General features: G+C 38.1%; 1 protein-coding gene and 1 long non-coding RNA gene across 3 annotated transcripts in view; both read left to right on the top strand.

Moving 5' to 3' along the window:
• Positions 1-19590, top strand: part of LOC121639597 (N-acetyllactosaminide alpha-1,3-galactosyltransferase-like) — a 137019-nt gene extending 117429 nt beyond the window's left edge. Inside the window, exons 1-6 of one of the 2 annotated variants that reach the window (XM_041984913.1) lie at positions 8601-8690; positions 10075-10156; positions 13176-13259; positions 13414-13509; positions 18385-18522; positions 18790-19590. In XM_041984913.1, coding sequence (XP_041840847.1) covers positions 13180-13259; positions 13414-13509; positions 18385-18522; positions 18790-19474 — 999 coding nt within the window. In that variant the 5' untranslated portion in view covers positions 8601-8690; positions 10075-10156; positions 13176-13179 and the 3' untranslated portion in view covers positions 19475-19590. Of the gene's footprint in view, positions 1-8600; positions 8691-10074; positions 10157-13175; positions 13260-13413; positions 13510-18384; positions 18523-18789 lie in introns of those variants that run through there. The other variant, XM_041984923.1, reaches the window with a different exon arrangement.
• A 10301-nt stretch (positions 19591-29891) lies between these two features.
• LOC121642224 lies at positions 29892-50181 on the top strand. The gene is made up of 4 exons (XR_006010859.1): positions 29892-30022; positions 44089-44093; positions 48291-48295; positions 50172-50181. It is a non-coding gene; the product is annotated as an uncharacterized LOC121642224 (long non-coding RNA).
• The last annotated feature ends 21908 nt before the right edge of the window (positions 50182-72089 follow it).

Below are 72089 nucleotides of genomic sequence, written 5' to 3'. Positions count from 1 at the left end.
TCTAAAACCGCGGAAGAGGCGGGGATCCTGGCAGTGAAGCTCGTTCCGGATTGACATTTCCGCTCTCTAAGTGGGGAGGAAGTACTTCCGCTCTCTAGGAGGGGGCGGGGCTTCCGGTTAAGGAGGGACTTCGGGTGATGACGTGGCAGCTTCTGATTGGACGATACCACCTGTCAAATCAGTTTGACAAAAGATGGTGCCTATCTCTCTCTGACTAGAATTCACTTGGTTGATCTGCATCAGACTTTGTTTAATAATCCACACCTCCCCAAACACATAGAACTTTCCGAGCAAACAAAGCCACCCACGGAAGCCCAAGTGTTTTGACTCACTAGCTGTTAATGCAATTGGTGTCAGTGTTCTAACATTTCATCCTACTCGTCAAGATGTGCTTCATATGCCTTTTGCATACTGACAAGGTTGAGGACACGCTCATGAATCCATGCTACCTTGTGTTTCCATCAATTTTTAAATTAAACTGACCACTTTTATAGGGAACTACACCTGCACCAACTGTGCAACACAACTATGTATCAACTATTGCATCCTGCATGGTCAGATGCAGGCAAAGTGTGATGAGTAATAAACACGAGTCATATGATGAGCTTCTGCAGCAGCATTTTTGCTTAAAAAACAAGCAACAGAACTTGTGTTTTGTTTTAAAAAAGTCTGCCCTGACCTCTTCAGTATCCTTATGCAAACACAGATTAAATCTTTGTTGTGTTTTTGTTGTTGTTGTTGTTGTTTTTCAGGTAAAATTGAAGATTTGAAAATAGAAAATGACTACAAAATAACTTAAACAAGTCTTTAAACATGTAATAACGGCATTATGGACTGTGCACGCAGTACACTGGCAAGGGCATTCAATACATTTGTTAAGAAAAGAAGACCTACCTGTCCAGCACAGGGGCAAAGACATCACTGTTAATCATTAGAAGAAATACGAAGAGGCTTGCTAACAAGGCTTTTGTGAGTCTCTTTGGCCACATGTTCAAATTTTCTTGAAGAAAGTTTTGATTGTAGAACAAATCAAGATACTTTCTCAGCACTTCACCCAAAGAGACAGTTAATAAACGGGAACCTGTTGCTGTTTTGATTTAAAAACCTTTACTGGAATCTTTATCCATCCCTTCATCTATCCATTGGTTAAACTCTGCTTTCCATACAAGAAGTTCAACATCTCAAGTGTCAGTTCCTGTCATGTAATCCTACACCGTATGAGCTAATACTTCCTGTGTATCACTTCTCACTTATCCTTACTTAGCTGGCTGGTTTCATGGTGGTGCTTTACATGGAACTGTATGTTGGTGTGGTGAAGGAAATATTGTCTAGCACATATCACCTGGTTTTGTTTATTTAAATTCAAGCAATATTAACTCTTTATAAGAGAAACTATAAATGTTTCTTGTTTTAAGATAAAAAAAGAAGTTAAAAATTTAATAATAGTCTAATTGTAGTACAAAGAATGTAATGTTTCAAGATCAAACTGATGTGAGACTGCTAAGCAAAACAAAACACTATTCAGTGAAAATGCAAACCGGTGAGTGTGGTGGAATGTCTTTTTTACCTTTTGGTTAAGATGTTTTTAATATTTTTATGTATAGCACGTTGAATTGTCTTGTACATGCAATGTGCTATACAAATAAACTTTCCCTGCCTTGCCTTAAGGTGCAGCCAGTCTGGTGTACGTGTCTGAAGTCAGAGAACAAAAGGAGACCAGACTGAGCAGCAATAAATACTGTATTCTGGCTTGTCCTTCATGACTTTTGCTTACCATGACATTGATCAACTTAGTTGTGGCAAATATTTATGCAATTAAAAAAGAAACCACTCTAACATCTATCCATGAACAAATACAGAGATGAGGTTAGTATCATATAGTAAGCAAAATATATCAGTCTCTCCTCAATCAGACCCATGTCACTATCACATGAAGTTGAAGAATAAAACATGATATTTATGATATTCTAATTTCATGAGGAGCACCTGTAAACCCTGTCTACAACCAGCCAACTACTGTATGAGAGAAGGCCCTGCCAAAAACAATACTTTTGGGTAAATATATGATGGTGTGAACCATGAACCGTTAGTTTCTCCTTGTCAGCTGAACGATAACTGCAGCGACTAATGACTGTGGCCAGTTGTTGATGGCCAGTTCACATGTCTGTCTTCCACAGGTGGAAAGTGGTAACAGGTTTAAGCTCTATTTCTGGAGACATTGCCTGGTGCTTGTTGCAATTTTGCAGTTTTGGTGCTTAGAGGATTCATACTCTGGTGCAGACTCTGGTCCACTTGAAAACAAGTATCTCAGTTCACTTGCAAGTAGGGATGGTGAAACCAAGGCCTCATGAATTATCGAGTTAACTTTGACCCAAATGCATGAAAATGGCTCACTGTGTTGAATCATTTGACCAGGTCTGCTGGCTGTGGGCGTCTGATGCATCAGAATGACAGCATTGACATGACATCCTCACTTCACGTCTATTATCCCTGTCTCATCTCTTAATAAGTGTTCAATAAAGGATACAATTTCTGCCATGAGTGAAAATTTATTTTCTGTCATTCATATAAACAATAAAGAGTGATTATTAGGTAACATTAGTTTAGGTAACAGAATTATGGTGCAATTTAAAGCATACCAATCTTTTATGACGGTATAAGATATTCACAGCGGGAATGGGAACATTTGGGGGAAGGGATGCTTGTACAACAGGGTTAGTGATTGTGTTACTGATTTTATATAGTTGTATCAAAATATATTATGAGAAAAATGCTTTGGCAACTTTGTAATGTGTCATAGATTTTGTTTTAAAAAAAAGAAGAAAGTATTTTCTCAATAATGTTAGACTTCAGTCTGCTCCACTTCTGGCACACTACCTCTCCAGCTTTGGAGAGGTTGCACTTGAAAGAAAGACAAGAATTAAATAGTAAATAACCAAGTTTAAAATCATTAAAATTCTCTGCTGATGGTAACCAGAAACCAGCTTAGCTGCCTAAGGTCACGCAGGTTGAGGTGTGCCTCTGCAGCTGCAGACCGAGACATTTCCTCTGATGCTTCTGGAAGAAGTTTATGATTAACTTTTGTTAGAAAGACCGCTCCTGTGCGGTCGCCAACGAGAACATTCTAGATGGTGAGCGGATCATATCCTGCAGCGAACCAGAGACTTGTGTGCGTGGCTGAACAAAGTAAGCTATACAGTTCAACCGTGGAATATTCAGCTTATGGCAATTAATATTAGTTACTGTTGTTCAAACCATATATGGTGTTCAAACTGTAGTCGGGAATGGTTACATTAATTGACGTTGCCGTTTTGCATTTTTACCTTCCTATTCCTTACATTGTTCTGTGTAAATAATACTGTCTGTTCTACGTGCACCTTAGTTTACCCCTGTATCACGCCGACAGGTAGTTGTATTATTTCTTAGTTCAAGTATGTTTGAGTTTGGTGCGTCTTTGCACCTGAAAGAGACGTAGGACTTTATTGGTTACTTTTTCTGCTTGTACAAATGGGAGATTGCTCTGCGCCACGTCTTAAGAGGCGTTATTCACTGCAGCCGCTAGATGGCAGACTAATGCCCACCTGGAAACATGTTTACTCGTATTTAGCCACAGGATCAGAGTTCAGCATGTAAATTTGTATTGTAATTAATGTAAATATTACTTTTATTTGTATTACAGAACCACACACACTCACAGTCATAGAAGGACAACGTGGCTGTAATTAGTATTTGTGCCCGTTGTGTTGCTGTGCTGTACCAAACCTGAATGAGAAGTAAATCTTGGACTGGATGAACCTGTATGAATCGCCTCTCCTTGTGTTCTGACCGACACCCCAGGGACACGCCCACAACATACCCTTTTCCATCCAGTCCACCTTATACCTTAGCTATTTTACAAGTGGTCCTTCGAGCCGGATCAGGTGTTGCACCCTGGATCACAGAGTAATCCAAAGACATGCAATTCAATCCATCCCTACCAGCAGCTGGTAGGCCACAACGTCAGATTCACCTACCTGTCTACCTCCAAGATTATGACCTGAGTCATGCCTTCCAGCCATTCGAGCCCTACACAGCACAGCACACATGGGGTACTGAAGAGAGGTCACCGCACCCATTAGAGACGGGAGTTCAGACGGAGACACAGTCTTCATCAAGGGCAGAAAGCCCTATAAGTCAGAATGGAGCAGATCCCATGGAAGCCTTAGTGACATCCTTAGAGGGGAGCCTGTATCAAGCGAGCAAGCCGAACCTGGAACCCAGAAATCACAGTCCGGGTCCTCCTAATCCCCTCCCTCAGTCTTCCCCCTATCAACGACCATGAGAACAAAACCCACAACAGCCAACTTCTGAACCAGTCTCCGGGTACGGGTATCAATCACCAACACACCCTGTCCACTTCACAACCAGATCTGGTTCAAGGCCCCACTACTCTACCTCCCAAAGTGCCCCTAGTCACACTCCACAATATCCTACACAGCCAGACTTCAACTACTCATCACAGATGAACCAGGTGGCAAGTCATCAACCTTATTCACCTAAGACCATACCTGACATGACCCCTTATGAAGATCCAAGTAGGAATCTGGGGCTATATCACCTATTAGGGAGGAAGATGAGTGAGCTGCAGATTATGAGAGAAAGGGTTGCTTCCCCAACTCCAATTAAGCCACAATCAGCCATGCTTCATCAGGCACCAAAAAGGCCAACATATGAAGCCCTTACTAGGACATTTACTGATGTGCCTTACCAGTACCCGCCACCTCCTGACCTACATTACAATAAGTCCCCTTATGCCTGGCATCCACAACCTGAGGTGACAGACTCCAGACCACTCCCTGCTTCTTCATCCCAGTCAGCCTCCCAACCACATCCTCACCCACTCCAGATGCCATATTACAGAGCTATAGGACTACCTGCTACATATTCAGCAGCCCAAGGACAAGTCTACAGGGGTTCCAAACCAACAAAACTAGACTTTATTACTAAAGATCCCAGGGAATTTACTCGTCTGAAGATCGCCCTTGACAACTTGTTACCTCCTGATACCACTGAACTATTCAGGTATCAAATCCTCATGGACCACCTGAAACTTGAGGAGGCTCACCTGATAGCGGATTCATTTCTGAACTCTCCATTTCCTTACTCCAATACGATGGCTGCCTTGAACGAGAAATATGGACAACCCCATAAGCTTGCTCTCAAGAAGATAGCCGACGTGATGGATTCAGCAGATATCAAGAGGGGGGATACAGAGGCATTTGAGAGATTCGCCTTGCACATACAATCCCTAATTGGTATGCTCAACACTCTGGGTCCGAAGGGTGAAGCAGAGTTAAGATGTGGGTCACATGTAGAATGTCTCTTGAGCAAGTTACCAGCTGAGATGAGGTCAGAGTTCCGACGTCAGAGTGGTCGCTGTCCTGGAACTGCATATACCCTCACAGATTTGTCTGGATGACTCCAGTTTAAAACATGGTGTCAGGGCTCTGAGACCCAAACCAGGAGCAAGGGGCAGAGACAGGGACAGAAACCAGACCATAAACGAGAGGTAAAGTCAGCTCGCTCAACCACCACACTTCATGGAGTTAATGAAGAATCATCGAACAAAGTGACACATTCACCTGCGACCGATCCAGTTCAGTCTCCGAAGGAGAAAGTCACATCAAGAACTTTCTGACCTTACTGTAACAAGGATGATCATTACCTCAGTCAGTGTACCACCTTCAAAGCCTTCAGCAAAGATCAGATGACTGACTGCATCAAGACCAATCGTCGTTGCTGGGGGTGCGCGTGCACACACCAGGGCTATGCAGTTCACCCTGAAGAAACCAAGCAGCATCTGCAAAGGAAAGCATCTCCAGAGCTTACACGAGATCAACTCCAGGAATAGCGTTAAGAAGGATTCACCACAGCTGAGTTCAACCACGGAAACTTTGTACCTAGACCAGGTTAGTGACTGTAAACAAGTTCTTCTGAAGGTAATCAGAGTCCTGATTTGCCACCAAGGAAAGACTCTCGACACCTATGCGGAACTGGATGACGGGTCGGAGCGAACCATCCTGCTAGCCTCCGCTGTGCTGAGGTTGGGCTTACAAGGCACAGATGAGAGTTTAGCACTGAGAACCATTCGTCAGGATGTCCAAATTATTAGTGGATCCTCCATCTCTTTCCAGTTGTCTCCTGCAAGTCAGCCGCAAAAGACATTTCAGATCAAAGAAGCCTTCACTGCTGAACGATTTGGACTGGCTGATCATTCTTAACCCACCACGATCCTGAGCAGGCATAAGCATCTCAAAGACCTGCCCTTACAACCTTTCAAACATGCATCTCCACTATTGCTCATTGGCGCAGACCACTCCCACTTGATCACCCCAATCGCACCTGTGCGTCGGGGATCACCAAACAGACCTGCAGCCATTAAAACTCGACTTGGATGGGTGCTGCAGGGACCTGCTCCAGGTATATACCTATATACCTTAACTATTTTACAACTTTAAAGTCTGCTTTTTGCAAGGCTATTTAAAAAACAACTATATTAAGGAAAATAAAGCCTACCTATGATGAAGGCACTGCCCGCTCCGTTCTCACCCTCTCATATGCTGAGCTTGTTCAGCAGTTACCCATGGCAACGGCGTCTCACACAGATATTTGTTTCCCAAAATCTCCAAAAGCTAAATGTGATCCAATTTAAGCTAATTCTGATGGGATGCTTTCCCTACATTTGTTTTCAGGATGTAACGTCGCACTCACACAATCGCTAACAAAATCTCCTTCTCTCAAAAAGCCACTGTCTCCTAAGCGTTTGGAACCCCTTTTACATCACTGAGAGATTCCTCCAAGTGTGAAACCAAACAGAACATCCAGTAAATAAAAGAGAGGAAGTGATGTACTATAGCACAACATGTTGCATACTTGCTGCTTTTCCTGCTGCTCACACTGGACAGATTGTTGTGAAAACCATATTAGGTTTGAACACCAAAGTAAAAACAGAAACTCCAAGACTGCATGAATTTATTTTTGATTAATTGTTTACTTGCAGCGAATGAGCAGTTTTCAGTCCTGGCCAATCGATTTGATGGAATTTCTTCTTTTTTCTTCTTTGTCAGTGGTCATTTTGGGGAATAGTGTCCTTAACTAGCAGCTGTTGTAGTTGTGTGATATTCAGGTGGTTTGATCCGCTTTAGTGGTTCAGTGTGAAAGCAAACTAAACCATAGAAACATTTTTCAGAATTCCCCACCCAACTGAACCGAGTCCCCTGAGTTATTCTGGCGTGGATGTGCCATAATACTTTATTACTTCACAACGAAATCATCTTTAGGTCATCATAATTGTCAAGTAAAGCTGTTGCAGTGGACAGAAATTACCCTCCATATTAAATTCTCATTGCAGTGGAGCTAAAAAAAAGCCTCTGATAAAACACACTTTGTTGTTTGATCACTGTGTTATGTAGAAGGTGTGAAGTTTTGTCCTTTATATTGAGCTGGCAACATTTACTTTAACATTATGCAATGCTTTTTTTCTATTTTTTTTTCCCCCTTCAAATTATTTATAACAAATATAAATATGGTTGTAGCTGTTGTTTCCTTCTCAAATTTGAACAAATGCAGCTTTCCCTCAGCTGGAGAAACATTTCTTTTGTGACATGTTGACACTAAAAACATGATGACCACCATAGTGTCTTCCACCTTACACTGAGCAGTGAAGGTGGGTGTTCCTTTCTTCTGGTGAACGTACACAAACAAAAGTGTTTATGTTTAATCAGCATTAAGGTTCTTCTAATAAGATTTTATTTGTTATGACCTTATTCATCATTTTTTATGGCCTTAATGTTGAATTTTCCCCTCCCTGTTTCATTTGATTAATTCCAAAATGATGGTAATTTGTCATTAACATTACAGTTTTGAGGGTCTGGTGTATTCAGTTATTCAGATCTTTACAATCCAGGACTTACAAGGAATCCATTTATACAAAATAAGTCATGATTGTTCACTGGTAAAGGGATCAAACATTTATATAAAGTTTAATAGTTTTTACTATGAGGTTCATCATATTTTTAATGATTGGAGGTAACTTGGATGAATTAATCTGTGCCATTCCGAAATAATTCTAACAAGCTGCTATCAGCACAAACTGTTAGTTCAGGTGTGCTGCTCACCTCACTTGTCATAGAAATTTATAAAAAGTTGCATCTTCCCCTCTATTAAATTTCCCTTTCACTCTACAGTATCCACTTGTCACTTCTTTATGGAAAGACATGGCTCTGTGAAGCTGCTCTGTGTGTGTGTATAAGAAGCCTAATTTAGTTGAACTGACCGGCGCAGGTGTGGAGTAAACCATTTTGTCAAATTTAGGAGGGGTGATGTGGCACAGAGCATTCATCATTACTGTTAATGGAAAATGATGTGTCTCAACCCGTTCATTCAGCTAATCTGACGAATATTATGACCTTAAAATAACTAGAAATTTGAAAGGGAAACACATACATGTACACACACAAAAAACCTTTTCATTCCAGGATTGTCAAGGTCCCCCACCCTGTGGTGGCTCTGCAGGTACCATTTACCTTCCCAATCCGACATAACTGGTGAGCTCTCCAGGTGATACACAAGCTAAGGAGAGGTTTCTAAATCCAGTTCGTCACTGGACTTGTTAATGAGGCTTGCAGGTATCTGAGAAAAGCTCCTCACCGGTAAGTCCATCCATTAAGATCTGCCACTGGAATCGGTGGCATTTTGTTTTGATAAACAGATGTTTTGGTTTGTTTTGGTTTTTTAATATATATAAATGTTTATATATATATATATATATATATATATATATATATATATATATATATATATATATATATATAATTTTACTTTATTTCCGTACATACCAGCTGCTTCCCAACCACTCCATGAAAAGGAAAAATAAAGTGTGGGAAGGGAAGACACTTTACAAGGGAAATACATCAAGATAAGGATAAAGCGTTGCTTCTTGTCATATGTTTTATTCGGAGAATACAAAGCAGATTAGAAACGTCCATGTTTTGACTGAAATAACGACAGATAGTACAATTATCTTTGCTCTTGAGCTGAATTAATCAGCTTCATGCGGAATTTTTCAGCTGACGCAGATAAAACGGCATCTGTTTATATCGTCTGACTTTTTTTTTTTTTACTTAAACTTACCATGCTGTATAACTACTTTTATATAACGTGAAAACTAGGCTATGTATGTTGCAACAACGTGAAAATGTGTTATGATAATAAGAATAAAACATGAAGAAAATAACAATCAGTTAATAACATTGCGTTATAAGTTCCCGTTTTTCTTCTACTTGGGTGGCACCGATACGCTCCATAGTGACGCTGATCGTGTAATAGGTAGATTCCGAGTTTAATTTACCTTAAAACCAACTATTTTGATTAACGAAAGGAATAAAACAGGCTTAACATTTATGATTAGGACCCAAATCTTGTCTTTACAATAAGTGATGATAAAATCATGCAAACATATTTATGTCAAATCACTTCAGTTAGATTTTCTTTTTTCCTCATTTGGTGCTTGATGCCAATTGTCTCCATTTTGTATTTTTTTCCGTCCAGGAAGAGCACATATCAGTTTATTTCTGAAGAGTCCTGTAGATGCCATTAGGAGACTGAATGGTGAAACTGTGAATTTATAAAAGGGGTTTGACCACGTCTTAATTTCACTTTACCTTAAAATGAATTAGTTTCACTTGGCTATTAAGGTTCTTTTTAATGTTATGAACTACAACAATCTCTTTTTAAATAGGATATCCTGGTATTGTCATGTTCAAAACAACTTGCATGAAATTATTTTTTATTACAAGCTGTTTTAGCTAAGAGTGCAATATTGCGTTTCAAAAGTCTATACCACTGTAAAGCAAGCACACATTTTCAACGTTGCTGCAAAATTACCTAAGCTAATAAGTGTGTGTGTGTGTGTGTGTGTGTGTGTGTGTGTGTGTGTGTGTGTGTATGTGTGTGTGCCTACATCAGAAGTAGTTTTTCAGTCAGTTGACAACACCTTGGTTTGCATGTAAAATGACTTCTTTTGTTTCATTGCAGATCTGCCAGCCAGCTACTCTGACTGCTTCACAATTTGGCTGCTCAACCACGTGTTTCAGCAAGAAGAAAGGAGGAAGGGGAAGTAAGTTTGAAAAAATAAAGTGCTGTTTCTATCAAAAGTAAATATACAATGCTGAAGTAAAATGATCTCACTAGAAGTAGTTAAATAAACTTAACCCTTTCATTCATGAATTGTGGAGAAAAAGGGCCACAGGATTTTTACATGTAATATTTTACTTCCTACAGACATATACTGCTTTTCTAAATTCTTAATAGTTAACTTATTATTAATTTAATTTTGATATATTCTTCAAAAATATTTCTAGAATACTGTTTTAATTTTTTTATAATATGAATATTCTATAAAAATATGACTATCATTTTCCTATATGTACACAGATAAATATTTATTCTACAATATTTATTCTTAAGGAGTGGAGGTAGACCTGTTTGGGTTATTGTTTTGTAAGCTAGAAGCAGAGCTTCTGGTGGAACAATCTACCAAACTCTATCTGAACCATTGAGTCCTCATCCACTTTTATAAGCAAACTAAAGACTTACCTGTTTAAGGATCATTTCTGCATTTAGCGTAACTTTTCTACTCGAGTTGGAAAGATTTGTTTGTCCAGTTCTTTTGCTCAACTCAGCACTAAATAAGCTGCGTGCACTTACGCCCAAGATAATATTGTGTGATGAAATCGTGATCTTGTATTTAAACAAATGACTTTAAAAAAAAAAAAAAAAAAGCGCTGCCTTTAGCACTACATGAAAGCACCTGTGTCCAACTGGACTCACAGCAGTCTGACTACTACTTAATTATGACGTCCCATCCTGTGTGAATTCTTGCTTGTGTTGTTACTGATGTCCACTAAAGCAGCAAATTAACAAATATACCATTCCCACTCATGTAGATAATAGAAAATGCACGGAAAGGTTAAACTAGCAACAAATAGAAATCAAAAAAGCACAACTGACTGAGCAGGTTTGCAGAGCCTAATGACGCTTAGTCAAGCTAAATTTGCTTGCTGGATGTCGTCTGATTTTTTTATTATTTTTTTTTTCTTACTTCTTTATTGATTTCCATTTGCTTTAAAATAATAATCACACAAAAAAAAAAAAAAAAAAAAAAAAAATACAAAGAAGACTATAAGGCATTAATACCAAAAGTCCACACATACTCATTTTAAAGGGAAATTCTTTGCAACAGGTCTCCGCTGGAGACATAAGGAGTAGTAATATAAAAAAGAGAATAACAACAGTTCACAATATATACAAGGAGTAAACATGTATTTGTATTTGTAGGTGGTATAATATATATATTTTTTGTGTGTGAGGGGTTTAACATGTACGTTGACTGACCAGTTACTAATGAGTAAGGAGTGGGTTGTAGAGCTTTACACCGATTAACAGGAATGATTTCCTGTGACATTCAGTAGTTTGCTTTGGTGGAATAATTCTGCTGCCGAAAATCCTCCTTCAGAAACTCTGTGCAATGCTTTGATTTGTTGACACCACACATTGAGGTAGAATACAATGTCATTAAGATGGAGGTGTCCAAAGTGTCCTCGAGGGCTGCTGTCCTTCAGGTTTTGGATGTTTCCTGCTGCAAAACACCAGAATCAGACTGATGGGTCAACATGTTTTTGCAGAACTTGACAACAAGCTTTTTACAAGAGCCATTTAATTTGAAACAGTTGTGTTGCATCAGAGACATCTAACAGGATTGTAGTCCTTCAAAGACCTGAGCTGGACACCCCTGCATTAAGATATACCTCAAAATTCTTTAAATCACTCAAGACACTGCATGAGTGTTTGAAATGCTGCAGGCTCATTTCTGAGACCGAATGGCATTACTGTGTAGCATGAACATCGAGTCGTGATTTTCCCCAAACTCCTGCAGCTTTCCTGGATTTGTAGACCAGTTACTGCATGTTTTATATCAACTGTAAAATAGCCATCAGTTTTTTTTTTTTGTTTGTTTGTTTGTTTGTTTTTTTGTTGTTGTTTTGTTTAGTTTTTTTGTTTGTTAGTTGGTTTGTTTTGTTGTATTAGCATAGTCATCTTCTTTAACAAAAAAAATTATCATGTCATGATCAGTTTATCAAAAAATTATCAATGTATCAGATATTAGAAGAATGTGACGGGCTGAGTTTTGGTGTCCTTTATTTGAGACAAAAAGTGCAGCTTTGGGCTCAGGATTAATTTTGATCTCAACTAGATTTGCTGTTTCTTGCACCATTGTAATGTCATCTCAGCGTCAAAATGTGAACAAATCACAAGCTTTATAACAGTAAAAACTTCAGGTCAAAACTAGGATTTATCATGTCATGCTGCTTTGATAACATCTGTATGTCTTCATGATATAGTTCACTGATGTCTGAGTGTTACGACCCCTTTTGTGAAGGGGTATGAAAGGGTCGAACACAAGAGCTGAACCACGGAAGTAAATAAAGTAGTACAATTTATTTACATGTAAGCACACATAAACGGGTTCAAAATAGGGTTCCAGACTTCGATTGTCCCAAAACATATACCTCAACAAGTTACAACAAAAAGCCCACGTAAACATAAACCATAATTGACCAACAAAGCAGATAAGATAACTAAAGGAGTCCCAAAATAACGGGTCAACACCCACACTGGCGGAATCAGTATAAACCACAAAACAAAAGCAGATCACCTCAGACAGGGATTGCAAGGTCTTAACAAACAAGTTCACAAGTTTATCTTTAACACTAAATCCAAATCGCAAGTCCACACAGGATATCAGAACACACACACTCTCGAAATCTCCCAAACAGGCAGTCTGCGTCCACTGTCCACAGCTGCCCCGAATGACGGGTGATCGTCTCTTTTGAGGCAGCTCCAGCTCTCTGATTGGACGGGGGGATCCCGGAACTGGAGTAGATGGTAGCCAATCAGCATGCGGGAGAGGAGGAGTCCTGAGGTGATCTCCATAGCCAGGCAATCTGGCAATCATTCAATTAGTCCACAGGCTGAAGGGCCTGCGAGCCGTAACACTGAGTCATATCATAAATGAGGTGTGTTTAACTGTTGTGCTGGTATATGTTTAATCCCCCCCCCCCCCTCCCCTCCTGTAGGAACATGGGAAGGACTGCTGGAACATATACCTGCCTTGTGCTGCTTGTTTTAGGTTTCATTTGTTTCACTTCCTTGTATTTAAGGTGTGTATGAAAGGATTCATTATTTAACATTTAAATAGCAGTTTCATATAAGCAAATATTAAGTTGCTGTTTTTTGTTTTTGTTTTTTACCATTATGTCTTTCAAATTATTTTAATCCAGTCCCATGCCATTTTATTTCTTCGTTTTTAAATAGGTATTTAACAAGCATTTCCTTTATGAAGAATCTACCAATGGCCACTGAAGGAGCACCAATACTAATCACCAATTTGGATTCCACTCTTGACTTTCGGTAAGAAAACAAAACGTAAATCAGTTTTTTAATAAGTCTCTCAGTAATTCTGACTACTGTAGTTGAAGAAAATCCATGTAAGTGATAGATTAGCAAAACACCTGACTTGGAGGCCTTTTGGTTTTAAACCAAGAGCCATCGATGCTTCACCTTGTTACCATGACTACTAAAATTATTTAACCCTACAGAAATCTCTTACCCATATGCAATCTTTCTCTAAAACTTATCATGTATTTGTGCTTAACTCAGTCTTTATCATACATTTATTACATCATAATATACTTTTTTATCAGTCTATCAGCAGGAAATATCAGAGTCTGTACAAACTTCTGTTATCACGCTCACTGTTTCACTGAGACACTAATTATTCTACAACAACTTTTTTTTTTCTGTTTGTCTCTTCCCTCCAGCCTTAACTGCAAAATACTAGATCATCAGCTATTGTATATGCACATGATTCTTTGTAAGGATTTAGCAATAAGACTTCAGAGAATGAGTAAATATTGGCAATATAACTGTGGTTGTAGTTGAAGCAGGTGAACCTATATAAAAAGAGGGAACCAACTTTGTTTTTCTCTCTCGCTCTCGGATAACTTTCCTCCAAGAAATTTGAGTAGTTAGGATCTTGGAGGGAATTTTGACCTTTTCAAAGCAGTCTATGACAGACAAGGCATGAAACATGAAGAGTCAGAAGATTTTGCTGGAGTTGACAGAAATCTTACTGTACAAAAGAAAAAGACAACCCTGAGTTCATCCAATTTACAAACAAGGATACAGCATGATAAATATCATAATTTGTTAGTGGACCTCAAGGCTGATCCACATAAATCCAGGACCTACATCCGGACAAATTCACCCTGGCGCCATGCAGCTGCCTTTTTATTTACATCTCTATAATCTTTGCGTGAAGTATTGTAAAGTATGAGAAAGTCAGACACATCTAAAATGATGTGTTCCTCCATGTTGAAAGTATTTGCAGACTGCTCTGTCTAGCCTGCTCTCAGCTCATTGGTCAGTCATTGAAGCCCCTCTCTGGTTGGTTGTAGTGCCATGCCATAGCTACAAAAATTGAACATTTTTCAATTTTCTTGTGTCGCAGCGCAAGCCCCATGTGCACATCTACATGAACCAGCACCACATTTCACATACATGAATGTTGCCTGTCGCTTGGCTTTGAGGCATCATTGCGCAAAGGAAATGAATAGAGAAGGTGCGACGTTGCCTCCTGTGTGTCAAGCCCATGAGTGTTGTGTAGTAAGTGTAGTTATTTCACAGCTTTGTTCTATGGACAATTTGTTACTGCACTCAAAGAGCAAACCTCTGCGTGCAACTTTCAACAAAGACAATTGTTTGTTAAAGGCAGTGTGTGAGAATGCATAATTCATTTTATTTTGATTATAGGAAACCACACACAACCAGACAACTAGCTAAAAACCCCAAAAGACACAAAAAAATCTAAATTTGATCAATTGCTAAATCAAATTCATAACAGAATCTATACAGTCATGAAGGATGGACTTCATGTCCTTCGTATGATTTCAAACTTGATGGAGGACATTGTTTAAACCAAATTTATGTGGACTTCCTTTCACCACCTTCCAGTCCAGATCTACTGCACTGACTGCAGATTTCCCTTGAAAAATGTTTTACATATTTTTTTATAAAGTGTCCTTACTGCACCCTGCTTGCATATGTGTTGTAGAGGTTTACTTTAGTTGTTTAAATGACTACACCACTGGCCTTTTGGGCATAGTATATAAAAATACAGCACATTCTAAGCATCATGGTTACTATTTGGGAGAGTTTGCTTTATGTCAGTATTGTACTGGTATTTGGCCATTAAAAAAATTACACTTTAATTTGAAATAGTTTAACAAACTTACTCAAGTATGGTGTGAAAACTGCAGATGCTTTCAGCAGTATGGGTGGTGACTGGTCTCCTACTGTTTCATTTCTATATCTGGCCCATTCAAAAAGCCTTGAAGCCATACACCAGGTCTCATGTTTCCTTTTTGTGTACTCAGAAGGATATGATACCCAGGACAACAACATAAGGGATGGTTGTGTCTTTTAAAAGAAGGACACAGTTTTTTTTTTTTGTTTTTTTTTTTTTACATGAAAGTCAGCAGACTTGCTTTTAATTCCTGGTACAGAGATATAAAGAACCAAAATAATTATAGTTCAACTTTAACTTTTTATTATCCTTTTATTACATTGTACTTGGTTGCACTCTGTTTTTAAACTTTGCTCTTTCAAGGTTATACAGACAATAAGAAGTTTTGATAAGGAGAACGATTTTGATAAGGCATTTAACCAAATTTAACCATGACAAGTCATCAGTCATTCTTTTATCCCTTTTGTTTAACTCATAATTCCATTTTTACATCAGAGCAGATGTCTAGTCAAATCAAGACAAGGCATGGTTTCAGCCACCCATGAAATGTTGAAGTATGGAACAAAATAGTTTTGACAGATGCAAAAAAATTGTCTGACATTTCCCCAAGCAAAAAACATTTGCTCATTTTTTTATATGGAAAAGAAGGACGTGTGCAAGAAAAAACATAAGCTTGTAATGAAACACACCATGTTAACCTGCAAGAGTTAACACTTCATTAGTTTCATTAGTCAGCAACAGTTGTTCTGTCATGAACATGACTTTGTCCCTGATGTGAGATAGATAAGATCTGAACATTCACCTTAGTCGTCCTCCTCTCCCCGCCTTCCATTTCTTTGATCACTGAAGTGCATCACTGCCATGCGGTCTGCCATCAGATCTCCAAAAATGGACTTCAGCTTCCTTAATTAACTGATTTCCATAAAGCTGTTTATCATTAATGTGAGAAATTCATTATAATGTTGATCAGTGGTGCAGCGTGTTAGTTGGGTCTGAGACTTTCCCAGAACTTTTTAGTTTTGTCCTTCTGTTGTAGATGCTGAGAAGTGGTTCTTGCGCTGGTCCAATTATTTTGCCGGCCATTGTTATGATTTTGTTTAGTGTACTGGATGGATGTTTGTGACCCAAACCAAACTGATATATGTCAATATGGTCTAAGGAAACATAAAGAAAGTCTTCCAACTTGAACAAGCATGTAGGCCCTAAATATGATCTGAAAGTGGTATATTATGACACATTCATATCTCTTTAAGTTGTTCAGGTTTAGGCTCAAAAACAACCATGGGTTTGGGTTCGAATGGAAGACTTTGGGAATTATGACTTCAGAAACATGCAAAATATTACAATAGAGGGGAGTAAAAGCATATTGTTATCAACTTGAGCTCTTCCCCCAAAAGGACTTAAAGGATCAATGGACAAATAAAAGATGTAGTAATTTTTCTTTCCTACATTCAGGAAAAGAATCACATCCACATGGTACAGTTTAAAAGAACATCTCTAAATTAAAACGCACAGATATGATTAAAAAACTGTCAAGTATTTATATTTAATCAAAAGCGTAATTATATGTAAATATAATTACACGTAAATATATAAAATCACATGAGCAGTCCTTTCAGGTTTTTTGGTTTTATTTATTTAAATCTTTTGATATCAGCATACCTAAAATAAAAGAACAACCAAATAACCAAAAAGACTTTCCAAGAAAATCCCCTCTGTTCCATTAACAATGAATAAATACTACATACAAACTCTGGATTTCTCTTAGAAAAAGCAGATGGGAAAGACTACAGGACCTCTACCTGGACTACATTATAGAAATGTTTTTGAACATTTCTACTGAACCTGAGTAAAGAATTTAGTAACGAAAAAAACATCTAGCTAGCTTTTGACTTCCAGTTGTTCTTTAACAGAATAGCTGCTGTTTAAAACGAAGATAGTACTAGAACAGTGAAAATAACAGAAACAAGACCATGTATCTGAAATGAAATGCAACTTCTTCAACAGGTCATAGCAACCTGGCAACTAAAAAAAAGGTGTCGACCTTAATGCAGAGTCAGTAAGGGGACGGCAGTGGCTCAGGTGGTAGTCCAGGCGGGCCGTCCACTAATTGGAAGGTTGGCAGTTCGATTCCCACTCCAGTAATCTGTTGTTGTGTCCTTGGGCAAGACACTTCACCCTCCTAGTATCTGAATTATGTAACGTTCACATTTGTAGTGCTGCATTAGGTAAACAATAACATAATTTAACACAGTTATTTTGCATTTATCTTAAATGTTAATTTGCACAACATGCTGTTCTTTAACAACGTTATTAACTGCAAAAAACAAAACAAAACAAAAAAAAAAAAAACAACAAATGAAGTTCCTGAACCCTGAATAATTAAAAGAATTATTATACTTATTCGCCGATACTGTGCTTTTTATTTATGTATTTTATATCTCTGAGATTTTCTTTTTACTGTGCATCACTTTGGTTGGTCTTGTTGCTGTTTTAAATTTCCTTAATAAATAAAGTGCTATGGTACGATAAATGAAGGAAAATAATTTATAATAGCAATTATGAAAACATTATAATAAACAGGTTCTTGGCCCCAATTTAGTGTCAAACATTGCTAATTAAAGTTTGAAACAAAAAAGGTTAAACATGACTGTCCTGCCAAACTAGCTGATTAGGAATGAAGGCTCTTTGTCAGACATGTTGTCATCATACCAATGGTTACCATTCCCCACCAATGAGGCATTTATGATGGAAATATTAGTTGTATATAAATTTAAAGCTAATTTAAATAAGATGAAACTCATAGATTGAAACTTAACTTCAAATGTGCAAATAAGAGGCCTTACTAATTCTGACTGGAGTGGTGAGTTTTTAATCTCATTAAAATGCAAAAGATGTCTGTTTGAAGTGTGGAATTATCTTCAGTGATGGAACGTGTTTGTTTCCTGATCACTTTCTTTGGTCTTTCCTTTGTATTTCAGTGCCAGACCAGCAGTTCAGACGCTCACTTCCTGGCATGCTCCTATCATCTGGGAGTTAATGTTTGACCCCAAACTTTATGACAAAAGGCACCAAGAAGGAAATACAACCGTGGCACTCACTGTGTTTGCCGTAGGAAGGTATGTGTTTCTATAAACATCTTCATTTGGGAGGTGGGGACAATTACTAGTTCTGAGTTCAAGGGTTTTTTTTCCCAAGCAGGTAAATAGTATGCCCTGTTATTTAGTGAACTAGTAAGACTTTGAGTCAGTGACAGTAGTCATACACTAGACTGATAACACTTATATTTATGTTTTTGTTCCAGCTTAAAAAGTTGAAGAAGGTGCAAGATCATTTTTGAGTAGTGGTGAAGTCCAACTTTTCTTTTCTCTCCCTGTCTGTTAAAGGTACCTCGATGCCTATCTCAACACTTTCCTAACATCAGCAGAAAAGCATTTTATGATTGGATTACCGGTGACATATTACGTGTTTACAGATTTACCAGAGAAGGTGCCGAAATTTGAACTTGCTCCTCAGCGAGACCTGAAAGTTGTCAAGGTGCAAAAGAATAGCAGATGGCAGGACATCTCCATGATGCGAATGAAGACCATATCAGAAACGATAGAAACGGAACTCGAAGGAAAGTTCAGTTATCTCTTCTGCTTTGATGTTGATCAGGAGTTTAAGGGGAGATTTGGTTCAGAAGCCCTCGGGGAGTCTGTGGCTTTGCTCCATGCCCATTTTTACAAACTTCCAAAGGAGAGGTTCACCTATGACAAACAACCCAAATCTAAAGCTTACATGAAGGAGGGAGATTACTACTACCATGCTGCTATCTTCGGAGGATCGTTGGAAAAAGTGAAGGCTTTGGCAGACTTTTGTCATGTGAGCATCATGGAGGATAAAATGAATGAAGTGGAGGCTCTGTGGCATGATGAGAGTCATCTAAACAAGTACTTCTGGCTTAATAAACCAAGTCGCCTCCTCTCACCTGAGTACTGCTGGGACCCCATTATTGGTGACAAGAGTGATATTATGGTCACTCGCCTAATATGGGAACCAAAACAATATAACATGGTCCGTACTCGGTAGTGTGGCCACAATCAAAAAGACTTCAGAGACTGGGATGAATTTAAACACAAGTGTGAATATGTTTACTGTCTTGACTGAAGGCCTGAATGAAAAACTTTTTTGAGAAGTGAACTCAGGTACAAGGTTTTTTTTTTTGTTTTGGGTTTTTTTTGGGGGGGGGGGGGGAGTGTCTTTTTTTGTAACAAATATATTTTTTTATGCATCTTAGAATAGCATTAAAAAGAAAATTCAGTCTTTCCACTTATAGGACAGCTGTGAAGCCCAACAATGAAGCTGAACTGTCTAAGAATCATTGGGATGCCTGGAACTTTAATGATCTGTTTTTCTTTCTATTTGTAAAAAAAAAAAAAAAAGTCTTAAACATTTGTAAGCGAAGATCAAGTCTGGATTGAAATCAGTTCATCGTGTACATGTAGCTTCACTGCTTTCTATGACACTGTGATTGAAAAGAAATCTTTGTGCACCCTTAAGAATCACTCATGATTGTTTATTAATTTCACCAAATACCAAATAAAAATCTGAAATCCCCACCAGCTGTTTATTAATGCTGTCATGGTAACCGTCAGTATGGTTACCTATTAGCTTAAACTAATGTATAGAAACTAGAATCCATACAGAAAATGTATAGCAATTTATAGCACTGTTAACACTGTTGCTAGTTAGACTGGTTGAGTTGAGTTGAGGTTTAAAGCAACCTAGTTAATTACACCAATGTGAGTGTTAACCATACAGGTTGACAGTGCCTCCTGCTCGTTTTGCTTATGATCGCCAGTCACTTCTTAACATCCGAGTGGCTTGTGAATGGCTTCTACCGTTCAGGTTGGAGATTCCTACAGCTGGTACTCCTCCTCCTCCTCGCCTGTCTGCGGTTCCAGCTTACCTGTGCCTGGCTTCCTGCGTCATTCCTCGCAGGAAGCGCTTCAGGAAACGGGGAAAGCGGGGTGGTGTTGTAGTGAGACTCGGGGCCCGCTTGTGCTCCACCAGTGGTGGTTTCCTGGATCTTTTCTCCGGATCCAGCCCCTCTTGTCGAACAGCTGAGTTTGGCATACGGTGGATCTGGCCTGTTGCTCCTGATCCGCTACCTGCTTGGTGCTGGTGTTCTGTCAGTTTAGCATATGCTTAAGAGTAGCATACATTACGTTAATGCTCATGCGGGTTAGGGTTAGGGGCAGTCATCAGTTTGCACTATGCGTATGCTGATCTGACAATGTATGCTAAACTGACAGAACACCTGCCCTTTCCTATGGCGACCCCTCTTCTTCGCCGCCACCAAGTTCGCAAGTGTGGAGTGGATTTCTCCAACCTTTGTCCTCTGGGTTATGTGGATTTACGGGTAAAGCAGGACCTTGTTCTGCATTTGGCACTTGTCAATGCCAGATCGCTGGCAAACAAAACTTTCCTGCTCAAAGACTTCTTTGAATCCCAGAAATTGGATTTTATGTTTATAACAGAGACTTGGCTTCATGATGGTAAGTCCGTTGCCTTTTCTGAACTTCTTCCACCCGACTGCTGTTTCTCCAGCTCTCCCCGGTCGACTGGTAAAGGTGGTGGGCTGGCTTCTGTGTGGAGGTCTAGCTTCTGCTGTCGGAGACCTTCATCAAGCCCCTACTCTAGTTTTGAACTACAGCTTCTTGTAATCGAGCTCAGCAGTCCTGTTTTATGTGCTTTGATCTACCGTCCGCCAAAAATTAATAAGGACTTTATCAAAGACTTCTCAGACTTTGTGGCTGGAATTGCTCTCAGTTATGAGCGTTTCTTAATTATCGGGGATTTTAATATCCGTGTTTGCTGTGAATCTAAACCTTTGGTTAGAGACTTTCTACAAGCTATTGACTCTTTTAATCTCATACAACATGTCTCTGGCCCTACTCACGAGAAGGGACATACGTTAGATCTTGTGCTCTCTCGGTGTCACGTGATCAGCTGGACAAGATGGCAGCCTAGGCCTTGAGCTCCGAGCCCAGCTCTCCTAAATATTTGATTTCCTTGGGCTATCAAACACTGCTTCGACGAGTTTTTGTATTTAGCAGATAATAATGTCCACAAAAGCCAAAAACAGCCGGCAGGACATTGACGCCATTGCAGATTCCGTGCTGGAAAAGCAACGAGGCTATTTCGAGCCGCGCCTCGCCCAGATTCAACAGATGGGGAAAGACAACGATGGAAAGCTAAGCGCTATCCAGACGGAACTATCAGCATTGACGACGGGTCTCAGTGCTATTAAGTCCGACATTAAAGCATTGGAAACCGCGGTTGGAACCAACAGCAGCGCACTGGACATTCAAGGTCAGGCGCTGAATGCCATGGAGCGCAAGCTAGCCGACATGGAAGACAGGAACAGAAGATGCAACATCCGCGTCACTGGCCTCGAAGAGGGGCTCGAGGGCTCAAACGCCATTCAGTTCCTTACACGCTCTTTGCCCAAATGGTTCCCTGCCCTTGCTGGCCTTCCAATCGAGATTATGAGAGCACACCGCATTTACAACGACAGTAGTCGTAACCGAGGAATTAGTCGAATGCTGATCTTCAATGTGCTTCGCTACCCGTCCCGCCAAGCCATTCTGAACGCTGCACGGAAGGACCCACTCTCCATTAATGGTCGGAAGATTCGTTTCTCTCCGGATTACAGCAGCTTCACGGTCAACCGTCGCCGAGCTTTTCACAAGGCCATGGATACAGCGCGCGCCAAAGGTCTGGATTTTTTCTTGATTTATCCTGCCACTCTGAAGATTAAGGATGGCGCCCAGTACAAGGTCTTTACCTCTCCCGAAGAGGCGGAGGTCTTTCTGGACTCTTTGCCGACCCCGACTCCAGAGTCTGCGACAGGGGATGTGACTGGTGCTCTCTCGCCGTGACCGTGGGTTCGTTTCAGCCGCGGCTTCTGCTGGAGTCGACCTGGTGTGATGTGGTGTTTATTCGGCTGGAATGAACGCCTGCCTGACTGAAGGTACCGTGTATCTGAACTGCTGATGCATTTTGCGTTATGCTGATTACAAGAAAGGAGCTTTCATCATCTACATAAAGGGCTAGCCTCAAACTCTCAATACTTTAACTGTTTAAGATATGAATTAGCTTCTTCTATAGTGATGTTTCAGCACAGGTTATTGTTACTGGGTTTAATGCCGCTTTTTCTGATATAGTATTGGTTGTTTTAGGATATGTTTTTCCTGCTCATGTGGCCTGTTTGAAATCCTTCCCAGCTGTCCAAATGTTCAGTTTCAAGCTTTCTGCTGGTTGTTAGCCTCATTGTTGCTGAGCCAGTTTATTTTAGCCGGGGATAATGTTGATTGTTCTGTGCTGGGCTGGTCACCCTTCTGTCCCTGGCTGCCCCATATCCATCGATGATCACAGACCTAATTCACAGTTTTTTTTCTGTTTTTATGATGATGTTTTTCTTTTTCTGTTTTTTATATGTTTCATGTCTTGTGTTTTCATCCTGTGTGTGTTGTGTGGTGGGGAACTTGACTTGGAGTGCATTTATACTGGGCTCTGTCCAAAGAGAGGGCAGTAATATTTTCTGTTTGAACATTAGAACACCTCTGACAGACTATGGGTGACCTTAATATTCTTGTCTGGAACTGCGGCGGGCTCAATGCTCCTCATAAACGCACTAGTACGCTTGGTTTGCTGAAAAGAAAAAATGTAGACATTGCATTGTTGCAGGAGACACATCTGCTAAAACCAGATGCTGGTCGGCTTGCTAATAAATTTTTCCACACTATTGCATCCTCCTCGGCAGGCACTAAAACTAAGGGTGTGTCCATTGTGGTGAGACGCAGTCTTCCAATTAGGTTGCTGTCATCTTGGGCAGATGATATGGGTAGAATTGTGATTGCTAATACGGAATTCAATGGCAGGAAAATAGCTTTGGTTGCGGCGTATGCTCCAAATGTCTACAGCAGTGATTTCTATAATTTACTAACAACTAAAATGGTGGACCTAACAGATTACTCCTTTGTTGTGGGCGCTGATTTCAATGCAGTGTGGGATCCAGCTCTTGATAGGTCCAATGCAACATCCTCGGGGGAGCAGGGGCAGGCCACAGAAGCTCTAAAACGCTGGGTAGGCAATATGGGACTTATTGACTTATGGCGATTAGTCAACCCCTCTATTAAGGACTTTACTTTTTTCTCTGGTAGACATAAATCATTCTCCAGAATAGATTTTCTTTTTGCTTCCCCCCAACTTTTTCACTCCATTAGTACAGCTGTTTTACTTCCAATTGCTCTCTCAGACCACAAAGGTGTTTTTTGTTCTGCAACCATGGGCCAACTGTCTATGCGCGCACCTAGATGGCGTTTCAATACTTCTTTGTTAAAAAATGAGGCATATGGTCATCAGTTTGTTGCAGGGTTCAGAGAATTTATAAGTTTCAATGCCGGCTCTGTGGAGGATCCCAGAATCCTCTGGGATGCAATTAAGGGCTTAATCAGAAGTAACACCATTTTATTCAGCTCTAACTTACGTAAAACCAGGTCCCTTAAGTTGCAAGATCTTGAAACAGAATTCACCAGGTTGGACTCCATTTTACAAAAGAATTTTACGGATCAAGTGGCACTGCAGCGCACGTTAGTCAAGAAAGAAATTAATAACATAATGAAACAGCAATCGGAATTTCAAATTCACAGGACCCGGCAACGGTATTATTTTCATGGTGCCAGACCATCCCGTCTTTTGGCTATGAAGATTAGGAATAGTGAAAACTTTTCAGACATCCAAGCCGTCAAATCTCCCAATGGCAGTATCTGCACTGATCCCAAACAGATAAATACAATATTTCAAACATTTTATTCTGATCTATACAAATCAGAGATGCTCCCAGACAAAAAGCAATGTGATCAATTTTTGAATAAATTAGGTTTACCAAAACTTTCGAGGATGAATTCGGCTGATTTAGATAAATCAATCACACTTAATGAGTTGAGAGACGCAGCAAAGGCCATGCAGAAAGGCAAATCGCCGGGTAATGATGGGATCCCTCCTGAATTATATGTCAGGTTTTGGGATCAGCTGGGGCCATTTCTTATGGATATGATTGTTTTCTCCATTGAAAAAGGCAAATTTTCTCGGGATGTTAACACAGCTCTTATTTCACTTCTATTAAAAAGATATAAGGACCCCACTGATTGTTCTAGTTACCGCCCCCTTAGTCTACTAAATTCAGATCTTAAGATCTTTGCCAAACTCCTTGCTCGCCGTCTTGAACGTTACATGCCGTTATTGATTAATCCTGACCAGACAGGCTTTATAAAATCACGACTGGCAACAGACAATGTAAGGCGTCTTCTTCATGTCATTGATGCAGCACCAAACGGAAACACACCTATGTCTGTGTTGTCACTTGATGCCATGAAAGCCTTTGACCGGCTGGAGTGGTCGTTCCTGTGGTCTGTTTTGGAGGCAATGGGCTTTGGTAAACCCTTTATTGGATTAGTCCAAACCTTATATTCAAATCCCTCAGCCCAGGTGTTAACTGGTCAAATTTTCTCTCCTACCTTTCCAGTCTCAAGATCTTCTCGCCAGGGCTGCCCGTTAAGCCCTGCTTTATTTGTCCTATCTTTGGAACCATTAGCTCAGCTGATTCGCCAATCCAGTATGATTTCACCCATCACTATTCATAATACGCGGCATCAGCTGTCTTTATATGCGGATGATATATTAATATTTCTAGAGAATTCTGCTCAATCTATGTCACACCTCCTGTCCATCTGTGAGAGGTTTGGAAGTATGTCAGGTTTTAAAATCAACTGGTCGAAATCGTCTCTCCTTCATTTAAATGACTCGGCCAGAATGTCAGTTCTGCCTGTTACGATCCCTATTGTGCAACAATTTACATACTTGGGAATTGAGATTTTCTCTTCTTTAAATCAAATTGTTAAACACAACTACTCTCATCTTCTAAGTAAGGTTCTGAGGGACATGGAGCAGTGGAATGGTCTTCCTATATCTATTCGGGCTCGGGTGTCTCTTGTTAAAATGAGTGTTTTGCCTAGGATTAACTTTGTCAGCGCTATGATTCCGCTTCCTCCTCCACCGGACTACTGGAGCAAACTCCAATCTGCAACCTCTAAGTTCATCTGGAACCGAAAGCGACCACGTTTGAAAATGTCTACTTTACAGAGAAGAAGAGAAAATGGTGGCCTAGCCGTTCCTAATTTTAAAATTTATTCATGGGCGATTGTGCTTAGACCTCTGCTGTCCTGGTTTGACTTACGCCCTGCTGTTCCTTGGCTCACATTAGAAAGCAACATAGTATACCCGTGGGTGCTTAAGGATGTCCCTTTTGTCAGCATATCTAATAAGCAATGTCAGCTTCGATTTGGCCCTATTGTCTCCCACCTTTTACTAACATGGAGGTTAGCTGAATCACACTGTGGTCTCACTTGCAAGTGGCACACCCTTTCTCCAGTATTCAGCAATAAGGCACTCCTGATAGGTGGAAGACCTATCTCTGCCCCACAGTGGGAGCGAAGGGGTGTACACTATCTGAAAGATATCTATGGGGCCTCTGGCCTGCTCTCTTTTTCTGATCTTAAGGATGCATTTGATCTCCCAGCTTCTTCCTTTTTTTTTTATTTGCAGTTAAGATCGGCGCTGAAGGCACATGGTATCCCATTGCAATATTCTTTACCGGTTCACCCTCTCCGAGACCTATTTACTAAGCAGGCTAAAACTACAGGAATGGTATCCAAATTATACAATTTTTTACTGGTAACGGACATCTCCACACTTCCGATAGAGAGGATCTGGAGAAGAGACTGCCCGGATATAGCCGAAAATTTTGATTGGAACAAAGTGTGGTCTAGCACTTATGAGGCATCACGCAACCCAGACCATCAGCAAATTCATTTTAATTTTTTACATAGAACATATCTCACCCCTGTCAAACTTCATCATATGAAAATTATTAATGACCACCTGTGTAGCCTATGTTCTTTAAAAGTGCCAGGCACATTTATTCATATGTACTGGGAATGCCCTCCTGTTGCACAGTTTTGGAGCAATGTTGCATCCAAATTATCTGTTTTGACCCAAGAAACTGTACCTGTCAATATGCGTCTCTTGGTTCTGAATGACCTGACAACCTTTAATATTTCTAAACTGAAGAAGCGTGTACTCTTTGCCGGCCTTACAGCAGCCAAGAAAATGATTGCCACACGTTGGAAGGCACCTTATTCTCTCAGTACATCAGCTTGGATTCTCTCTTTTCTGGATGTTGTGTTTATGGAACTTTCAACCGCCAGAATTAATGGTGCTAATGACAGCACTCTTAACATCTGGCGTTGCACTGCTGACTCCCTGAAAAACATGTTGTAAGCTTTTCATTTCATAACAGTATCACTGTTATTCTTGTCATTAGATGTAAAGTCCCCCCCTCCACCAAATTGTTATTATTATTGTTTATTATTATTGTTATTATCATTATTATTTTTGTGTGTGTGTATATGTGTGTGTGTGTACATCTGCATAGGTTTTTTTTTTTTTTTTTTTTGGTTTTTTTTTTGGTTTTTTTTGTCTGTCTTGTGGATGTGTGTCTTTCTGTCAAGGTGTTCATTTGATGCATAAATATGCTGTTTTCCCATGATACGTTCCATGTCCTGGACCAATGTATGTTTGTAGAAACTGGGATCTGTTTGTTTCTTTCTTTGATAAAAGTTAATAAAAATTTGATCGCAAAAAAAAAAAAAAGATCTTGTGCTCTCTCATGACTTAAATGTTAATATCACAGAAATATGCCCCGGTAAGACGTGAATTAGCTTCATTGTACAGAAATCCCAAAGTTAACCCAGAAGTTACCTGAATAAGAGGAAATCCAGTTTTGTTGTACAGGCAAAACTGGATTGGTACATCTTGGTACACCTTGGCATGGCTGTTAATCCATCTTGTATGTAAAACACTGTGTCATCACTTGGCTGGGATTCGATCCACTCCACCACACCTTCTTCACCTCCTCTCTGGTTCGCTGTCCACTGGACCAGTTACTGCTGCTGAGGTCTCCTTCCACAGATAAAAGAGCTTCATTCGGAGGCAGCCCACTTGAGAGACTTGGTAGTTTAGTTCAAACTCAAAATTAAACTGTATTTATAAAGCACTTTTCATGCTGGGGCAACACAAAGTGCTTTACATGAAAAAATCAATTCATGCATATTAAAAACAAAATGAGCCCTTACACACATCAAAAGAGACTACATAACAATAATAATAATGTTAATGATAATAATAATAATAACAAAAACAAAAAAAACACTCAAAGTCTTTCACACAACTACATGCACACACATGTGCAAACCCCTAAATTCTGCACAAACATGACTCCCCAATCTCTGTCTCCAAACTAAATGCAGTATAAAACATTAAAAGTGATAAACATCTGGCTTGATGCTGCTGTGAGGAAAGAATATCTTGGGGTACCACCCACACCAGAAGTCAGTCCACCCATGTCCCACAGCAGTCACCACCACCACAACCACCCCGATCAGGGCAGACTGGGACCCACACCACAGCCACAAGGCTGCAGTGCCTGGCCCCAGCCACCCAGACAAGGGTGACCAGGCAAAACCCCCGGCGTGGAGGATCCCCATGAGGAAAACACTAGGGTTGAAACAAAGATTAAATAACCTTAAGAAACAATAAGAACAACTAAGAATAAATAAATACAGTTGAGTAAAATGAAAATAAAATAGCGTGAAATAAAATTAAAAATAAATTAAGATCAAATAAAATTTTGTTAAAAGCTAAGCTAAAAGGTAGGTCTTAAGCCTATTTTTAAAAACATCAGCAGTCTCTGCAGCCTTAAGCTTCTCTGGTGGGCCGTTCCACAGATGAGGACCGCAACAATGGTAATAGACCTCACCAAATGTTTTGGTCCTCATTCTTGGAACAACTATGAGACCGGTACCAGAGGACATCAGGGTCCGCAAGCGTTCATAATTTAAAAGCAAGTCAGATAAATAAGAAGGTCCAAGACCATTAAGACATTTTAAATCTATTAAAAGAACCTTAAAATCAATCCTGAAATGCACGGGGAGCCAATGCAGCGATTTTAAAACTGGTGTAATGTGTTCCCGCCCACTGGTCCTTGTTAGAACTCGTGCCGCTGAGTTCTAAAGTAGCTGTATGTTAGAAATGGACTTTTTGGGAGGACCAGAGAGCAGGGCATTACAGTAATCTAGTCTACTAGAAATAAAAGCATGCATTTGCCCTCCGTGCTGGCAAGAGAGAGAAATGGGCGGACTCTGGCGATGTTTTTAAGATGATAAAATCCTGTCTTTGTGACATTTCTGATATGTGGAACAAAATCCAGCTCAGAGTCAAAAAGAACACCTAGGTTTTTCCACACACTTATAGCGATTGAAATTATGTAGTTTTGGCATAATGGTCTCTCTCTTGTCTTCAGGACCGATAATTAAAACTTTAGTTTTGTCCTGATTGAGCTGTTGGAAATTCTCTGCCATCCATGACCTAATGTCTAAAACACAGTTTAAAAGAGTGTTAACTGGCTCCAGGTCATCAGGAGACACGCCGATGTAAAGCTGTGTGTCATCAGCATAGCTGTGAAAATCAATGCTGTGTCTCCTGATGACATCCCCAAGAGGCAACATGTACAGATTAAAAAGAATTGGGCCTGAAATTGATCCTAGGGGAACCCCACACTTGACTTTATGGATTCTTGAGGAGCATGTATCCATACTTACAAAGAATTTTTGATCTTTGAGATAAGAGTAAAACCATTTAAGAACAGAGGCCCACCAGACCTCTGAGTCTGTCTAGTGAAATCTGGTGATCAACTGTTTCAAAGGCAGGACTTAGATCCAGTAGACCAAATACAGAAAATTTCTCAGTCTAAGTTAAATCTAAGGTCATTAACAACCTTTAAAAGGGCCGTCTTGATACTGTGGTTTGTCCTAAAACCAGTTTGATATTTTTCAAAAATATTGTGTTTATGCAAAAACTCGTGTAATTGCATAAAGAAATTGCATAAAGTTTTCAATAACTTTCCTTAAAAACAGTAAGTTGGATACAGGTTGGTAGTTATCAAGAATGTCTAGATCTAAATGACTCTTCTTCAGAAGGGGCCTCACAACCACCGTTTTAAAGGCAGCAGGGAAAACACCCATCTGAAGAGAACAATTTACCATGTCTAAAAGTTTACATACAAAGAAACCCTAAAATGTTTTTAAAAGTGTTGTGGGAATTGGGTCTAAAAGGTAGGTTGTTGTGTTAAGTTAGGAGAAAACTCTACCCATCTTTGCATCAACCAGGACAAAACTTACCAGTGTTTCCTCAGGTAAAAGCAGAGGTTCAGATCTGCCAAAATGCCGTTAAGATAAAAGACTGGTTCTAATAGCATTGATTTTACTTCTAAAGCGTTCTGCAAAGTCCTGCATGCGGCGTCTGGTGCAGGCATGGAAGACTTATTAAAACTTGTGTTGATTAAAAGTTTTATTGTTTTAAAAAGAAATTTGGGGTTATTCTTGTTTTCTGTAATAAGATTGGAAAAATGAAGTGTTCTGGCCTGTTTAACTGTTTTATTGTAGGTTTTGAGTTGTTCCATAAAAACTTCTAAATTAATGATTAATTTTGTTTTCCTCCATTTCCTCTCTACTCTCCTGCAATGTCTTTTGTGTTCTTTGATTTGTTCATTCCTCCACGGTGGTGTGGGTTTGGATTTGATTATTTTAGTTTTGAGTGGAGCTACAGCATTGGTAGATGACTTAAGCTTGCTGTTAAAATGATCCACAATAAAAATTGGCAATCCAAGTGTGCCAACTGAATCCACAGAGTAATTTAATTACAGCAAGGACAGTATTAAAAAATTTGAATCTTGACCAGGTGTTATGTTTAACAGGAATCTGAAACACGATATATATATATATATATATATATATATATATATATATATATATATATATATATATATATATATATATATATATATATATATATATATATATATATATATATATATATATATATATATATATATGTATAGCTGTAATTAAATGTATCTGTGGTTCAGTTGGCACACTTGGATTGCCCGTTTTACCTAGTATGTGCCACACCTGTATCATTCAGCTGAACTCAGATCAGATGGAACCTGTCTGCTTGGTGGGTGTGATGCATTATTCATTGTCTGCCACCATCTGGCACATCAGCACACTGAGCCACCTGAGCACTTATCAACATATTAAAAATACATGCAAAAAAGGGTGTGCAGTGCATCAACAGAATGGTCCAGACTTAAATGAGGAGTAAATCTAGGACAGAAGTTTTTTAAACATGTATTTGTCTCAGTTCTGAAGAAACTGACTAATTTTAAGGAATAAATTCCACTCATATTTTTTTAAACTTGTCCTGTCCAGAATTGTAGCAAACAGAATGATCTGGCTGGTGTGTTATGTCAAATAATTTTTTCTTTATATGTATAAGGCTCCTCTTGATAATCTATTTTTTTTTTATTTCTTTATTTATTTAAATATATTGTTGTATTTATTTGGAATTATGGAATTTATGTAATCTTGCTGGACCTGAACAGAGGGGACAGAAAAAATGAGAGTAATGAAGAAAAGTAAAAAGGAAAGTGGAAAAAAGGAAGACAAGACAACACACAGTAGATAGAAGCAACGACAATTCAATCCAACCTAACACCAGACAACCAACTACTACACCTGTACAGAAACACAATACAGAATTTTCTACAGTTTTACAAGTAAACTAAGCTGACAATCATCAGGAGTTTGGAAATAAACCTGCTGGACAACTCAGTGACTGTGTCAACATGCAAAGTATGAGAAATGAGGAGTGAGCAGAGATGAGTGTGATTGTGCAAATATGACCAAGCCTCCACGGAGGCCAGAGAAAGACTAGGGAAGCCCAGAGAACCGGACAATCAGCGGCAATCTCGGAGTACGAACCCAAGCCACCCCACTATAAAGGCTACCCCAGAGGGCGGCAACGGAACACCCCAGGCAGAGCACAGTCACAGAGTCATGGGGCACAGGGTCGAGCCTGCCAAGCACCAGCAATCCAGGGCAGCCAGAGTGGGCCCCATGCCCAAGAGGCAGCACACGCCTATGTCACGCTCATGTGCACATACACACATGCAGACATGCACAAATACACACACACACAAACCTCACAGTCACACCCTTAACCATACCCCAGTGTCTCCCCCTCTTCCACTCTCAACAAGCGGAGCCCCTTGACACATTTTTTGCAAAACCTGAATAATATAAAACACGATCTATTGTGTAAAGAGAAGTTATAACTGAGGAAAGAAAAAGAAAAGAAAGAAATGCAGTTTCCCTGGACACCACTTGAGGGCGCCAGAGTCTTCTATACAACACTGTATTAATCACCAACGCCTTCAAAGGAGGGTAACACTGCAGAATTCAGAAGCCATATTTGACTTCACAAAAAGTAATAATGTTGTCCTTGCAGGAACCTGAGATCAATTAGACAGGATTTACCTTTCTTTTTAGTTTTCATCTTTAAAATAACATAAGTAATTAAGCAGGTTTGTGGTTTCTTTTATAGACAATTTTTTTAGTCAACTGTTTTCACTTTTTGTGATTAAAAAAAGAAAAATAAAATGGTCTGACAGGTCAAATATGACCTCTACTAGTTTTGCTTTTTGAAATTATTGTAATCAAGAGTATTATTTATTCGTGGTTTGGCCTGGTTTATTTTGTTAAAAAATAGGGCCACACTATTCTGCCCTACAAGCCCTGCGGGTTTTCAGTGTATCCCTGCTCCATCACACCTAACTCCTGACTTGACACACCTGACTTGATGGAGCTTCGGGAAGAGAAGAGGCCTTACTGGCCAGCTTTACATCAGAAAAAGGTAAGATGTCTACAAAAGACTGCATTTTATCTCTCTACAAAGTTTCTTTCTTTCTCTACATCTTTCCATTTCCTCTCTTCTGTTCTTGTTTGCCATGTTCAATCATTTTTCTCTTTATTGATTACATTTTTAATATTTGCATAGTAAAAATTATCTCTCTGTAACTTTTCACATTTCATGTCCTTTGTTTCTCCTTTTCTTTCTGATTTGCACTTTATATTTTAGTTTTTCGTCCGTTTTGTTCTAAATATTACAGATATTTAGCTGTTTTTTTTCTCTGGTCTCTCATGCTTCTTTAATCCCAATCAACTGTTGACTTCTCTAATAGTTTTTCACCTCAATCCCATTCTGATCCTTCTTTTCTATCTTCTTTCTTTTCTTTTCTTGAATTTTGTCTTGTCTTCTGTACTTTCTAGTCTAGAAAAATAATGATTTTGGTCTTAAACTTGTAGAGAAGTTTGAATTTGTTCAACAAATATTTTGTGTTCATTTCTATTCATTATATATTTCTGACTACCAAACCAACAAATATCAGGTGCCTTTGCCTTCTGGGACTGCAAAGTCATTTGGAGAGAAGATCCTTGGACTTTATTCAACATTTCTTCTTTAGGTAAATTAATTTGTTAAAAATGTTGCAGTTACGTGTGTTTTTTATCTTTTTTTTTTATTTTGAATTTAATTTTGAGGCTAGTGGGGATGGTGATGGTTATTAAGTTGGTTAAAAATTAAAAAGTTGTATTATTTATTTTCAAACGGGTTGTGGTCTCTCCTTTATGTTGTTATCAACATGAGCCTTTGCACTGACACCAGTAACTAGAACTGTTACACACTGCATTCTAAATGAGTGTTTTTGAATAAAGTGATTGTGTTTTGGGGTATTACAGGAAAGGCAGGGAATTTAAGTATTGATTCAATTTATTAAATTGATTTTTTATGTTGAGCAATACTGAAATTATGCAAATAATAATAATAATTAATGTTTGCAAATAACTTTGCAAACATTAATTGGAAGTTTGCCTTCCTGCAAAAATAAATCTGCCCAAAAAATTCAAGTTTGCGAATGTGCAGAAAAGGATTGGCATGATTGTAAAAAAGACTTGTATTTGTGGAAAATAATAGAAGTTCTTTGCAAACATCCTGTCTACAAATGCGAAGCACAAAACCGCGTGCAAGACTGAAGTTGTGGTTGCAAATTTTGTTCCTGTCTTTTAAGTCTATCTGATTGGATGGTAACAAATCAAACTGTCCAATCAGAGAGCAGACATCTTCCTGTCCTTACACACCGCTGCAGGTTCTTTTGATTTTGGTTTAAAACGAAAAAATGAATTGCCTGAATGTAAACGTATAGAGATGGCGCATAAGCAGTTTGTGTTAATGTTGTTCTTCAAAAATCCCAAAGGACTTATAATGATGAGCTTAATTTCAAATATTAAACTGTAAACAAATTATACTTGGATTCTTTTTTGAGGTGTCTACAGTACCTAAATATCTAAAAGATGTCATGCCTTTGCCTCTTTCCCCCTGGTTGGCTCTACATCCGGCCAATCGCAACACAAGCTACCCAACACCAGGAGATAAAGGACTGCTGCTGTGTTCATTCAGGAGGGACAAGCTGTTTAGCACAGACGGTTTTCCCCTCAGCTTGGCAGAATTGTGGTGGCTTAATTCATTGTATGTTTGCTGTGCGTTTTTTTCTTTTGTTTGTTTGTTTTGCTTTGTTTTTTGTTTGTTTTTGGTATGTAGACTACTTGGAGGTTTCAGCAGGGTAAAACCTGACTGTGTTTTCTGTTTTAGTAGTATTTGTAGTCTCATTTTGGTTTGGCTTTGCCTTTGTGTAGCATACAGCTCTTTTGGCTGCTCTTTGAGTTCGGTTGTGCTCTGCCTTAAATTCAGCTTTTGTGTTAATATCTTTAGATATTAAGAGTAGTTTGTGTTGGGCTAGCTTAGGGTATTAGGTTGTGAATTTATGTTACTTAGATTACTGGATCTGCTGCACATTTGTTATCTAGATGAGTACGTCGGCTTATGTTCACTCTTTTTTTGTGTAATCTTGGTTTTGCTTATCCGGCTGGTTTTGAGTTAGGCTTTAGTGATAACATTTTGTGTTTCTTTCATCAGTTTCACAAACCCCAACAGTGGTTTGTGTTTGCCACCTGTTTGATTGATTGATGTTTCTCTCACAACAATAAAAACTGGTTTATTTGACTTTAACATCTGTCCACTGCTTTCTTTTTCGTTACGCCCTCTCATACCCCTAAAGTGGGTCGTAACACCTGTGCAGCAAAACCTAAAGAGTGATACTCTGTTATTTCTCTGTCATCTCATTGTTATGTCTAACCATTGCACTATATTAAAATGGTCCTTTTGTTTGATGGAGTGCCCCATCTTTACCCAGTACTAATCAGCTCTGTACATATTATTACTGTTGTAACCACTGTCGGAAAAGCTAATTCCCTAGTACTATCAAGATGTTTTTTGTGATGTCAGAAACCAGCCTTTCACTACATTTTCCAAATCATTTGAATTTACAATTCAATTTTGGTTTCAGATATCTAAAAATATACAATACCAATCAAAACTTTGGGCACACTTCCCATTAAATTCAGTGGGAAAGTGTGCCCAAACTTGGATAGTGTATCTGAGCCCTTTAATTTTGTCTATTTGCCTGTTTTTTTACATTATGTTTTTGTTAAGCTTTAGGCTTGCAATTTAGAGCGGTGATTGAAATCAGGCACTAAACCAGATTCCAATAAATAACTATATTGAAATGGTGATCAGAATGAAATGGAAGTGTGGTGGTTAGCAGTGTTGATTCATGGCAAGCATTTCCCTGGCTTAAATCTTAAAGCTGTCCCTTTCTATCCAATGGATGGATGAATTTGTTATAATAGTTGTGCTTCATAGTATAGGGATTCACAAGTTTATTTAAATTCAAATTAGCTAAGTCTGTGCTTTTCTGTTTGTAAGGGACTCGTCTGTGATTTTAATTTTCATAAATGAGTTTAACTGTTCTTTACTGGTATGAGCCTTACTGTTCCTTTTTCTTTTACATGATTTCACCAACAGGGTTTGATTCAGGACTGCTTCAACTATCTGTCACCTGATTTAATATGGCCAAAATAACTCTTCCCAGTTAGTCATGGAGTAGTATTTTGGTACCAGTATTGGTGAAATAAAGAAAATCTGTCATTATGGAAGAAAATATTTTAGTAATAAGCACTGTATAAAGTTACTTATCCCAGTGTTTACTGCTGCACATGCACCATGAGCACACTGAGTAATCTCAGCTATATACAGAGCATGACTTCAGCTGCTAGAAAGAGAATTATACCATGAGGGTGTGTCCTGAAGAATCCATGGATCACAGAGCTGACAGCTTTTTTTCTTGTAAATTCTTTATACAGCACCGACTCAATAAATCCTCAACTTAATTCCAGTGTGGGGACCATATGTAAGTGTGTGTGTGTGTGTGTGTGTGTGTCAGCGAGAGGAAAAGGGAAATTGTAGACCCAGAGCTTTTCCACAGGTGGCTTTTAAAGTCAAGCTGCAGTGTTCAGGTATATTTCTTGTCATTGTATGAGGCTTAACAGACCCTGGAAACTCTGTGAGCAAGAACTTTCTTTTTTGACCTGTCGTTATTATTAAAATCTAATTTGAGAAGTAACTTTCATCTGCTATGAAGTGGCCTTGCAAACTTGCAGAGATGGAGACACAGTAACAATGACCATAAGGTGTTGTTGTTGCTGTAAATATTTCAGTATGTCAGAGAAATCCTATGAGAGGATAATTTTGTTAGAAATGTTTAAAAAACAACACCAATCACAGAGGTGAGGTTAAAGAGCTGATCCTAAACAGAATTAAAACAGCTGTTTTCCTGATCAACGAACAGAACAAAATGGTGACTTTAATATATATATATATATATATATATATATATGTGTGTGTGTGTGTGTGTGTGTGTGTGTGTGTGTGTGTGTGTGTGTGTGTGTGTATAAATTACTATTAATCATAATAATGAACATCTGAGAAACCAAAGCTCTCAAAAACAGCAGAAAATGTTTTATATGATAAGCATAGGGAATCTGTGGTGTAATTATGCATATAAACAAGAACCCTTCGAGGCCCAGCCTGACACAACTTGCAATGTTGAAAAAACAAAACCTCTCCCAGCTCAGAGTGAAATGTGTTCAACAAAGTAAAACACCTGATGGAAAGTTCAGTAAAAACTAAAAAAAAATGCCAACTGTTTGTTTAAGCTGTAAACCAATCAAACTCCTCCACTGAATCAATAGTGAGAGGTGTTCTGCACCAGAAAGCCTGTGGATGAAATTAACAGGCCATGTTTTTCAAAAGCAAGTGTTTCAGATTGGGACATGTTGACATCATTTCCTCTATTACAGCAAGTGACATATATAGTGAAACCAGCTATAAAAATATGGAGGTTAACTGGAATTATACAACTGCTGGCACATAATGACCACAGTGAGCATGCTCGCTTCTGACATGATGTCATAGGTGTATGTGCACCTGCATGCGTCTCTGGTAGGTTGATGCATACTACTTATTTATGCTTACAATTTTCCAGGCCACCGTGTGACTTTCCTCAGTTAAAAACTGCACTCCTACACTAAATACTTTAAAGGCAGCCCACAGAGTTCCAGAAATATAGTATAAATTTTGTTTAATGTATACATGCAAATAATAAACTGAACCTTGATTTTGAAAGTGACCAGTTTGATTGCACATGTGGAGAAAAAATATTACTTGAATATGACATACTTTTTTCCGTGGTTACAGTAGTGGACCTAGCATTTAGAGGGTGTGTGGTTTGTTTGTTTGTTTGCTTTTTCTTTATGTCTTTATGTTTTTGTAGTTGGGTGTGGGTGTTCCCCCCCAAACCCCAATACATAGCAAAAGAATATTAAGTTCAAAGGCAAAGAAAAGTGAATTTTTCACGTTTTACCATGTTTGACATTCTTCTGGACTGATGCTACACATAAGACACATGCTAGCAACAGGTAAAGTGTAAATGCATGCTACCCACAGAAGTTACACACCTCCTTGATCATGACTCTAAATCTCTGATCCAAACTGTATGCCACCAGTGGAGATGACCACACTCTGGTTCTCAAGGGCCGCTATCCTGCAGGTTTTTGTCATTTCCTTGCTCCAACACAGCCGAATAAAATCAAATGGATCCAACAGCTTCTTGTCAACTTCTTCACAATAACCCATTAATTTCAGTCAGGTGTGTTAGATCATGGAAACAATGAAAACTCCCCGAGGGCCGGGGTTTGACACCCCTGCGTTAAACTAACCATCTCTTTTCCCTGGTAAAATGGTAAGTTACCCTAGTTGAGCTTTGGGCATAGCGACAGACTCAGAGCCAGCCTATCATGGTCTCTGGGTTGTGGTTTAGGTGTGTCAAGTCTTGTCATGTTTAGTTCTGTTTTCTGTTGTGTGTTCTGTTTTGCTTGCTGCTTGTGTCGTTAGTTCACCTGGCTTGATTTTGTTCATTCACTTCACCTGTTCCTTATAAGTCCATTTGTACATAATTACCCCTTACTTGGTTTCCTTTTCACTTTGCCAGTCCATTGTCTCGTTACCATCTTGGTGTTCTGTGTCACTTCTAGTTATTAAAGCCTTATCCCTGACTCCTGCCTTGCCAGCTTGCATTTGGGGCCTCACATTCCAAGCAATGTGACACAAACAAAAGCAAAAAGCTGTATTTCTGGAAGACTGGTGTACTGAGCTTCTGGCTCTGTTTTCTAAAGTAGGAGAAAGCAGTATTAGAAGGGGTGATATGGAGGAGACTTTGGTGAATTTGTTCTCATTAAACACACAGAAATCTTAAACTAGTATTGGAAAAAATTCTTGTGACTTGTTTTGTAAAATGATGACAGACTTCAAAGGTTTAGAGGGTTTACCCCCCAATGACTCTCACACCAAGCTTTGACTTTGATGAAAATAGCTTTCACAGAGCTCCAAACACAATAGCCCCCTCCACCTTTGCATGCCCTTGTGAAGATATATGTCAAAGCTGTAACATCATACTCCAAAGTATCATCTAAACTCTCCACAGGTCACATTCTTTTACCAATGGCGGACGACACATGAAGGGATAAGACGGCGAAGAAAGAAACTGAGAAGAGTTAAACAGAAAAAAAGAGAATGACGGAGAAGCAGATAAATCCAAGGGGGAGAAAAAAGAAAGACAAGAAAGAAAAAACAGAATGTTGAGAGCGAAGTTCATCACTGATAGAAAGCAGCTTCTGGCATGGTTCATCCTTCCTATCATACACATTCCTGTCTGACACACTCACAAAGGACCATTGTACTGAATTGGATCTGACTCATATCCTCGCTACTACCTGCCTTATGCACTCTAATCACATGCATATAAAGATGCACACACATTTGGCCCTGGGCCTGCTCTATTGTGTAGAGGTATGAGCTGACAATTTTATTACCACCTGCACTCTGCTCTACTGTAGCGGGAGGAGGTGTGATCTTCAAAAGATGAGGAGAGAGGAGAGGCGTAGGAGACATATGGTGTCACTCTAATGTGTGATTTGTGGTTGAAGGGGTAACAACACTTCTGTGTGTGCGTGTGTGTGTGTGTGAACGTCGTACTGCGCCTTCTTGCATCACCCGTAAGGTCATTTTTCCTATCAAAAGTGCTTCACACAGTTTTCCAGAAGGACTTAAGTCTTGAACCTGGTGGCTGAAGGAACCCTTTTTGTTTGATTTTACTTTTCAAATATTTATATGCGACTACACTTTGGCCATTTAAGAAGAAAAGCAAAGAGAAAAATTTTGATAACAAAAATATTTAAATAAAAATACAAAAAAAAAAAAAAAAAAATGAAGAAAGAAAGAAAAAAGAAAAAGAAATTATGAGACAGCAAATCTAAACTTTTCTAATAACACAACATTTTCACAAATGGTGAAAATTCTAGTGCATTTGCACTAGTCATGTTTTGCTCATGTTTTGGTTATTTTAAAATATTAAAAAAATGTATAAATATTATATATATATATATATATATATATATATATATTAAGCAGCCTTTCAATAATTAGGAAACAGTGAAGTCAGCAGTATCCTCCCTGTGTTTCGGGACATCTTACAAGAAAATATGTAATATGAACATTTTTCCATGTGAGGAAAATATAGTAGTGTCAAAATTCAAGGATAAAAGTTGTAAAATAGCAGCATATTGTAAGGCTGCTTTTTTTCTGCAGTGCAGCATCAGTTACATGAATTTAGCTGCTGGAGTGTCTTTAATTCATTTCTTATTTTATGTTAATTTTATGTCTTAAATATGTTTCTGACTCATCTTAATGGCACAGTGATATTTTTTATATACATTCCTGAAGCCATGGTTTGGATGCTGCATCACTTTACAGCTGAGTTTCTCTGTATACACCATGTCACATACCAGCAACTGAATATCAACACAATGGCTGTTTGAATGCTCACTGTCCAAGAAACACAAAATGATTTTATTTGAGTAAGATAGAAAAAGGAAGAGAGAAAAGGAATTAAGACAAGAGTCAACACCAGACTGACTTTTACCGGAGACTGAAGAGAGCTCAGAGAGGAGACAGCGCTGAATTTGTCATATTTTCACATTGTTTTCTGCTGGTTAATGGAGCAACAGGCTGGCACATTTTCAGTGACGCCATCTCAGTCTTCTGCATCACATGAGAGTTTGACTGCCACCCAGTGTCTGCCTTTGGCCTCTGTGGAGGTGTGGGCATTTGCATGATTTCACTCACCACTCCTCATCACTGATCACTCTTCATTCCTCATACTCTGCATCACTGACGTGCGGGGAAGTTTATGGTTGGTGTGGCACTGATTTACAATTGTAAGAACTGAAAAGAGCATCTTATTTCAATATTCGTTCAACAGCATACAACTGGAAATGCTTCATATCCTATCAGCATTCCTCTTTCAATTACACTCACACACCCACTGTTACTAACCCTTCAGGGAGAAAAGTAGCTACTGGCTGCCCTAAAAGTCACTAGAAATCGCTAAATGACATCATCTGATGTGCATAATAGCCTGGTACATGGAGGCTGCTGTGGAGAGAAATGTCATGGGAAAGGCAAAAATGGACGAAAAGACAAGCTAAAAATTTTTAAAAAGGCAAAACTAATGAAAATAAAACAAATTATTTGGTTAATATTTTCTTTTATTCTAGATTAATTTTATTAAGTGTAGGTTGTTTTCTAATTATGTGGCTGCAACATTTCACAACACTTGTTTTCCTCCACACTCTTCGTTAATAGACATTAATATCTGACGGTAAGCCAGCACGAAATCATCCTGCAGCAGCTTTTAACGTTTCATTTTCAGCCTGGTCATGAAACAGGTGATCATCTCCTGCTCTGAATGCAGTTACTGCTGCTGCCAGAAGCCTCTTCTGGTTGCTTTTGGACAGGGGAGGGGCCTGCACAGCAGCACCCACTCCTCATTGAGAAGAATAAACTACTTTCATATACGTTCGTCTACAAAAGTCTCCAATACTGAAAAAGTCGCTAGATTTGTCGCTAGTCGCTTTAAAAAACAAACAAACAAACAATAAAAAAGGTCGCTAAGTTGGCAACACTCACACACCGTGTTGGTGTGTGAGTGCGCCCCCTTGAGGTGAGGCAGAGTACTGTTTGCCTCACCTGCTGACTTTTCTCTGCACTTTATTGTACGATAAACGGGAATATTTCTCTCACAAATACATTAAATACATTTCACAGACTGTAGAGAGTCATGGTGTATAACAAATATTTCTGTAAAGTTGATATTAGCGATATGCTGAGGAACAGAAAACGGCACGTGTCATGCAACCCAGTTTGTATTGGATGGTACAGTCAGAGCTGAAGCACAGCTTGCCCGTGCCTCCACCGGGGTTTCTGCACTGGATTGGATCGGGAAATACTCAAATTTGGCAATTTTTACTTAATAAACTGTCAAAAACGTGTTAGTCATACTGAAAATGCATTTTTAACACAGATCAGTGGAAAATGTTAATATTTATTGTATGTTTTTTTCTTTATCATGACAGGTGAGGCACTGCCTCATCTGCCTCCCCTGACCGCACGTCACTGTTCTGCATACTGACACAGTCACCGAGTTGTCCAGTGGGTTTATACCCTAAGAGATATTTTTGTCTTTTCTCTGTGAGTGTGTATCTGGTACTTGATGCTATGATGCTGGGCAGGACAGGTTTAAAAAAAAAAAAAAAACAAAAACAAAAAAACAGTATTTGATGGTGCACTTAACTAACAGTGTAATTAGCTCATGAAATGCATCAAGAACCAGCATTTAACAAAAGTGATGCAAAAGTTTAAAAATTAACAGGAAAAAAGATACTACAAAAACGACAATTCCCAGCTTTGACAAGTAAATGAAGGATGGCAATCTCATCTCAGGATTCAAAAGAAATGGACTTTTACTCAGCCTTAAGGGCCATTTATTTACAAAGCCTCACCTCTACCTCCCAAGCTTGGTTTGGAGGTGAAAGTAGAAAAGGTTAACAGCTGTTTCTGCCAGAGTGAAAGCAACAGGCTGCCAAAAATATTGCACTTCAAAAGTAAAAAGATCAGAAGCAATGACAACAAAAAAATAACTGGTTTTGCATTGGTTGAACGGACTGGTGGGCACATACAAATGGCATTTTACAATTTCCCTATGGGGAGAAAATACTTTTCATTTGCAATATTGATTTGTTGACTAATCAACTAATTGATTTTAACTGACTTGACTAGTTAACTTCAAAAATCACTTAAAAAGTCCATTCCTAGTTTCTACTGTGATCTAATCATTTAAAAAAAATAACAGTTAAGTTTTTATTGATTTAGAATAAGACATTTATATCTACTTGCTGTGTGGGTCCACATGGCAGCTGTAATGTTTGTGCCACCATTTTTACAACAATACATGGTTTATGTCTGGAAGAATTTTGGCTACTGATGGCCACTGCCCATTCACAACCATGCTTAGCATTTGAGGCCATTGCTATGTCAGTCTTTACCAATAGATGTCAGTAATTCTTTTGTACTACCTTTAGATACCATGGTTAAAAACAACATAAGATTGCAGATATTTTGAGCATCTCTTAAAGGATATTTGATCAGTTTTTAATTTATAGTATGTATTTGACAGTTTTTGAATCTCTAAATATCTTTATTCTTTTCCTCCATTAAATGTGACAAATCTGCATTCAAACACAATGTTTAAAGTGACACTAACCGTTGCACTGATTCAACATCACTTCATGAGAAAAGTTTGCTATTTGTGCTTGTAGTTGGATCATCAAGTCAACAGGTTTTCTGCATGGGCATCATGCGAATTAAAGCTTAAAGCAGGGGAGAGACAACCAGCAGTGTTCAACCTGTTATTTTGCCCTCATCCCATTTAGACATAGCAAGTGTTTGCCCCAAAGTCATTGTGAAAGGAGCAGACAGGTTTTTTGGGAGCGCTGAACCCGCAGAGTGGAGTGTCCCTGGGGCAGAGGTGTGCAAAGCTGCAAATGGGACAAGGGTAGAAAAATCCCCAAATTCCCCTTGTGAATGGCACCAAGTAATTAATCTCCAACAGGGGTTTGCCCTCATCTTAGACACATGAGTGACACACAAGTTGTGTGTGTGTCTGTGTGTATTTGTGACTGAGAGGGGTGTTTGATTGCCTCCCCCTCAGGCCTGCTCTGTCATGTTCACTTTTTCCTTTGATGTTCTTTTTTTAATTCCTTTCCTCATCCTCTTTTCTCTCTCCCACCTGCTGTGTTCAGTGTTCTCTATTCTCTGCTTTTTGGTCTTATTCACTGCAAAAAGGGTCATGCATTGGTGTGTGCATGATGACCAAACTGACAGTAAGCTGATATGTATAGGTGAGAAAGGGTGCATTGTTCAAGAACGTACATGATTTTTTTCCCGCTCTTTTTTTTCCTTTTTCTTAAATAGCCAAGAAGTTTCTGGACTTTACGAGTGATCTGACGTGAATTATTAGCAGCTTATTCATGATCTAAGAGATTGCTTGCTCTGACAAGCTTCACAGGAACTGTCATCCAACTCAGCATTCATTCACTAATCACTAGAGTTTTATTATTTTTATTTATTTATTCAGGTCATGTCTTTTAGCTCTGATGATGGCATCAAACGACACCAGGTTCAGCTGCAATCCATGTTCTTTTCAAAAGAAAGAAAGAAACGTCCAGCACTTTGCAAAATGTTTCTATTTGCAAAAGCAGTTTCAGTCTATCATATATACAATATAATGAAGGAAAATAACTTTTTTTGTGGTTTGTTGTGGTGTTTTTGAGTTATGTTATGCGGTGCTTTGGGTGCACAACATCCACAACCATCCATCAGATTTTTGTTGTGTTGGTATCATGTTAAATATACTCAATGGTGCATACTTAAGGATGCTCCAATCAGACTTTTTTGGGGTTGTTGTTGGTTATCGGGAACAGCTTAAAGCTTAATAGTTTAGCTCTTATATTGTATAAAATCTGTCACATTTTGTGAAAGTCTCTTGGCTTTTTCTTTCTTTCCCATTTTTTCTAATTTTTGTTATTGTGTACACCTCGTGTCCACCTGGCTGTAAAACATTAGTTACAGGTTGGTTTTTCCACCACGTAGAAAAAAGAAATTAGCTTCTTTGTCCATCCTACCAGAGAGCCAAGCAGAAGAGATGAGGAGGAGAAAGAAGGCGAGGTAACAACCATCTAACACAATAAGACATGCTTCTTTAAAAGCATCAGTAAATGTATGTAAACACTGAATCTGCATCAAAGAGCACATTTTACTTTAAAGTTAACTTACAGTGTCAGATAGACTTGTCACACCCCATTCAGAAGTCACAGATGCCAAAAACGTCCATAAAGGATACAATAATGAATTCTCATGCTTCTTAAACAAGCCTCCTCTTTCGCTGCTCCTCCATCCTTCATGTACATTGTAATGTCTTCTATATTTTTTCAGAACTTTTTTCAAGCACAAGCAATTGCTTTTGTGATGTTGTAATGTTATAACTGGAATCTGCCTTAAAATCCAGAGGATTTTTCAATTTGTAACCACTCGCACACAATCACATGTCTGAAATTTATCATCTGAAATTTCTGGAACATTTTATTTTTCCATAATTGTGCTTCTTAAAATAAGAATCTTACTCATGAACAACTGTAATGGTCCTCTGGGCTGTAACACGAGAGGCAGCTATTTGTGAGTTATACTAAGTGTGTGTTAGTGCTGTACAGGAGAAGGGGAGGAAAGCCTGCCACATTAATGACAACCACACTTATGTAAAGCTCCAAACAGTATTTATAGAGTCAGATGGGTTTCAGAGAGCTGCAGTTGGAAAGTCCTAAAACCATAAGTCATGACACATGTACCCAAACACAGCAACACACACATATATCCTCTCTAGCACAACATATTTGAACTTATTTGTAACACAATTCTCTGTAGCTTTGAAAGTAGAAATTTCAACACATATGCAACCACTTTTCCAAAACACGCAGTGCTGCTATAAGTCATTTAAACTCTTGAAGTGCATTAAAGTTACATATATATATATGTGTGTGTGTGTGTGTGTTTCATTAACATTTCTTTGATTAATTAGTAATTTCATAGTATCATGAGACATTCTAATTATGAAAGGCTAAAAATTCAGCCATTCAAAAATAGAAGTTCTTAATTTTGAAAAAAAGTTTGGTTTACATTTTCTGCAGGGCCTATAATGACAAAACGGAGGATCTTTTTGTATAACAAATAAGTGCAATTACAATAATGAATGAATGAGTTGGTAGGCAGCATGTAATTTAAAAAGCACAATTCTGTAAGAGAAATCACTTCACATGGTCAGAAATGCTTAAAAAAATGTTTTAAGTGAACAGAGATCCCTGCTATGTCCAACAAATTCACATTAAAACAACCATGAAAAAATACAAGTACAAACAAGTGATGGATTATTGAACCAAGTATTTCTGACCTGATAGTGACCTTGCCATGAATTCAATCTCTCTGCCACTGTATATTTCCCAGAGCAACATCTGTGTTTACAGAGCTGCCAGGAGAACTGCACACTCAAATATACACAACATCAGCATGGACACATCTGTATACATTATAGAAAAACACATGAATGAATATGTGCAGTAAATATGGCTCCCACCTAAAAGAGTCTCCAGTCACTAGTGTATACATTAGGAGTATGTTATTCTTATAAGTTAGGGTTGTACTGTATGTATTCAATCAATTTAGAAAATTGTATTTGTCTCCAAGGGACAATTTATGACACACAGAGTAGTTTTAACATTCCACAGTTTGCACAAAGTAAATACAAAGAAAGAAGACAACAAGAAACAGGTTTGAAAACACAAACAGCTTTGCAATTAGGACATTAGTGCAATACATATAAAGTAAGGTAAAAGAAAAAATTGCGTAAATCTAAACAGTTAAATAAATTTATAAAGTACCATGATAGTAATACATGACACAATATAGTACAATGCAGTAGTATAATGTAATACTGTAGGTTGTCTTGCGTTTAGTGCGGCTAAGTAATAAACAGTTTAACTAATGCTAAGCTAATGCTAGCGATAATGTCTGGTGTGTGTTAGTTGCCAGAGCCTTTGGGGAATGGCTTGGTTCTTTAAGACTGTCTCATAATTAATTTATAATATTTTTTATTCTTATTGTAAAGCACTTTGTGGTTTTTATCTGTAAAAGGTGCTACATAAATAAAAAATTTCTTCCTTCCTTCCTTCCTTCCTTGAAGAGAATAAACTCGATTCCATTATACTTTTGCATAAGTTTAATAAGGTTCTCTTTTGGCCCCCAATCTTTCGTTTTTTATTTTTATTAACAATATTGGGATTGACATAAACTTGGCTTACATGTACTTGTATGCAGATGACACCATTCGTATTACAATGTAATACAATGCAATACAATAAACCATGTATTGTTGTGTGATGTTGTACGTTAAATGAACATTTGGTTAATGGCAGTACATGCTGCATAACGTAAATAAAAGAAAAGTATATATACCTTAAATACCATATAATATAATGAAATACGTCACAAGGTGTGCTATAGAATAATTATAAGCGTTATGCTAATAATAACACAGGGTGTACAATAATAATGTGCAGTATGGTATACAGTATATTTCTATAGTAAATAAAGTAAATGTTACTATTATCACTATTGCTTGTACTACAAGTAATGATAATAATAAGGACTGGGCAATGATTAAAATCTTTAATCACAATCAGAAAGACCAGGAGAAACTCATTCATGCATTCATCTCCAGTAGGCTGGATTACTGTAATGGTCTTTTAAAAGGACTTCCCAAAAAGAGCATTAAAAATCTGCAGCTCATCCAAAACGCTGCTGCTAGAGTTTTAACCAGGACTAAGAGATCTGAACACATCACACCAGTTATAAAATCTTTATACTGGCTTCCAGTCAGTCACAGAATAAATTTTAAAACCCTTCTGATCATTTACAAATCTCAGAATGGTTTAAGCCCAGAATACATCTGTGATATGTTCAGAGAATATAAACCTAGCAGAGCTCTTAGATCCAAAGACTCTGGTCAACTAGTCCAGACCAGAGTCCAGACTAAACATGGAGAAGCAGCATTTAGCTGTTATGCTGCAAACAAGTGGAACAAACTGTCAGTGGAGATTAAACTTTCACCAAATGTAGACATTTTTAAATCCAGGTTAAAAACATTTCTCATATGCATATGCATGAAATCTGCACGGTAAGTTTTAACTATTCTTGCATTTAATCATTTTAATGTAATTTTTGATTGTGTTATGATTTCAGTGTAAATATTGCTGTTTGTTGCTGCCTTTTAACACTTTTTAATGCTTTCTTTGAACCACCTGTAACACTTTTAATGTTTTATGTAAAGCACTTTGAAATGTGCTATACAAATAAACTTGCCTTTTTGTCTACATCAGATGCACCATTGCAGCAGGATAAGGCATGGCATGTCTACAGGCCTTGGAGAACTCCCTCTGGCTCTCAGCATGTGGTTTCTCTGTGTGTTCAGTGCCAGTGATGAAGAACTTGGGAGGAGGGAAACTGTGACAAAATAATTAACTGCGTTAGTTAATTAATGTGTTAACGCAATAACATGTTAATATGAGGGACCATTTGAGACATTATTCAGACACATGTGAAATTTAAGTCCTTCACACATTATACTGAAACCTCTCATATTATACTGAAATCATTCAAACACTATGGTGAAACCTCTCATATATCATACTGAAATCATTCACACATTATAGTACAAACTCCTTTTACACTATACTGAAATTTCCGTATAGTATAAAAAGAGAATAGTATAAAAAGAAAAAGAAAGTAACCAGAAACAGAGACTTCAGAGAAGTTTATCTCAGCACTGCTGGGTTGGTTATACCTCTGTAAATAAATAATACTGAATATTTCTTCCTGAAAATATTTACAGTCAATGAGGAAGTTGTCATTTCAGTCTGAAATTTTAGATTCTCTTGAAAAACATTTTATAAATTCATTTGACTTGGAAAAATGGAGGTTAGAGCTGAATGCATTCCTCTATAGTGTCAAAATTTTTTTAGAGCAGCCGACTTTCAGTCTGATCATGTCATGCTCGGTCCTTTTGTGTTTTTTAACATCTCTTTGGTGAAAGTGTACTTTTGTATTTTTAGGGGTGGGGCTCAACTTAAATGAATTAATCTAATTAATTAGAGGCTTTGTAATTAATCAATCTTGATTAATCACATTTTAATCGCATAACGATATTTGCCCCAAAAAGCAATCTAAATGTAATCTAAATATATTTTAGCAGATGACTGAATCAAATAATAGACACAGGCAGTAATATTATAAACACAAACGCTATTAGTTTCTGGAAAAATGCATTTAAGTGCATTTTAATTTAAAACAGAAATTAACAGACCTGAAGTTAAAGTGACATTTTAAGAACTTTAACTAGCAGCTCTGGCTGTTCTATAATTAAGAATCTACAACATGTTACAGTACTTTTACCTTTGTATATGTTTTAGTCCACATTCTTCATTAACGGGCATTAAATTTGACAGTAAGCCAGGGCGGGATCAGCCAGCAGCAGCTTTGAGTCTGGTCATGGAGCAGAGACAAACATCTCCTGCTCTGGAGCTGGGAGCTGGGACTGCAGGAGGACCAAGACTGTTGAGTGCTATTTGATGGGGGAGGGGCCTCAGTCAGCACTGCTGCTCATAGAGCAGAGTAAATGGTGCATGCTTTCACGTCAGTCTCGAAAAGTCTCCAATATCAACAGAAAATGTCTCTAGATTTGTTGCTACTCGCCTTTTTAAAAATAGAATCACTAGGGGGGGGTCTAAAATCTCGCTACATGTGGCACCCAAGTGCTGATGTGTGTGTCACTGTTATCGGTGTACTGGAAACCGTGCACTGAAAAATGTTCAGCATTGTTTGGAATTCTAATTGCTATTAAATGTATAAATTTTTTTAAAGCGTTAACTTTTTGTAATTAATTATATATATATATTATAGATTATAGATTAAAAAAAGGTGGCCTTAAACCTCCACCATGCAGGTCTTGTGTCTGTCTTTAACCCCTCATCCAGTCACTGTATGAGGATGTTGTTTTTCGTTCATTATTTATTATTTTCAGCATTTGTTTTCTAATGTTGCATAAAGATCCAAAACTAAAATATACCTGTCTCTAAGAATCCAGAGGCTTTGATAGCATGGCAGTATTTATCATTCTTCAAATTAGATCCAACTTTAGCAAGACAAAAAGACATCAGTCGTGAGTTAGTTTGAATTTATGAAGGAAACTTCTACAATTCAATAGTTTACACAGTGGGGAGCAGAGGAAGCTTAAGAATGCCACATCTCAATACACCAGATATGAGGACAGGGATGATTGAATTTTTACCGGTCTTGACACCCCATCAGAAGGATGAAAGAGACTGTCTCAGTGGGGGACTCCCATAATTGGCCTGGTTCAACTGATGGTGAACAGAAGAAGATTATGGAGGGATGTGTATGACCTAGTTTGTGGAACCAAATTCACTTGCAAAATGTGTGTGGGGGTGACACACAACTGCATACTCAAACAAGAGGTGTTTCTTTTGTTAAGCAATCAGTAACAGGGCTCACACTTTTCTTTGGCCAGATATTTTTTGTATGTTTGATGTTATGCATGTAGCATTTATAATTAGATTTTTTTTTTATAAACACAACTGATAAATTCTATAAAGTTTCATCAGTTTCATATTTAACCACTGTAAATATCCAAATGATGTTGCAGCTGAAGCCTTTGGTTGAATAGTGTCCTGCTATTTTGAGCCACACGGGTATAAAACTTTCTTTGCCTTCTCAGTTAAATTTCTCCCTGGACATGGGTGCTGTCAGGATGAATGACTGCAAGAGACACATTGTCCCTAACTGGAGTTTAAGTGAGTCTGGAAGACAAGTAACATCCTCAGTCATTAACAGACACTTGAACTACATAAACTGTAATGCTACATTGACAAGAATTGGTTTTACAGCACAATGCTGACGGTGTAGAATCCACCAAAGCCCTCACAACATATTTCTTAGTTGTTTTTTAAGGTTCTCAGGCGACCAGCAACAGCATGTGCACACAGTAACATGACTGGAAAATCTGTCCACTCGAGGCTCATTTCTGTCCTCAAGAGATTGAATAACTCTCGCATCAGGCATCCATCCATTCATAATCGTGTTTAGTTGAGTCTGAAACGTGTTTTCTACCACATAAATCTCCTTTTAACAGCTGGAATACTCATTCAATTTACAGTATGTTGCATGCACAAAGTGAATCCATCAACAATGTCTGCTTGTGTATGTGGTTTATACTAAGTTCAGGGTCTTTTGAAGTTATTCGGCTTGGTTTGTCCATGTGGTTCAGCGATAGAAGTTGATCAGGTATGCATGTAAATAAATCAGACACACTGCCTGTTGAGTGAGACACCTTGAAGGGAACTTTAAATAAAGTAACCACATGGGAAATTTTAGTTCCAAGGAAAGTCAGATGCAAAGCATAGCATGTTTTCATGAAATGTTCACACAAGCAAAAGAAGACATAATAGAAACACACAAATAAAGTCAATGTAGTTTTCTCATGAAAACCAGAAGTACAAGCCAAGGAAATAAAAAAGACAAAAGTGTTTTCACTCTTTCTGTTCCCATCTTCTCTTCTTTGTCTTCTGTCTCTGTTAGTTGTGTGTCTGGTTTGTTTTGTACTCTTTGGTTGTCTCTCACACAGCAGGTGTTGTGCTGCAGTGCTAGCCAGCTGATGGTTAGTTTTGTCCTGACACCTGAGAGGCAGATTCACACTGTTAGATGTTCCAATGCTCAGACACAACATCACCCCCCCACCCCCTCCATGCCTCCCCTCTCCCCCAGAGTAATCAAGACAAACACAAAAACTTCACATAGAAAAACCTTTTTTTAACTTGCTTCTCTGCCAACCTGCAAGGCCAGAGTTGTCACTGTTGTGCAACCAGTGCTGCCACAATTCCCCTGCACAATCCCCCATCATTTTTGATAAACACAAGTTATTATTATTATTACCACCACCATTTCATTTTTCACCAAACTAACAGCGAAGTGGCAGACACAGCCCTAGACCTGCAAAGTAGTCTGCTGTGGCCTTCATCCTCTATACTTAACATTTTTAATCACTGACAATAAGGCTTATTGCAACTCAATTTATTCTCAGTAGTGCCAGATTTAAGATTTTTGAGGCAACATGATTGCCTATTGCATATTGCATATTTTTGCTGCATACTCTCTATTTCTGGTTTTATTCTTGTGTTGAAGTTACTGGAACTGGTATAAGAAAAATATTAATTATACAGAGAGAGATGTAATAAAAATGTGGTCATTATGTTTAGAATAGATTTGATCCACTGTGGGTCTTACTGTCAAATGTGCTGGATGAAGATGGTTCTAATGTCTGGAAGATTTTCTACCAGTTTGAGGCTCTACTCTAAACTCTTAAAAAGCAGGTGGAGAATTTCAACAGGCCACGTTCAAAAAGAGAAAAGGGAGCAGGAAAACCGTACTGCAGCTTTCTGCCCAAACACGAAATGCTCTCTTTGCCTACATGTATACCGAGGAAATACATTGTTTTCATTCATCCATTCTCTGTACCGCTTAGTCCATTAAGGGTCGCGGGTAAGCTGAAGCCTATCACAGCATTAACAGGTGAGAGGCAGGGTCCACCCTGGACGGGTCACCAGTCCATCGCAAGGCCAACACATAGGGACAAACAACCATTCACACACGCACTCACTCCTAGGGAGAATTTAAAGTCATCAATTAACCTAACATGCATGTCTTTGGATGATGGGAGGAAGCCGGAGTACCTGGAGAGAACCAACGTATACTCCACACAGAAAGGCCACTGCCCTTAAGGTTTGAACCTCCCCCAGCCGGGAAGGATTCTTGTTGAAGAACTCCTTTGCAGATTATTAAGGAGTGGCACCTGGAGAAGGTTGAGCCCCTTGTCTATGTGGATTATAAGCAAACATGGCAACCATGATTAACTAAAGCTCTGTAGCGTGGTCAGAGGTAATAAACTGGCTGGTAGCATTTAGAAGTGTCTGCCACGCTGTCCTTTTGTCTGTTAGAGGGATGAGGACTCTGCAGGAATAAAGACAGTCAGCAGATTTGTTGACTTTTCGCAAAGTTGCTGATTATACCTTCATCATTTAAAGATACCAGATCTCTTAAGTCTCTTCTCTGCTACCTTTAAATACAATCAGACAGATCAAAAGCAACTAATGTTTAAAAGCAAGCAGCATGAATTTCTTTTTTTCTTTTTTAACTTGTCTTGTCCAGCTTTGTAGCAAACAGAATGATGGTCTGGCTGCTGTTTTATGGGGAACAAAGTTGCTCTGCCAAGGAGCGCTTTATGGGTATAAGGCTCCTCTTGATAATAAAAAAAAGGAAGTAACGACAAAGTTACAGTGGATAGAAGCAGTAACCCTTCAATTCAACTTAACACCAGACAACCAACTGCTACACCTGTAGAGAAACATAACAGAGAATTTCCTTTTTTACAGGTAAAGCTGACAGATGAATTTCTTTAGAAAGTAAAAAATTGACTTTAAAGCTCATAATTATGGGGAATTATGTGTAACACGTGTATGTTCAGGTGGGTCCAAGGCTGCTCTCAATCATTTGAGAAATTCAGCAACAGTCATAGAAACAGTCTGTTGATTAGATTACACTGTATGCGTGTCACAACGCTGTCACTTCATCTTAGAGTAAAATAAGTCATACTAACCAAGCCTGTTTGTTTGTTTTTTCTGTGCAAACACATTTCTACAAAGCTACAGGGATTGACAGGGTGTTAAAGAGAGAAACAGAGCAGCATGTTTTTATTAGCAGATATGCAAAATATTACTTAAGTTTTAACTGGTTTAGAATCACATAGTTGTTGTTACTTTAGGCAATTGCCCCTCATTTTTCCCTCCTTTGCATTTGCAAATCTCTATGCATTTGCAAATTGCACAGAGAAATTAAAAAAATTAAATAAAAAACAAAATACAAAAATGAATATGTCGGTAAGGAATATTATGGTAATTTAGTTTAAAAATAGATGGCAAGTAACAATTGAAAAGCTTGAATGAGCTTAGGGGAAAAAACTAAGTAAAATAACATGAAAAAGAACAAATAAATTAAAATAAATATATAAGAAATTATTAAATTAATAACTCAAAAAAAAGAAAAAGAAGATAATTAATTAGAACCATAACTACAAGGCTAAATAAATAGGAATGAAAATTAAAGCAGAAATATTATATATTCTCACATTTTTACCAGTTAAAGCAACAGTATTTATTTTATTTGTGGAGCTGTTATTTGTTGCTTCACATCACAATGTGAAAATTTAACAATAAAAATGAATAAAAGTATCATTTTTTGTGTATGTTTAAGAATATTATCTAAGAAGACGTGGAAAAACCTTTTCACCATGTTAATGTGTGTGTATGTGTGTGTGTGTACACTTGCCATTGCGTGATGGACAGTACTTATAGTATTTCTCACCATGTTCCTCTGAAGGTGGCCCCCCAAGCACAGTTTGTCCTTAATAGCTTCTTCACTTCACCATTACTCTTACGTTGCTTGTCATCCCTTCGTCCTCATTGCAGTCTTCAGTCTGCAACTGTCCACTTCTTCATTGTGACGTTCTCGCAGCAGATGGAGGCCCATTCAACAACATCAGCTGGGGCTTCAGCCCACCAAGACATTAGTCATGCCTCCAGGCTACCAAGGACATAAGAGGACTAATTGGAAACCGATCACACACACTCACACTTGTGATCACATTTACACATGAAATCCCACACATAAGAAAGTGAAGTCATTGCCCATGCACACAGACACACACTTAATTACTCGGCCCCTCACTCTAAAACACTCTCACACAATTTGTCACACACACTTGCACTCTGTCTTTCAGAGGCCCCTCTGTCTCCCCAAAGGAAGCACCTCAGGGTGAGAGGAAGGGGGTCAGTTTATTGTTTCTTATGAAGAGCATGGGAAACCAATGAGGGACTCCACAGATGGGTAATGAGAGAGGGGTTGTGGCAATGAAGGGCAGAGAGAATAAGAATCCTCCAGCTTCATTAATGTGGCTTTTCCTCTGTGTAATAAAGAACAGCTCTATCGCCATACTCATTGTGCAAAGTCAGCCCAGCATAAACCCTTAATGGCTAATAGTAGCAAACACACACAATCACCAAGCTAGCCGCACATCAGCTTTCCTGCTCCTACAATCAAATAACTGCCTCTTAATTAGCTCATCAAGACACGACAGGTGCTTACACTTGCCATACTAAGTCACACAATATGTTCAGACATTTAAATGTGAATGAGAAAATCTGAAACATGGTTGCTGTGAATCGGGTGCAGTTTTCAAGTAGATAATGGGTCACCTTATTCCTTTTTTTAATTTTCTTTTTATGCTCCAAATGACAAGTGACATTATCTGGATTCCCTGTAATCATCCCACATTGTAGGAGTGTAGTGGGTGTGTTTAAAGAAAAAAATAAGAACAACAAAAAACAGAACCATTTCATATTCACTAATGGTAGGCATTCAGACACTGAATGCTGTGCATTGCACCTTCCAGCTGAATCAAAGCAACCAAACCAGAATCAGGTGGACATATATGCACCACAATATTCTGACATTAAGCAAAACAAGACCTTTCTCTGAAAATGTCATAGCAATGTAAACAGCAGTCTTTGATCACCTTAATCCAAATAGGGTCATATTTTGGAGCAAGAAATAATCAGCTTATGGAGTGTGGCATAGTGTTGAAATGTGCACACTTTATTTGCACAATAACTTCCTTCCTGAGTTTTTGCAACACTTTGCAGCAAGCAGTGTTTATAATCACTTGTATGCATGCATGCAAAGGCGAATTTTCTCCTTAAAGGAGGAATTTAAATGTTACAGAACTGAGATGAAGTCAATGAATTTACATAAGAAGAGTTATCTAAAGCCCCCCTTTACACTTTAAGGGGTCCAACTCAGGGCAGGGCGATTTGGTGCAATTTAGTACAATAAACTGTACCCTTACCTGGCATGTTGGGAATGAGGGGTATAAGCTGTAGATGCGTCAGCTACGTAACAACATGATGTCATAGCTGTGTCATTGAATTATAACAAAGAAGAATGTGACAAAAGCAAAGGAGGAAAATGACAGACATCCAGCTGGTTGTGTGTTCTTTCTTCTTGGCATGGCATCTTGTAAAAGATAAATTAGAATTATTAATTAACTAGAGCAATACTGGGCAGGACTTGAAAAGCTTTGATTCGTCTCCATGTGCAAGCTGCTAATTCCATGTGTTTTTCATTTCATGTTGTTTGAAAGAGCCAACTTAAACCTTCAATGTAGATCAGTAATTGTTGTGAGCTTTTGAAGCTAGTAAAATTTGTTCAGTTCGACTGCAGTGGTTTTATTTTCCACACCTAAATTTGGCAGTTTACTTTACTTTCAGTCAAGGTCACACAAAAGCATATGTAGTTGCTTTGACAATTGGTTGTGAGTGGTGTGGTGCTAGATTAGGTCAACCAAAAAGACACCAAATAGTAAAAATGTTTTAAGTGTAGATTTTCCCAGGTTTTGGAATTAGGTTAGGAAAGTAGAATGTGTGGGTGGGGCAAGGTTAATTCCTCCTCCTTCAAGTTGAGTGTTTGAGTTTGTGTATTTCTTTCTCACTGCGATGAAGAAATAGAGTGGTAGACGTCACTCAGTATCTGCCAATTAAATGATGCCCTGGAGCATGCCTCACTGACGGAGGTAATTTGTGTGTTTTCAGAGAACGAAGTCTGGCAGAGGCAGTGCCAGTGCTGGTGGGTGAGCAGCTCCTGCGCTGTACTTGTTCTGTGTATCAGCAGACTCAGCAGCAGTAGAGTGGGGGCGGCTGTGATGGACAGCAGCTGATTAGGGGAAGTCCTGAGCAAGTCGGGTCTGCTCTGATGCCCCAAGGCTTTGTCAAGGAAGAAAACATTTCAGCCTACAGGGCAACCACACCCCCATTACTTATTTATTCATTCTCTTGTGGTGATGAGTTGACAGCCGGGGGCTGCACAGAGCTGGAAGAGGAAGAAAATTGTTGTTTCAAGCTGTTTCAGTGATGAACTGCTCTTCGATCCACTGGGCACACCTCTAACACTGGAAATTGGACAATGAAGGAAATTAAGGAAGCATATAGCTGGAAGACAAGAAGTGTGGACACAGAAGAATAACTGTGAACCCTGCTGCCCAAAATGCCAGTTTATACAGGTGTCATATCATCACAGGAAGCTGGAATCTTTCCTTGGATTCGGTGCAGATTCTTTTATTTGTGATCTGAATACCAAGTTGTTTGATACTTCCAGTCATTCTAAATCAAACAAATAAAAAGATAATATTTACTACTTAAAAACAGATTAAAATTACATTTAAAAGAATTTTATTTCTGGAACACTCTCCTTGTGGCTTCAACCCCAAACTTGATGTTGTGTCCCATTGTATCAGACATGGTAACCACTCTCCCCTGACCAGCTATGTTGCATCTTGCCAGCTGATCAAGAAGGACTGACAGTTGATGGCCGTTCCCACAACACTGTCTGTGTATTGAATGCAGATGCCGTGGTCAACCATCTTTGATGACCAGGATCAGGACCAGTTATGCCAGGACCTCCTGATGGTCCTAACAACTCTGCGGGGACTAGACCAAGGCAAGGGTACACCCCTCCACACTGAACCGAGCCTTTACCCAACAGTCATCTTGGACTGAGGTGATAAAACACAGAGACCACCAGAATAGTTTGGATTTAAGTTCTTCACAGCCAGGAGGGTCCAAACCACCCCAGTGATGCTCTAGCAGTTCATCAATCTAAAACCAGGCTCCTGCCTTGTATTAGTTAGATATCCCTGCATAATCTCCACCAACAGCCAACGTTTATGGACTTGCCACTCCACAACAGTAAGGATCGTTGCTGGCTGCTGAAGGAGGCTGTCATCAGGCTGTTGGGGTCCTCTTCCTATAACCAAATCCTATAAGATATCCTCAGCCCAGCCTCGCCAGCCTGGACACTGAACCTGCCTTAGCAAGCAGCCATCTGCGTTCCCAGTCATGGTCACCTTCTACCTCTCCCCATCCTCTCTTCCCACCTACTATAATTATCATTGATTCCATAATTTGAAATACTCATTTTGTAAACACAGTAACACTTCACTTCCGAGGTGCAACAGTTTCTGTCCTTTAAAGTAAACTTCTGGATGTAATGCCCAGACTAGCTTCTATTGAAAGAATCACTGCTCATGAGGGAATTAATGATAGAATCTGCTGGGAATCAGAGTTCACAAAAGTGATTTCAGTCTCCTCTTTAACGTCCTTTGGGACACACAAAAAACAAATCATTTCAGATCTCATTCCTACACTAAGTCGTGGAGCCAAGTGTTTTAGTAAAATCTTTTACTTTAAGAAAATGATCTGTAAAAAAACAAGTTGCTGGCAGAAGATTACCAGGTAACTGTACTGTTATTGTATAGACACTGCCGTTAATCCAAAAACGGAAATATCATTTCCATGTAAAACAACTAGGCTAAAATGTGCTGGTTTCATTTTCCAATCAATATCTTAGATCCTTGAGTGACTAACTTCAGATACAAAAGCTAGATTGTGACAAAAACTATGCAGTAACTCGTAATTGGCTTTGTTTGTGTTTGTGCTATTCTCCAAAAGCCCATGCAAGAAAGATGCAGTATGTTCTACAGTTAATCTAATTTTACAGGGTAGTGGTTGTAAAGAAATTCAAATTCAATAAAGAAAAGTTTATGATACATATTTTTTTTTTTATCAAAAAGCCTCATTCAAAATATGATAACTCACTGGATATATCCTCATTACTGTCTGGGAAAGTGTGCAATATTTCTGGGATTATACTATATGTGAAGAAAATACATATCTAGGTCATGACTTATGCAGTGCAGCAGATATTCCAGTGAGGGAAATAGAGGTGTATCAGTATAATACTTTTTGTAATTATTTATCATTATTATTCATTTTTTCTCTGGATTACAGTGACCCTGCAATTCATTTCTGTCTCCTGTGCAGGACATGAGTCTAAGACCTAAAAATCGTTCATCCTTTAAATTAATTTATTAAAAAACACTATCACCAACAACAGCAACAACAAAGATCTTGTTCAGGATTAAGGATTACATCGTAGCCATATAAAAATAAACTCAATATCATGACATTACATATTCATGTTCTTTATAACACAAACCCCAAAGTCCACTACAAGGGACAGGTCACAAAAACATGGAAAAACAATGTATTTTACGAACAAATGATGCATTGTTTGTTCAACCACAGTACATAACTCATAACAAAACATTGCAAAAGCAAATGTTTGTTTTCCTTAGGACTCAGGAGGTTAATGAAAGAAAAAAAAACAAGAAATATCAACTCATTCTACTTTTCACACATAATTTATGTCCTTAAAGCTTCCACTGATTCTCTAAGCCATTCAGTCCTGAGACTAGCAGCCTCTGTCTCCCCCTTTATCACTGCTTTTGTTCCCCTTTCAGGATTGATCTCCAGAAAGACTACGTTACGTTAATAGCTACATTAATAACAGAACAAGGACACTTCATGACACCTGCTAACCCTAATCATATTTTGTTACATCTTGATGGTCTATAAGCACGTGTGGGTTTTCAGATCTAAACAGCTAAGAATCATGTGAATTTTGGATTCAAATCACATTTGGAGACTGTTGTGATTCAACTTTGCTATAGATGTTTTAATACAGCAACTGAAAAATGGATTAACAGAATGAACTAAAAATGCAATAAATACTTGAGTCATTGTCTAAACTACTCCTTTTTTGTAACTGTTGTTGCAGACTTGTACACCTCCTCCAAAGGAAACTCCACATAAACAATGTAAGGGATGTACCATGGGAAACGTGCTATCATGTAGTGATGCAGAATGTTCTCTGTTTCAATATTTCTCAAAATTACTACCATTTTAGAATAAGCTGCCAGATAGCAGCAACTTGTAGTAAGTCAGATCATTCTGTAATTTGTTTATTTTTATACATACCATAGTTTTCATACAACATGAAGCTCAAAGTGCTTCAAAGGATCCTCTCAGAGCATCTTCACCTTCATTTGACCAGGTTTTAATAGTCTGTTTGATGATTTGTTGTTTCTGAACGATGGAGATGAGAAGAACCAGATTTATTCTTAATATTTGCATATAATAAGTCCAACCTCTTATTTTCTCTGGTGGAACAGCTGACAAACTGTTGGAATGTAGGTGATATCGCAGCCTTCTATGGTGTGTAGTCAACATATTTGCTTGAACTGCCTTATGCACTGGGCTCTGCTTATAAGCTGTTTTGCCGACAGATCTTAATGTGTCTGCTGTCACACTATGCTGTTGTAATTCTCTAGACATAAGATCTATTATGTATTCACGTTGAATATCCTGCAACGCTGACATTTCATTTACTACCTCTGTCACTGTGGAGGCTGGGACTAAATATTTTGCCTGCAAACCCAAGTAAAACAGAGATAAATTGTTTCTGCAAGAATCATGCACTTCATTATTTCCAAATCCTTGATGTTTTACAGTAATTCCCTCTAGCGCATCTTCTGCTAAAAGTGCTCCCTCACTTGAAAATGACTTATCTGCAACATCCTCTATAGTGGATTCCTCACTGGGTAAAGACTGCTCTGCCACTTCACAAAGATGCATAGATGCTGGGCAGGACTCCGCCCCCTATGATACCTAGAAGTATGTGATGTAAAGGATGATTTAACATTAAAGTCATGTGACATGACAAGGACAATTTACAGGTAGCCTTTCTTCTATGTGGCTACTCAAGTGAGACACAAGCCCTTTAATATTCGGATACTCTCTTAAACAAAAACTTATGGAGCATTTTAATCCTGTTACTAATTTCTCTGGTTCTTTGATCTCTTTCCATATGTACAGCAAAGCAGCTGAATGAGGTAAACGTTTTACCACAGTCTTTACAGCCACAAGAGAAATATACATTGTTGACATGTCTGTGGAATCTGCTGTGCTTTAAATATTTAGACAATGTCATAGATTTATATTCATAAATATTACAGACATTATGAAATAGCTATTTGAACAATCTAGGAAGCCACATTTTTCACAGTTGTTAATAAAAACCACATATTACTTGAATAGATTATGTTGAAGAGAGGCACAATGAAACTAATGTAATGTTCAAGCTGCCTGACTACGTTGCCGACAAACCATTGCTTAAAACGAGTTGAAAAACACTGATCATGGTTTTCACTAATTAACCACTGTTAGTCACTTAGCCAATGGAGCAAACTTGTTAATTAGCAAACGTGGCTAGTTAGCAGCACATCGATTGTTCAACAACACTGTCACAGTTACAGTTACAGTTACAGTTAAACACCAGCAGCTATAGAAAGCAGTAGCATAACTCACTTGTCTTATAACTTAGTCTCATCAGTCTTCTACAGAAAATGATTTAGTCAACAAATAATATACTCAATGTCTTTGTTGAACAGATAGATATTTCAACACAGAGATCTTAAAACTTGGACTTTAATGAAGCTTGTAAATGTGATGTCACTGGTGGACTTAAAGGCACTTAAAAGTGGCAGTAATACATTACAACAATGTTGTTTGCTGTTTACCAATAACACACTAAAAGAAGATGGGCTGGAAGACTGCAGAACAAGCTCCTTTAAAACGTGTTAACAGATAATTCCTTCAAATATTTACAGTACATTTTCCCCTACTTTTACAGACTTTTCTTAGAGTGTTCATCTACACATGCAGATCTCTAAACATGGGTTTTATTGACAATTTTAATATAATTTAGGATCATGTTTCTCCTTTTAAAAGAGATGGGATCATCCCAACAAAGACGATAGCCATATGCTTGCAGCAATTTTCAGTGTGCTCTACATTCCTAGTCATGCATCTGACTGCCTGCTGCATATTCACTACCAGCTTGTTCCTCCTCATTGTCCCCTGCTTCTTCTCCTCTGATTAATCCCTCAGCCACCATCCCATATAGTAGTGCCTCCCTGGGTTCTCCCATGACACCACAAAAATCTGCATTTTTAGTGTTTCACACTGATAAATGTTTGACTGAAGGAAAAACAGGATCTATACAAATAAATAAAAAATAAATGAATTAAAATTACATGAAAAGTTAATGAATATGAGTAAAACAGTAGAAAAGAACAAGACAAATATAAAATTATGACACATTTCATAGGTTTCTTAATGGAATATATATATATATATATATATATATATATATATATACAGTATCTCATAGAAGTGAGTACACCATTCACATTTATGCTAATATTTAATTACATCGTTTTTAAGAGACAACACTATAGAATTCAAACTTTGTCATACAGAATATCAAAGTTTAGTTTTTGTAGTTTGGTGTCCTGTATATCAAAGTTTCATCTCTATGTTGTCCCATGAAAAGATATGATGAAATATTTGCAAACATGCGAGGGGTGTACATACTTCTGTGAGATACTATATATATACAGTATAAACACACACATCAGGGTTTCTGAATGCTGGTTTTTATGATCTTGTATCAACAGAAAGCTACATTTTTATCAGCAGAGCAGTCAAGCTGTGAGACAACAAAGAAATCAGACCAATATAGAGTGAATGGTTGGAGCCATACACCCACTCACTCCTACTTACACACACTCAAACACACACACACACACACACACACACACAATCCTGAAATGTCATCATCTAGGAAGTCCAAAAACAATATTGAAACTTAATAGCGTTTTTTGCTCTAGTGACATATTTCACTCGTATATTGACTTCCTTATATCCCTGGTAAATCAATGTATCCAACTCCAGCTGGGATTTTCTGTTTGGGTTTTATTTAAATGAAACCATTTTCATAAGACAGATCATATAACCTTTTGTTTTTATGTCAAGTTAATTTAATTATCCCTAATTTCTATGTAATGCATTGCAGTCAACACCACATTTAATGACCGTTTGGGGAATTTATATCTCACACAACCAGTGATGGATGTAAGATTTACACGTTGCTCCACTCACTTAACCACTTTTACAGCTATTACCTTTGTTTACATTCAGCTTTCGTGGTTTCCCCCTTTCTGAATTGATGATGTGTTCACTCTAGCAACAGAAATATCATGGGACTAATAAAAGTGTGATTTATGACAGCAGGGACTTTGAATGTAACCACTTCAGGGATGCATATGCATTCAGTCAATACATAATGTGAGAGAGTTTAAATTGAGGATATAGAGAAATATTCTATTCAAGGAAGAGCAAGGAACTACATTTTTAATATATTTTTTGTACAAAAGCTGAATAAATGTGTTTACATAAAATGAAGAAGGTTATTTATAAACCATCCAATGTTGATGTGCCTCCATGTGTCTTCTGTTGGATGTAACAAAGGCTGTCCAAGTGTTATTGCACATTATTTTCAAAGTTCAAGTATAGTCTGCTTGTTCTCCTGGTGCATAGGTTTAACTTGAAAGATGCTCCCGAGCTGGATAATACCTGCTCATTTGCTAAACATTTGTGAACCGATCTCACACAAACACATGAAATAAGTGTGACTTCTTTAACAACACACTATGAGGTGCTGGCACATATTTCAAAATGCCCATTGAAAGCAAATTAGCAGATGTTTTCTTGATAAACTATCTCATTTAATTAGAGAACACAGCTTCACTTTGACACATTGAAGTAGATGGGGTTTGTATACAGGGCTGGGTAATATGAACCGAAACTCATATCCTGGCATTACTAGGCTGATTGGCATAAAATTAAGTTTTTACTCAGGTATGATGTCACAAACCCTTAATGAATCAAATGAAAACGCTTGCAGGTTTTCCTCTGCTCCACAAATCACATCTGACTCAGTAACAAAATCCAAGATGGCAGCATGTCCCCACCGAGCTGCAAATCTGAGTGTGACTTTTCCCTGCTAAAATAAAGGTTTAAAAACATGTAAACAACAATAACTGGCTTTTACTGTTTGTAAATATGTAGCTACATATTTTTAATTAATGTGTATATTTAAAGTTATATTTTTATATAAAAAAAAAGTAAATGTCTGCCATTAACTATAGATAGTAAGCCTCCGCTCAGATGGGCCTGTGTAAATAACAAACATGTAAACAACAAGATAAATTGCACATTGACTACCAGACACTGATTTTACACATGCAAACCTGTATAATTAAATAATCTTTTGTCCAATTGTGTGTTTTGATATTGCTAGTACTTAGAAAGTAAATGTTTCTTTGGCTTTCAGCCCAGTATGAGACTGTTCCTGTTTAGTGTGCTGTGGTTTGTTTTATTTATTGGTTTTATTTGTTTATAATTTGTTTATTCTTTTAAAATTGCTTGTTTTAAAACTGTTTTAAAAACAATGAACAATTATTTTATTATATTTTATGATATTATTTATTTCCTGGTTGATTTTTGTACTTAATGTGTTCCTTTGTTCATTTATGTACAGCACTTTGTTTCAGCTGTGTTGTTTTAAAGGGCTATATAGATAAAGTTGAGTTGAGTTGAGCTGAGTTGTGAGACAGCACTGCAGTTTTCCAGGACAATATTCTGTTTTATACCAAAAGAAAAGTAGTTTTCATTGTCTTTTTAAATCGTTTTAGGTTTCATTGTCTTTTAGTACATACACTAAAAGAGACAGATTAAACCCTACTGCCAGTAGTGCTACATTTACACGAAAAGGAAAAGGGCATGTGGACACACGCATGGTCATTCTGGTGACAATTCTTTCACAAAATTTAGTCTGGCGAATCAGTTTGGGTTCCCACCAGGTTAACAAGACCCAAAAATGGATATTTACACAAGCCAATTCATAATACACAATAGCCTAATTTTATTATTTAATCTAGTTACTAAAATTTAAATCAGTTGCTAGGCAACATAATGCAACAACATTCAATTTTTATGTACAGTTAATGAATTCCTTATCTGTGGAAGACAAGCGTAGAAAGCGGCACTTGTTCCACTTGTGTGACTGCTGCGGTGGCTGAATTCAGCACCTGTTACCTGGTTTGCTAGTCGATGACCCATCATGCTATCAAGCAGCTTGAAATAAGGAAACATAGAGTGTAACATAACACTTGTGTGAACATTGACAACCAGCATATTGGTCTGGTGTTTGTGTTAACCCAGCCTTTGCCCACGGATGATGTCGTGATTTGCGTTTAGTAACCACTATTTATTGTTTCCAGTTGAGAACAGACTGTTCAGGTTCCAAATCAACTTTTTTTTTCCCGGTCAAAACGTTTCAGCCCGTTCAAAATTAGGCTTGGAAACTAGCGTTGGCACGAAGCCCTGCTGGTGTTGAATGGCTATAAGTTGGAAATAAGTAGAAGTGGTAAGCAAAGACAGACAGCAGAGGTGGGGCTGTGCCACGAGGAAGGAGAAGAGGTGGGTTTTTGACAGAAGAAATCAAGGAAGTGATTAAAAAATGTATCACAAAGCCTAACTGTAGAGCCCCTTTCTCAACCGAGGAAGATGAAGACCCACAGTTTTTTCACTTTAATTTAAAAGATAGCAAAAATTGTTTGGCCAGCATCTGGCCCAGTGCCCACACAAGTTCTGGCCCAGAGCTGCATAACAGATCTACACTGGTGTCTTTTGGTACAATGTGCCACTAACATTACGGATTCATTCAGGACCAATCCGGGCCAGATGTGGATTCTGAAATGGTGATTTGGCCCAATTCAGGCCCAGATCCAGCCCAGATCTGCTTTGAGTCTTCTGACTATCTTTCCACCCTCTGAAGCCTGCATGGGTTTTTGTTGTTGCAGACATAAAACAGATCTGATTGTCAAGGTGTAGAAGCATATCCGGCTCAGCTGCTCTCTGGGTTACCTGTCAATCAATAGTTATTCTTGGTTTAGTTTAAGCACTAGAAATACTCGAGTAAGATCAGAAAAAAATATGGTCTGAGCATCACTCTGCTACCTGGAATATAAATAAAACTCCATTTATACTCTCAATGGATAAAACTCTGGGCTGGATTCTTGAATGTCAACAACACCACCTGGGGTGAAACTTGTCACCCTGGTTACCGAAAGAGTAAGTCTAACAGGGTGATGTGAAATAAGGATAACTTCTTTACACACTACAGACAATTGGTGCTTTGCTTTCTATCTTGCTTTTCTGGACAGGCTGGCTTCACCTAGGTAACAAGATAAAGTCATTATGTAGCACTGAATTAAAGCTTACAATGAGTGTGAATTCACAGCAGTTAAAGCACAGAAGTACTTCCTTTATCCTTTACCTTCACAATTTCCTCATCTCAACTAACAGAAACCCCTATAAGGTTTTCTATGGGTCTGCATGAAGGCAGTGGGGCTTCACTGTAGAACAATTCATGTATTCATTAATGGTTCACTGTAGCTCCAAGAAATAGTTATACTAAACTTTATTTTCCTGTACAGGGTCAGAACAGATTGACTCTTTTCTCCCCTGTCCATCTCCAAAAAAGATAAACTCCAATTCCCCTTCATTACCCACTCAGATTTAAAAACCACCACACGGGGAGTCATTTCCTGTAGAACTAGAATGGGGAAAAAATCCTTAAATCAAGGAGAGGTGGAATGAAGGTCAGACAAGCTTCTACTAAAAGAAAAACTGTAAAAGAAGAGATCATCACTCTGCATTTAATGAAAAATAAAAATCTTCAGAAAGCTACTGAGAGCAGTTCATAAACAAGATATAAACATTTGTGTCCAGCTGAGTCTTTTGTGTTAACAGAGTTCAACAACCAGTGTTCATTGAGGTAAAGTGGACATGAATGAGAGGGGAGGAATTCAGAATGAAAGAGGTATTGAAAGAACGAGAAGGAGGGGAGTGGATCACTCCTTCAACTTCAACCACAAACAGTCCACTGTGATGACAGCAGAGGAAGAAAGCAGGATGACGGACATCAGAATCATTTCTAATGCCAAACCACTGTCTCCTCACACTTTGACTGTAGACGGCGGATGGTTTATGGTTGGAGACATTACAGTAAGACAGAAGAAGGGGAGCTGGTGTGTTACAAGCACAATTCTTCAAGAGCAAAAATCCTTTTTTTATGTGGACTCTTGGGCTGAAACAGTTTTAATGAAGGTTATCATTAGATCTGACGCGTCTCAAAAAATTATTATTTAAAACAAAAATTGTTCAATTTTAAATGATGCAATAAAAAAAAATTGTATAGTGTATGGAGTTACGGTATACTGTATGGTCCACAGATTTATAAACAAAAAACAAGTAGTCATATTTGGAAGCTTTCTTTTCCAAAACTGTGAATAATATCTGGATAATACTGAAAATACCTGATTTAATCACAGTCTATAATACAGGGAAATTAATTTTAAGTCCCCAAATTCAGTGGGGGTGAGAGTAGAGCGCTACTCGGTTGCTTGCATTATATTAGAGCACCACTAGATGGGAGTAATTCTTACACACTGGGGCTTAATTTCTAATTTTTTAATGTCTTTAAAAAAATGGGAATTTTTGGGTCAAAATTAGTCAAAATGCCCCCTATAGGGTAAAACTAGGTTTTGTTTTCCATTAAGTAGAGGTAAACTTGGTGCTCCTCTGTCATGGGAAATTTTTATAAACTTCTCATCCCCCTCCCTCCAGATCCAAAAAAGGCAGGTCTTCACCTCGCAGGCAAGAAACATGTTATCTGATCTAGATTCACTAGTTTCAGTGATATCTGTGTTGTTGTGTACATGTCAGGCTCCTGTCCTGTTCCCTTACTGCAAACAAAATGAAAAAAAAATAAATAAATAAAATAAAAAAGCTAGTTTGAATATATATTACTGAGAGAAACAGCAACATCTTACACTCTGGTACAGCAGGAGAAAGCTAATCTGCAAGAAAACTCGCTCATTGGTTAATGCAGAACTTCGGTTTCAGTTAAATGTTGGTTAAATGAACGGACAAAATCATAATTGCAGACATTTGCTTTTTAAAATTTGCTACTCTTTCTGTCATTTATATGTAAAAATTGTTTACATATTTGTGACACTTTAGTGGGTTGAGGAAAATCTACTGACATTGATATGGCACTGGTATGCTGATGATGCAGATCTTTAGCGAGGCTGTCGGAGACACTGGATATTCTGACATGACTGCTTTGCACTTTCCACACACACACACACACACAAACACACATGCACACTTGCACACACACACACACACACACACACACACACACACACACAAGCACACACACACACACAGTAAAGCATGGCTATGCAGAAAAATACAGTTCAAACTCCACTGCTGCTGCTGCCATTGTTAAGAATGCTGCCATAGCAACCAATACACAAACACACATCTTGCTTTGTATTTTTTCTTTTCACAAATCTCTATACCCTGTGTGTGGAGTGCCCCCCACCACCCATCCCTTCCACATCAGATGCACATAGTATAAAGAATGCACACACACACACACACACACACATGCACACACACACACACACACACACACACAATGGTGTTGAGTGACAGTGCTCCCCTGACCTTGGCGGCACTTGGAGCTCGTTGAAGCAAGAGGCAGCTGGAGGTGTTGAAGCCTGAATATCAGCTATAGCGCTGACAGAGCTGCCGGTCCCTCGCCTCGTTGCTCAGCTCCTCATTCTTTCCTTACATTCCTCCTCCAGTGGAAGCACTCATTAAATCATTCCCACTCACACATAACACACCTTCACACACATCCCTTCATTTTACCTTCTGCTGCTTCTACCCTACTTGCCATGACACGGCTGTTTAGCTGACACTCCAGCATTAACAAATACACTTTATATCCCAGTTAATGTGTTCTAATGATTTATCACAGAGAGGTGTGATGTGGCATTTATGTAGATATTTATCTGACTAGTGATCACCTTATTTTGTCTTGTATGTACAAACAAGATTTTAAAACATTTACCCTTCAAATCATGGTGATATGTATCTGTATTTCTCAATATCACATGCAAAACATTTCCACTTAACTGTTTAGAATATATTGCACCCATCCGGCTATTACTTTTATATACTATGAACTGAAGCTGCTTTCAAAAACGAGGTCTAAATGTGAGACAGACTCAATTAAGGGGTCAGCTTGTAATCAAGCCAACAATTAAGCTGGATTATTTAAAACTCGGAAAACAAACCAAGACCTTGTAAAATGTTCAGACTACACAAGAAATATGAGTATCACCTAGCAAGAGCAAGCAAAAAATCTTTTAAAAGCATGAAACTACAAAATTTTATGTTCATATCAGAATGTTTAATGCTTGTGATGGCAACTTTTTTGAAAGCTGACAATAACTTCCTGTTCCTCAACACAACCCCATAGCCTGTTTAAATATGCTGTATGTCAATGAAATAATGACACAACAATGTGACAAGAATGAAACGATTCAATTCAGTTTAATTCAGCTTTATTTGTATAGGTCTAATTCACAACAAAGTCATGGCATTTTTGCAAATGCAGCCCAATTTTTTTATTTAATTATTATCCAATTAAAATAAATCCATTACTTGATCCACATTAGTCTATTTTATAAAAAAAAGAATATGTTGACTCTGTTATTCAGTCTCTAAAATTGTAAATTAGAAAAAAGGCAGTTGCTTTTACTTCAACTGCCTTTTGTTTTCTTATTGTATTTAATGCACAATTGTGATTCATGGCATTATTTGTTCAGTAGCACTTTGAAAAGCCTTTGGCAGTTATAGTATGCCAGTTATGAAAATGATTTGAAAAAATAAAAAAATATCCATTCATGAAAACATGCAGCATTTAAACAAAGGACAAAAACACATTTCCAGCAATTAAGAGAGCTCAGAGAGATTCTAGTTGATTTTGAAGTGTTTCTTTCTTTACTTTCCAGCTAAGTATCACATAGTCTAAAGTAAACTTTTTGCAGAGACTGACTTTGCTCTCTCCTCCTTGCTCTTTGCTTGTTGCTCTTTGTCAGCATGTCAGAATAATGAGGGTAAAAGAAATGCAGCATTTGGGCCGGAGCGGGGACAGCGAGCTCTGTGCCTCCATGAATATTCAGTCCTGCATATGGTGGGGTGCATACGGATCGACATCCACTCAGAGACACACTAATTAGGATGCTTGATTTAAAAAGAAGTGGCTGCAGTAGCAGTCAAAGAGCATCTTGAGCGTAGTTATTCTTCACTCCAGAGGAGTAGGGAGGGCGAGGAAGGTGGATATGTGGAAGTGGATTATTTAAGTCGCCTGTAAGAAGACACAGACAAGCTGTACACGGGAGGGAGGAAGAATGTCATGTGAAATCATGTCATGGATCATTAAATCCAAAGAAGTGACTCAGTGAATATGAGTGTTACTGGTGGTTTAGTTTTTGTAAGCAATTCAGGTTCACCTTCCCAGAGTCAGACCGTATAGTGGTATCTAATTTTTTTCTTCCCCTTGATTTCAGGAAAAGCTGTTTTAACCCCTGATCAGGATGAAAAACAACATCCACAGATTATCTGCTTTCATCAGCATTTTCATTTTAGTGCAGTTACAGTGAATCTGGAACATCTTATAACAAGTCACATATTATAAGTATTTATAATAGTATAGTATAAGATACTTGTAGGATTTCAGTGCATTAATAGAACATAAAAAAATGAACATATACAAATAGTACATTAGAAAATGCAGGCTTTTACTTTGGAGTAATGTAAACCTATTCAAAGCTAGGGAACAGGGTCTAGAAGTAAAAATTTAAAAAGTTCAAAAGAGGAAATTTGAAACAGATTAGTTGTACCTTTAACGATAAATACGCATCCATGATAAAGGCCAATGCAGTCTAACAAGGTTAAAAGTAGCATTACAGTTAATCCTTTAGAAGCCAAAGTCACAGAAATGGTGACAAGCACCAGGCAAGATAACTTAGACCTGTTACCACTTCCCACCGCTAGCTGGCAGACATGTGACTCAGCCATATAATGTCATATAAGGTATTTATTATTTATTTATATTCAGCCATGGTATTTATTTGTATTTATTTAAATTATATATATATATATATATATATATATATATATATATATATATATATATATATATATATATAGTTCATAGTTAAAGTTATAGAATCTAATATGGCTGCCAACCTGTGATGCCACAATATGAAATTACATGAGTAATTTCACTGCCATCATAAACTCTGGTTGAAGTTTAACATTCTTTCTCATTTACAGTATGCCTTCAAAGCTTTAAAATCTCCAGTGTGCCATGCCTCGAAGGTTGCTGGTTTGGGTTTGTGTTAGTTTAGCTGTAGCTGGGTTTCTGTCTTGTTTCCTGTTTTATTTTGTTGAATTTTCCCCTGTATTCTGTTTTACGTTCTGCTTCCTGTTTGTTTGTACACCTGGTTTAATTTGCTTCACCTGTTCCTTGTTAGTTCACCTCTGTGTATAAATACTCCTTGGTTTATTTTTTTCTCTGCCAGTTCATTATAGTCTTCATGTTTAGTTCCCTTTAGTCTTCATGGCATGTTTCATCTGTGTGGTTTAGTTTTGTGTTAAAACCTTGTTCCTTCACTTGTCTGCCTCCTGCCTCGTGAGCCTGCATTTGGGTCCACATCATCCACGCCTCAGCCCTGACACAGTGCCTGAAGGATTAAAACTAATAAGTTGCAGGTTATGGGCGTGTTGTTTCAGGCACATTTTACAAAAGTGATTTGCAAGGCCTATTTGCATGCAGATTTTAAATAATTGCAGTGTTATATTGCATAAATAATTGAAAAACAGTAGCTGCATGCACAAGCCCTACAAGGTGATGTTAATCTCATATGTTTCCCAAAATGTGCCCTCAGAGTTTTTCTTAAAAGGGTAACGAGTGAAATTAAACTCTCATGTTGTAAAATATGGCTCTCTGCTGGAAATTCAATAAACTGGAATATAGACACAGTTAGGAGTGGAGCTAAAAACACATATAATCACCTTATTGGTGTGGTACAAACTGTCGTCCCATTAGTTTCTTAGTTTTAGTAATTGTTTGATTTGTTTTTGTTTTTTGTTTTTTTTTTGTGTTGTTTTTTGTTGTTGTTGTTTTTCTTGAATATCTCATCATACCAGTTAAAATGAATGAATTTTGTCCCCTTGACCCATTTTTAAGAAATTAAATTGAAATCTTTATGGGTGAAACTGCAAAGTACCATACCTCTCTACATGCCAGACTCATTGTTGGTGGGAAAATGTTAATACTCTAATCCCACTTATCCCATAGTTATCCCTTTTACTGTGATGTATCAGATGCCATATACACAGCTTCATGCTAGTGAAATGCATGTAGATAAAACATTTTGCTGTAACTTTAAATAAAAGTGACAACTTGTAAACACATATTACCACTGTTAAAATTGTATTCTTTAAAAATCCTTTCAAGGCCAAAAGTTAAAATAATTCCAAAATTACAAGGTTGCAAAAACAGATTTCCAAGCATAGGGGAGGGGTGTTAATTTGAAAGAGCACAATGTCTCTTTTTATACACAGGACTGAAAAATGTGGCCACTGACATTGCACTATGTTGCATTCATTCATTTATTTATTTGTTTAGTTATTTCACGCAGCTGTTTAACCCTTTTAGTTCTGTGAGTCCCTTATGTCCAATAAGTGTTCAGATTGCAAACTGTAAATTCTTGACCTCATCCTGACTCTGAGGCCGCCCCTCAGCAGGAGCCAACCTGTCATGTAAAGAACTCTGGATGAGTTAAAGTTTTTTCCTGCTGTAAATATGTGGAAGCCCACTAAGTAGCTATTTGGTGGTTTGAGTCCATTTCTTCCCTTGTGAATGGGGCTCTTTTCTTTTGGGTGTATGGGTTTATCTCAGCCAGTGCTGGTGAACATTGCAGACTTAACCACAAAGTTTTGTCGTAAAGAAAGAAGCTCTCTTTTCTGTTCCCATGTAGTTTTTTTTTTTTTTTTTATTGCTTAGTAATAGTAAGTGTCACTTGATTTGAGTATGATATGGAATCCACCGCTCAGTCTCTAAACAGACATCTGTGTGTATTTAAATTGTAATGGAGAACAGATTGTTATTGTATGACTAAAGGTTTTATACCTTGCTTTATTTTGGTTTTATTGAACTTTATTGAATGTTACTGTTACTTTATACTTAGCTCCAC

The sequence above is a fragment of the Melanotaenia boesemani genome, chromosome 1 (assembly GCF_017639745.1).
Source record: "Melanotaenia boesemani isolate fMelBoe1 chromosome 1, fMelBoe1.pri, whole genome shotgun sequence".
Classification (NCBI taxonomy): Eukaryota; Metazoa; Chordata; class Actinopteri; order Atheriniformes; family Melanotaeniidae; genus Melanotaenia; species Melanotaenia boesemani.
Note: the sequence above shows the minus strand (reverse complement) of the source record. Positions and strands in the feature narration are given on the sequence as shown.